The sequence below is a fragment of the Hemibagrus wyckioides genome, linkage group LG27 (assembly GCF_019097595.1).
Source record: "Hemibagrus wyckioides isolate EC202008001 linkage group LG27, SWU_Hwy_1.0, whole genome shotgun sequence".
NCBI lineage: Eukaryota > Metazoa > Chordata > Actinopteri > Siluriformes > Bagridae > Hemibagrus > Hemibagrus wyckioides.
This window is the reverse complement of record NC_080736.1, coordinates 7618766-7690854: the sequence shown is the minus strand read 5'-3', so window position 1 is coordinate 7690854 and position 72089 is coordinate 7618766. Positions and strand designations below refer to the sequence as shown.

The window sequence follows — 72089 nt, the reverse complement described above, 5'->3', positions numbered from 1 at the left end:
AATAGGGATGTAATCGAATAAGAATACAGGATTTGGAATGGACACAAGTGTTGAGATGCACTGTGTTGTTGTTGTTTGAAGAAACCTTATCTGAAAGCTTGACAAGACGTCTGCTTGAGACTAAAGATGTGCAGAGGGCCTTGGATCCTGTAGGAAATGTCATGTGAGTGGTGGGTTCAAGGAATCAGATATGAAGCTCAGGGGGTGAAAAAAGACCACAGCATCCTTAGTAATTGCCTGATTAGGGTCTTAGTGGTTTTTAATGATATGACTAGCGAAAAGAAGCAGCCTAAAATTCAGTAGAATATATATGACAGGCAGGTATAGATTGAAATACTGAGTAAATTGGAATTTAAAAAAAAAAAACATCTGTAAACATCTGTAGCTGAGACCAGTTATGAACTCGAGTGATGAAACTGAGCTGATACAGATACTGATATTTGGATCGCTAAACTGATAGAGCTGATGCTTTACACCCAAACTAGGAACATATAAGCTGCTATGTGGCAGTTACACAAGAATCTTGTACAGAGACAGAGCCACTCCTTGTTCTGTACTGAGCCTATTGTGCCGTGTTCCACCTGACTTCACACTGATTGCAGCTAAAACTATGCTATTATCATAAGTCTTGTGAACTTCACTGAACTATAATGAGCTGTGTAAAGTACTTTGGGTCTGCACTTCACTGAAACTGAGCGAATGACGATGACATCACTGGGAGCAGTGGGAGCAGTAATTAGCATAGCGTTGTCCAGTCATTATGAGTCTGTCTTTTATCACTGTGTAACGACTTAGAAATTTCAGGGTGTAGTGTTCGTAAACATTCCATGACCTTAGTATCATAATGGGCTATTTGGCTGTAAAATAAATGCGAGATATGTAAGGAATCGAACACGATGATGTGTGATGATACAGGACAATAATCCACAATGTGGTGGTGTGATGCACCTGCTACAAGCCCAAAGTATGTTAGTTTCTTATGACAGCACATTCCAGTGGGAAGTATTTCATCCCTCTTATATGAACCCTTTTTAAGCGTTCATATTAAGCCATATCACACCTCCCTGATGTGGATTGTTTTTCTATAACAACATAACAATTACCATGTTACACATGCAAATCTAACACAGATCAGTGTTGGTCCCGCTTTTGCTGCCAGAACAGCCCTGACCCGTCATGCACTGTGTATTCTGACACCTTTCTATCAGAACCAGCATTAACTTCTTCAGCAACTTGAGCAACAGTAGCTCGTCTGTTGGATCGGATCACACAGGCCAGCCTTCACTCCCCACATGCATCAATGAGCCTTGGCCGTCCATGACCCTGCCACCGGTTCACCACTGTTCCTTCTTTGGACCACTTTTGATAGATACTGACCACTGCAGACCGTTACAGGACAATAATCCACAATGTGGTGGTGTGATGCAGCTGTTTCAAGCCCAAAGTTTATTAGTTTCTTATAACAACAATTCCAAAGTATGTAATCCCTCATGTTTTCCTCTGTAATATAACTAGTAGCATGTTTTTAGACGATTGCATTATGCTGATCTTCCAGTGTATACGTCCAAGTTAAAGGCTGTTGCTATAGAAACAATTCTATGTTCATTAACATGAACCTGTAGTTTCAAATGAAAAAAAAAAAAACCCAAAACATACTGACCTATCAGATTCCATAATTCATCAACGTATCGAACCTTATAATAATAAAGTCACAATATGTGATCTCCCATACACACCCTGTCTATCCTCCTCCGCCTGTCTCACTGTCTCACAGGATGGCAGTAATGTCTCTCTCACACACATGATGATATATAGCCACTCGTTTGGCCGCAAGCTAATTTAATTTTGAATCGAGGGTGTGGCTTCTCTGTTGTGTCTTTTCTGGTCTAAACTTTGTTTACGTCCATGTTTCTCAACACCCGACAAAACAAAAAAAAAAAAAAAACCACAATAACACACAACACACTCCTGCACACATCACACTGAGCTGGCTTCGTCTACCACCACCACTCCCACCAAGTGTATCATTACCCGACAACCAGGACAATTTCAGACTGTAATTTTTTCCCAAAGTAGCGTCTCCACAAGGGCGATCTCCATCTTCCTGAGTCTCCGTCGGCTGTGTATGGGAGTGTAGCGAGACACACGGGAGAGGATAACAGGATAGCTTTGTGGAGGTCCTTTGAGGTCCTGCCAGAGTCTGAATGTGGATTCTGAGGGATTGTTTGGGGTTTGAAACTGATGAGTGGTTGGGTTCTCCAACACAATTCCTGTGAGACAGACCTAAACAAAGCACTCAAATGATTATCCAGATGTTTCCTTTTACGCAGCAGCAGCAGCAGCAGCTATGGGGTGTTAAAGGTGAAAGGGAATCCAAGCTCTTGCTCAGGTTTTGCTTTTTTGTGGGGAAGAGCAGGAAACCTACCAGCTTTTTTGACTCTATATGTCAGATATGCAGGAAGCCGGATGCTTTTGACTGTCACTTCAAACACGCTGAGAGAAGAGTGACAGACAGGTAGATATGGAGGTTAGAGATATGTGAAAGTGAGACAGAGAGACAGACTGAAATAAAACGTGACAATGAGTTTGGGAGGGTCACTCCTTATATTTTTAGCGTCATTTTAATATGTAATTACTTTTTATGTTGCAGTGTCTGTTATTACATGATGCAGCGTCTGTGTTATTACATCTTTCCGGATTTGTATTAGTACATGTTTTAGGTATTTTTGTTTTTACATGATGCAGTACCTGTGTCAGTACATGTTTCAGTATTTGTGCTATTACATCTTTCAGTATTTGTGTTATTACATGTTTAAGTATTTGTATTAGTTTCTATCAGCATATGTGTTTTACATCTTTCAGTATTTGTGTTATTACATGTTTAAGTATTTGTATTATTACATGTTTAAGTATTTGTATTATTACATGTTTAAGTATTTGTATTATTACATGTTTAAGTATTTGTATTAGATTCTATCAGCATATGTGTTTTACATCTTTCAGTATTTGTGTTATTACATGTTTAAGTATTTGTATTATTACATGTTTAAGTATTTGTATTAGATTCTATCAGCATATGTGTTTTACATCTTTCAGTATTTGTGTTATTACATGTTTAAGTATTTGTATTATTACATGTTTAAGTATTTGTATTAGATTCTATCAGCATATGTGTTTTACATCTTTCAGTATTTGTGTTATTACATGTTTAAGTATTTGTATTATTACATGTTTAAGTATTTGTATTAGATTCTATCAGCATATGTGTTTTACGTCTTTCAGTATTTGTGTTATTACATGTTTAAGTATTTGTATTAGATTCTATCAGCATATGTGTTTTATATCTTTCAGTATTTGTGTTATTACATGTTTAAGTATTTGTATTATTACATGTTTAAGTATTTGTATTATTACATGTTTAAGTATTTGTATTATTACATGTTTAAGTATTTGTATTAGTTTCTATCAGCATATGTGTTTTACATCTTTCAGTATTTGTGTTATTACATGTTTAAGTATTTGTATTATTACATGTTTAAGTATTTGTATTAGATTCTATCAGCATATGTGTTTTACATCTTTCAGTATTTGTGTTATTACATGTTTAAGTATTTGTATTAGATTCTATCAGCATATGTGTTTTACATCTTTCAGTATTTGTGTTATTACATGTTTAAGTATTTGTATTAGTTTCTATCAGCATATGTGTTTTACATCTTTCAGTATTTGTGTTATTACATGTTTAAGTATTTGTATTATTACATGTTTAAGTATTTGTATTAGATTCTATCAGCATATGTGTTTTACATCTTTCAGTATTTGTGTTATTACATGTTTAAGTATTTGTATTAGATTCTATCAGCATATGTGTTTTACATCTTTCAGTATTTGTGTTATTACATGTTTAAGTATTTGTATTATTACATGTTTAAGTATTTGTATTAGATTCTATCAGCATATGTGTTTTACATCTTTCAGTATTTGTGTTATTACATGTTTAAGTATTTGTATTAGTTTCTATCAGCATGTGTTTTATATCTTTCAGTATTTGTGTTATTACATGTTTAAGTATTTGTATTAGATTCTATCAGCATATGTGTTTTATATCTTTCAGTATTTGTGTTATTACATGTTTAAGTATTTGTATTAGTTTCTATCAGCATATGTGTTTTACATCTTTCAGTATTTGTGTTATTACATGTTTAAGTATTTGTATTATTACATGTTTAAGTATTTGTGTTATTACATGTTTAAGTATTTGTATTAGATTCTATCAGCATATGTGTTTTACATCTTTCAGTATTTGTGTTATTACATGTTTAAGTATTTGTATTATTACATGTTTAAGTATTTGTATTAGATTCTATCAGCATATGTGTTTTATATCTTTCAGTATTTGTATTATTACATGTTTAAGTATTTGTATTAGATTCTATCAGCATATGTGTTTTATATCTTTCAGTATTTGTATTATTACATGTTTAAGTATTTGTATTAGATTCTATCAGCATATGTGTTTTACATCTTTCAGTATTTGTGTTATTACATGTTTAAGTATTTGTATTATTACATGTTTAAGTATTTGTATTAGATTCTATCAGCATATGTGTTTTATATCTTTCAGTATTTGTATTATTACATGTTTAAGTATTTGTATTAGATTCTATCAGCATATGTGTTTTATATCTTTCAGTATTTGTGTTATTACATGTTTAAGTATTTGTATTAGTTTCTATCAGCATATGTATTTTATATCTTTCAGTATTTGTGTTATTACATGTTTAAGTATTTGTATTAGTTTCTATCAGCATATGTGTTTTATATCTTTCAGTATTTGTGTTATTACATGTTTAAGTATTTGTATTAGTTTCTATCAGCATATGTATTTTATATCTTTCAGTATTTGTGTTATTACATGTTTAAGTATTTGTATTAGTTTCTATCAGCATGTGTTTTATATCTTTCAGTATTTGTGTTATTACATGTTTAAGTATTTGTATTAGATTCTATCAGCATATGTGTTTTACATCTTTCAGTATTTGTGTTATTACATGTTTAAGTATTTGTATTATTACATGTTTAAGTATGTGTATTAGTACGCTTCAGCATGTGTTATTACATCTTTCAGTATTTGTGTATTACATGGTTCAGTGTCAGTGTATGTTTCACTATTTGTGTGACATGGTGATGTGTCTATTATTGCATGTTTCATTGTTTGTGTTAGTACACATTCCAGTACCTGTGTAAGTACATGTTTCAGAATTTGTTATTACATGTTTAAGTATGCTTCAGCATGTGTTAATTTTATGTGTACATTTTAGTATTTGTGTTATTACACGTTTCAGTATTTGTTATTGCATGTTTCAGTATTTGTGTTATTACATGTTTCAGTATTTGTGTTAGTACGTTTCAGTATTTGTGTTATTACACGTTTCAGTATTTGTTATTGCATGTTTCAGTATATGTGTTTTTACATGTTTCAGTATTTATTACATGTTTCAGTATTTGTTAGTACACATTTCAATATTTGTTATTACATGCTTCAGTATTTATTAAATGTTTCAGTATTTGTGTTAGCACACATTTCAATATTTGTGTTATTACATGTTTCAGTATTTGTGTTATTACATGTTTCAGTATTTGTTATTACATGTTTCAGTATGTTATTACATGTTTCAGTATGTTATTACATGTTTCAGTATTTGTGTTATTACACATTTCAGTGTTTGTTATTACATGTTTCAGTATTTGTGTTATTACATGTTTCACTGTTTGTGTTATTACATGTTTCAGTATTTGTGTTAGTACACATTTCAGTGTTTGTGTTATTACATGTTTAACTGTTTGTGTTATTACATGTTTCAGTATTTGTGTTATTACATGTTTCAGTATTTGTGTTATTACATGTTTCACTGTTTGTGTTATTACATGTTTCACTGTTTGTGTTATTACATGTTTCAGTATTTGTGTTATTACATGTTTCAGTATTTGTGTTATTACATGTCTCACTGTTTGTGTTATTACATGTTTCAGTATTTGTGTTATTACATGTTTCACTGTGTTATTACATGTTTCAGTATTTGTGTTATTACATGTTTCACTGTTTGTGTTATTACATGTTTCATTATTTGTGTTATTACATGTTTCACTGTTTGTGTTATTACATGTTTCAGTATTTGTGTTATTACATGTTTCACTGTTTGTGCTATTACATGTTTCAGTATTTGTGTTAGTACACATTTCAGTGTTTGTGTTGTTACATGTTTCAGTATTTGTGTTATTACATGTTTCACTGTTTGTGTTATTACATGTTTCAGTATTTGTGTTATTACATGGTTCACTGTTTGTGCTATTACATGTTTCAGTATTTGTGTTAGTACACATTTCAGTGTTTGTGTTGTTACATGTTTCAGTATTTGTGTTATTACATGTTTCAGTATTTGTGTTTGTATATGATACCGTGTCTATATTATAACATGTTTCACTATTTGTGTTAGTACATCTTTGATTAATTGTAACATGTTTCAGTAGTGTGTTATTACATGAAGCAATGTCTTTATTAAGACATGTTTTACAAATTTTGTGTTATAATATGTTTCAGTAGCTGTGTTATTACATGATGCAGTGTCCATATTAATACACATTGCTGAATTTGTGGTATAACACATTTCAGTAATTGTGTTATTACTTGTTGCTGTTTTTGAGTTAATCTGTTTGTGTTAATCACATCTATGAGTGTGTGTGCTATTACACATTGCAGAGTCTTTGGTATTGCATATAGCGTTGTCTGTGTTACTACATCCTGTCTGTTTTATTAAATGTTGTAGATATATTACACAGTACATATTACATAGTATTACATACATAGTATTATTACACTATGCGGTATTTGTCTCATTACACGTCAGTCTCCTTTTTCTTACACACTTCTTTTCTATTGTATTTCAGTGTTTTTGTTATAACATGATGCAGTTTGTGTTATTGCAGGATGCAGTGCCTGTGACTGGGCTGCTCTCTGGAGACACAGTGCTTGTGATTAAACAGTGGTGGATCCAGAGCCATGATGCTGGTGTGTCACACAACTAGCAACATTTTCACCAGCCATATCAAACTATTCTTTCTTAGCTAGCAGTCCTGATTCTGTAAATACATCTTATGAATTTCTTTTCCATAATCAGAATGTCTCTAAATTGCCCAGTAATGATTAATGATGTTCCTGCATCACACCCAGTGTTACTGGGATAAACTCTACCTACCTACTCTGACCAGGATATAATGGTTACTGAAGATTAATGAATGAATGAATGAATGAGGCCCATTATTTATTAATAACTGAATTATTCAGTAACTAAAGTGAAACTAATGTGAAATGTATGTAGTTCTCCGACATATGGATATTAAGGGATATCACATAACAAAATGAATCCGAAGACCAATTTTAGTCGTTTGTTTGAAAATCCTTTCGTGGAAGCGCCACAAAGAAGTTGATATTAAGACTAAACTAATGGCTTCGTAATGATGAATGAATACATGCAGCAGATCAGGAAATAAGGAAGCGTACACATTAGCGGGGCCTATATGACATAAGTCGTATATATAAATTATCATTAATAATGGTCAAAGTTTTAGGTCATAATTTTAACATCTAATTAACTGTATGAATTAATAATGTGACTTGTAGTATTAATGAAAATGTTAAGTTTAACCTGCATGTTAGGATATTTATAGGAGAGAGAGAGAGAGAGAAAGCACAGGTACAATTAAATATACAGTGAGTATGCGGCAGACCCACTGGAAATGAAGATATCTTCAAAGACAGGAAGAGCGATAGAATGAGAGAGAGAGAGAGAGAGAGAGAGAGAGCACATATGGAAGTGCTCCCTCTGTGTCTAATCCTAATTGGAGTCAGGCAGAAGGCAGGCACACTGCAGGAAGTGAAGATTGCAGCCTCTGAAGGATCACACGCCGAGGGTGATGAGCTAAGAGGACGGCCTGCAGTTTACTGCCTCCTCGTATGTGTACTCATATGCCCTCTGGATTGCTTCAAATTAACAGTTCCCTCTCAATAGCAGTGACGAATACTGTAAATGAAAAGGCAGTTTAAAACAGGGACCTGAATGTGACAATTATGCCGTGGTACACGCAGCAAACACACAACACTAGAGCTGCAGCTCTAAGTACTTCTTCCTCTCCCTCTCAATCTCTCTCAAACTGTTTGGCAGAGGCAACCCAGTGTTAAGTGGCTTTTCTAGTTTATCTTAAGAGGTCAGTGGGAAAAATAAAACATCACTCGAGATGTGCAATTACAGCCCTCCAACATGACAAACGTCTGCTCTGCTCTGACTCTTTTTTTTTCTTCTTCTTTCTTTCTCTCCCTTCTTTCTTTTTTAAAGCGGTTCCCCTTTTTAATGGCTGGTTCTTGACACTGCGTAAACAAACATGGAGGGCTGGCGGTGTGGTGTGTATGTGTGTCTCTTCAGGCACAGCCAGCACAGGCAGTAGCAACAGCGACGGCGGTTTCGTGGTGAGTGAATTACAGCCTGCTGCAAAGCTGTGGTTTTTCCTGCACGCACGCACACACACACACACACACACAAGCACACATACACACACTGAGCCTGACGTGGTCTGTGTGATGCTCCATTGACTCACTGCTCTCTCATTAAAGGCTCCTATTTCATAGGCCCTGGTGCACAGCGTTGCTGTAGGCCACGGACAAGAACACACACGCACCAGTGATGTACACTCGTACTTGGGTGGGCCCTGGGTAAGAACCTAAGCTCCTGTAGATTCAGCTTAGCCACAGGTGCTGCTCTGTTCTGTCTGTGTGGGCAGCGTGACTATACACACACACGGTGGCTCATTACTAAACTGTTTTCTCTACAGCCCTGGACGTAAACTCAGCCAGATTTATTGGAGTCTGTCGTCTGCCTGCCTTTCTGGCATGTGCGTAGTTGTGGTTGTGGAGAAAGAAATTAAGCCACGTCCGACCGCACCGTAAACACAGGGTTGATGTTGGAAGCATTACAGGCATATTATGACGGCATTTACCCATTAGGCTTAATCTGTGGGGAGACTTTTGACTCTTACTTCAGTTGATTTTGAAATTTTGGCTGCGGTTAGCTTAAGCTAGCTGTTTTGAAACTTTAAAACCACACCCCCAAATACACATATTATAAAAGGATGTTAAAAGGATGAAAGTTAAATTGACAAGCAATTCGAGAAGTCTTGTTCTGAATAGCTGGATGTTAGTCATCCGCATCATTTGGTTTTTATTCCTGTTTACATCTAGACAAGTGGTTTTTTTTCTCTGAGGATATGTATGGCAGTTGTAGCAGCTCAGTCTTAACCAAAATATTATGAAAAATGCCACCACGGGAAAGGCTAGTCTCCAATCCAAACTAAGGGTTTAGTTCACCTAAGCCCTTGGATTGGAGACAGGCCTTAGTTCCACCTGTCTAGCTGGCATCGCACCTGACTCCCATCTAGCAGGTAGCAAACCCACAAGATGGCTCCACTTCTCATCTGCTGGTTGACTCAGTCACCAGATGCTTGCCTGTAGACACCGCCACAGGCCCGGCTCCAGGGGCGAGTCCTGCTTCCTGAATCAAATCAGGTGCCATTTTTGCAGCTTTCTTGCGTTTCATTAGATTTACTCTTTGTTCAATCTCTCCCCTCAGATCCGTTTGACCCCACTTGGTGTATTAATCTCCTTGTGACACAGCCCTGATGTACACCAGGTACACAAGATCTTGATTCCTGACAGGGGTTTTCCCAGCCTATCATACATATTAAAGTTTTCGTTCGAATAAAGGTGTGAAAGACTGTACAAAGAAAAACCTGATTTTTTAGAAATAATATCTGCGTCTTTACCACAATTTTGTCATAGCGATATATCTGCCGGGTTTTCCCAGTACCTGTCATACACACGGTACATACAATATTGTGAACAGTGCGTCATAAAATATCACAAGAATTTTATTCCACATTAAAATGTCAGCAAATAAGTGTATATCAAACAGGAAAGGTAACACGGAATTCAGCTATATTTTTAGCCCAGTTGTTCAGTTCTACTCCTTTTTGTGTAGGCACCAAAAAAATAGTTTCATAAGGCACAAGTGAGAACAACATCAGAGCATTTTCTCAAACCGATACTCCACTCTGTATGTCATGCAGACAATAGATTTGCTAACGGCTAGGTTTCGGTGTCTGCACCTCACGGCTGTGGTTTAGTTAAAGCTGTTGAGTGGTCTGTTTGTGTTCCACTGCAAAAGTGCACTAGCGCTGTAAACGATACAAATTTTAGACTGCGGTCAATCTGTGGTGTTCCAAGACATGCAGCAGCCCTGCTAATCTGTGACGCACTTCCTGTGTAGTGCCATTTTCTGTTTCTCAAAACTCTTGACCTCAGCACCCACTTCCTGTTTGAAATAAGCAGATTCTCCCAGGGAGAGTGGAACATGGAGGCGGTAAAGTGTCCTCAAAAGACAGAAAGTAAGCAAAACAATGTACATTCGCTGTGTTGCGCTGATTCTCGGAACTGGTCACGTACACATGTAGCTTAGGGCTTTTTGCAAGCGCTGTGCTAATTCAGGATTGAAGTAACGTATAGAACGCAGCCACCCTAAGGAGGTTTTATTGGGGTTTTGTTGTTTCTAACTTCAGTCTATTTGTAGGTTCTAACTGACATCTTTCTTATGTTTTGCATTACACTGTAGATGCACACTCGCTGTGCGTCTGCACGCTAGCTGTGACTGACATACAGTAGGTGCTGTATACAGTGCATACAGTGCAAGTCAATGTACTGTGTGTTTCATGGCAGCAGTGCAGCAAATAAATCCCTCTATCACAAACAAAGCTCTGTCTGACTAACCCTAACTGCTCTGAGACACGTGTACACAACAAGTTACAAAACATCTACTTGGATTGACACATAAGATGCTTCTGCCTTTTTTTTTTTTGGAGCGTACTATCTTTCATGTTACTATTTTTTTTATAGTTATTGCCTAGCTAACAAGAGTAACATGACATGAAGAAGACTAGAAAATAGGTTATTGTTGATAAACTGCTCCTCTTATTGAACTGAACCTTCAGTGACGCCAAAGGTTATGACAAGATTTGAAAGTTCTTTGTGTTCAGAGTGGGTTTTTGTTTTGTGCTTAAGTTGATTTCTTTGGGGTTCCCATTCTCTCTCTCTCTCTCATTTCAACATGGTTAATCTCACAAACAAAAGCCTTAAATAAGTGAGTAACTTCTGTTTCAACTCACAACTTACTTTAACTTTTTTTTTTTTTTTTTTAAAAAGATTTTAAGCTTCAGCTCAATATCCAAACAGTTGGAGTTAATGAGAAGAAACAAGTTCACATAACTTCAAGGAGCCTTCATGCATTACAGTGTAGAAGTCATATTACTGAGATACCGGAATGCTGAAATCCTCTGTCCTAAAAGCTTCCAGAGTAAATGTTAAAGGAAAAAATGGCACCATAATCATTTAGCTTTGTTGAATGAAACATTTTGAATCAATTTGTTCCTTTGATTAGACTTCTAGCCTCTTGTACACTTCACGTCTCTGAGAATGAGCTGTTACTACAAAAGCAATAATGTATTATAATGAGCGCATTAATGTAAATTATTCATTTAGATTACACCTGGAATTACTGTCCAAGCCTTCCGACCAATCAGATTTAAGAATTCACTGGGAATTGAGTTTTAGAAGAGCTGAACTGAGGGCAAGAAGCCTTTATTATCGCCTCACATACATTACAGCACAGTGGAATTATTTTCTGTGCATATCCCAGCTGAGGAAATTGGGGTCAAAGCAGAGGGGCAGCTATGATACAGCGCCCCTGGACCAGTGAGGGTTTAGGACCTTGCTTACTTGCAGAACAGTGGAGCTTGATGGTGCTAGGGCTTAAATAAAATACACCAGTTTATAAAACCATATATATATATACAATATTTACATAGTAGTGCCATTTATAAATAGCATCCAGTGTTTGACTGTAAGATATACAGCCTTTCATATAGTATGATTCCACCTAAAGGATTCAGGTACATTATCTTTCAAGCACCTCTTCGAGAAAGATAGTTGTTTACATCCAGAAACTAATTAGCAGACTTCACTGAGTGGTTTTGATGCAGCTCTATGCGGTTGCTCCTTCACCGGTCCCTGAAGCTCATTATCGATAGAGCTGTTGTGTAGTCAGCATCCTCTAGACACAATGCATTTGCCAGTGAAGACACACACACACAAAAAAAAAAAAAGCCCCAGCAGAAATGAGAAGGCGAATGCATGTGTAAAAAGCTGTGGTAAGTGTTAGTGCTGTGTCATTGGGCGGTATGGATTTATTGGCCTGTCCAAGAGTGAAAAAAGGCTAGGGAAGAGAGAAGAAGGGACAAGCAGCTCGGCACATCCTTACAGTCGATTGCTCACTGGAGCTGAAAATGTGTTTTCAGATCTGGGTTTGACATGCCTGCTGTCCCGCGGGGGAAGAAGGGATGAGCGAGGCGGAGGGAGAGAAAGAGACACAGAGAGAGAGAGAGAGAAAAAAAAAAGAAGAGTACTCAGACCAAACATCTCTGGGGTGACACATTGTTTTGGGGAGGTTAGAATGTGGGTCTCTGAGGGAGAATACTAGGAGAAAGAGATTATGTGACATCAGGGACATGTGGTACGTAGAACCTGTGTGTGAGATTGCGTGCAAGCGTGCGTGTCTGTGAATTCATGCAGCTAATGGGCAACTCAGGAAGCACGTATGATAGACAGTCGAGTCACACTGTGTGTGTGTGTGTGTGTGTACGAGTGTGTTGTGTCGAGTGCGCAGTGTCAAACTGAGAACCCTCAACCTGACAGAGACACTCTACACATCAGTGATTGCCATGCAGGGCGATAAAGTAGAGAGTTTACCCATCATGCCATTGTTTTTCCAGTGTGCTGCCAGTCTGCTCTGACAGTCAACCCTAAGAATCAGTGACAAATAACACTCACGCTGTAAGTAAACACAGGAGAATGTCAATGCTCAGTATATAGATGAAGCTATAAAGTAGGAAAAAATGATATTATGATAATATTTTTATTTACTTTTACTTTAAAATTTGGACAATATTTAATTACATAAGACGTCTGTTTAGAAAGTTTCTGAAAAAGTGATGGATTCTGAATTTTTGACACCCATGACTGTTAATTCCCCAGATCAGGGTCTTCTTAAGCTCTCTTGTTACTCAAGGCCTTAGGAATCATCCTCACCTCCTCCTTCTCCTCTTCCCCAGGCTTGTAACCATTTATTGGATTAGCAAGTCACAATTTCTTGCTAATTTGCGATCTTTTTTTTTACCTTAAGGGGAAAGAAATCCTGCTTTTTTAATATCCTCTCAGAAGGAACATAATGTCAGATATTGTGCACTATACCTGAAGCAGCTGAAACCTCTTGGAAAAAAAAAAGAAAAAAGAAGGACAACCTTCCAAGATTTAAGATTTTATGTTCAGCCATGGAATTTTCCAGACTGTCCTTTTCACATGATGTTAGTTTAGGCATGGAAATCTGCAGTGTTTTAGCGATCTACAAACATAAACACATCCAGACTTGTTTGTGATAAAAGATATAAAAGCACCATGAGAGTAAAGAGTCTTAGGTACCCTGTGGTATTAGGCTCGTAGTCTTGGGATTGGGACATGACCTTCCAGTCACCTAGTGGAGACCTTCTGACCCAACACAACCTCATAAAGACAGACCACAAAGATTTAACTCCATTACAAAAGGAACCACGTGTACTACATTATCAGTGAAAACCAGAACTCTGGTCAGGTCAACAAAGTTCCTGGAATGCTTTTGCCTTCAATGCAGACTTCATATTTATCCGAAACAGGGTAATTTATTTCTCACATAAAATGTGAGAACTTTTTGGAAGGTAGCTACTTTGCAACAAAAAAAACCCCAACGTGACGTTTCGACCAAACATCCTAATAAAGGTCATTATACAGTAATCACCTGCGCCCATTACTGTGTTCACTCCAATCCCAAAGCTCCCTATTTCCACATTCCGGACAGTTGTGTTACCAGGGCAACAGCTGCATGCTGCTTATTACCGGCAATGCGGGTACGAGCCCCGCAGCCTTGGTAACAGTTAAGCATTTATTCAAGGCCAAAGAATTATCGACAGCATTGCTGAACTGGGGATTCATGCTTGATTCATTTATAATCCTTGCCTCAACTCTGTTCAAATCCCCCATCAATTGCTAGAAAACTGTACAATCCAAAAGCAGAGCTAATATGAACCCCTGCTTGCGGTTGTGGTTCATTTCCCCCAAGTAAGTTGTTTTGGCTGCACCGATTTGTTCCAGTCGAGACAAAAAAGAAGAAGTATGAGGCTGCGTCCCAAACCAAACTGCCATTTGGGACGTAACCCAACACATATCAGTGCTCAGAGGAATGATTAATAGCGTCGTACCTCGAGTATGATGTCACATCCAGTGCTTGGCTCTGTATCATTTAGCTGTGAATGCAATCATAACAGCACCAATTAGACTCCAAACCTAAGTGAACCGCTCGTTTCTTGCCAAGCCTCACAGCTCAACACGTGGGCCGAGGATATATGTCACGAACAGTGACGTTTATTGCCCTGTAAATCAGCGGTTGCTGCTTCTGCGTAAACTCATCCAAATATAGGCCTTCCTCCAAAATCATATATTCTGCATCGTAACTCTTAGAAAATAGTCCTGATGGTGCGTTCCACAAACTTTGCCTATGCTAATCTCAAACACTGTGGTGTAACCATACTCTATCAAGGCGTGTGTAAAATGAGATTGGCACGTAGCCACTAAAAGATTATTGCACCATCATGGCGTGTGGGGCTTTAATGGATATCCAGGGCAAAGCCGAGGCTAAAACATTTATACATCAGAGAATGAAAGAGCCGCCATTAAATTCACATATTTCAGAGCAGTAACTGAATATTACATGACTTTATCCCATTAAAGCAAACTGAGTATTCTATTTGTTTATAGCTTGCCATCAGTGCTACTTATGCTAATTGCCAAGAAACCGCAGGCTAGTTGGAGAGACATTAACATGCACAGGCTTGTAATTAGAGAACTAAGAGAAAGCACATTTTTAATCTTCTTTGGTAAAGAAGACTAATGGTTTTTGCCTCACACACACAGTCGAAGCATTAATCTCTGTTGATTTGTCTAATTGCTTTCTGTCTCTCACATAAAGACCATAGAATGATGATTATAGTGTTGCCTAACAGGAAAATGTGTTTATATCCGGATCATTGGAGCTGCGGTTGTGCTGTCAGGGCCTGGAGGAGAGCGTTATAGATCATTGACTCAAGCAAGGTCATAACCCCAAGTTGGATACTCAGGGAACGGATGAGGGCGGAACTAAAAAGAGATTGACACGTTTAACACTTCCTTTTTTTTTTATTTCTTTCAACGGATTCATTCATCCATTTTTAATGAGTCTGTGAAAACAACATCATTACAAAAAGCAAGTAAGCTCCTGTTTTGAGAAATCAGTGTAAAGTTAGTTAGATTGATTCATCAGTCAGGTTTCTAAACTCTGTGTCAATACAAACTATTAGCATGTATCATTCCAAGCCTTAGCTGTTTACTGTATCTAAAGCTAGATAACATACTATATTATTTATACCACAACCAGGTTAGATACTCAATTCTGACTGGTCTGAAGCTGTTGATTAATTCTCTGTTACGTCTCACATACGAAGGGACATTATGGTGGACAGAATATTAAGTGTATAATATTTCAATAAATACTATATACAGTTGAATATACACCAATCAGGCATAATATTATGAGCAGTAACACTGATTATCTCCTCATCATGGCACCTGTTAGTGGGTGGGATATATTAGGCAGCAAGTGAACATTTTGTTAGAAGCAGGAAAAATGTGCAAGAGTAAGGATTTGAGGCGACAGGGTCATGGCCGGCCAAGGCTCATTGATGCACGTGGGGAGCGAAGGCTGGCCCATGTAGTCCGATCCAACAGACGAGCTACTGTTGCTCAAGTTGCTGAAGAAGTTAATGCTGGTTCTGATAGAAAGGTGTCAGAATACACAGTGCATGATGGGTTTAGGGCTGTTTTGGCAGCAAAAGGGGGACCAACACAATATTAGGCAGGTGGTCATAATGTTTTGCCTGATCTGTGTATAAATAAACAGTGAGTTTTGTGGAAGGAGTCTCCAGTGTCAGAGTTTTGTACCAATCAGAGTTAAAGCTATATTTACAGTAAATCTTCAGGATGAAGACCTTCAGGACTGTGTGTTTATTTTTAATAATACTTTAATCACTAGCATAATTCTTAGTAGTGTATGATCCTCCAAACAACGCACAACCAGGAACACGCAAACTAGCATGCAGGAACTTCGTTGATATGCTTCATTAATGTTTTGTCCCACATAAGTTCCACATTAAATAATAATGGTTAGGTGGACAATCCCGGCCTTCTTTTCCTAATGAATCCAGACTACTGCCACCACCTGGTATGGAGAGTCATTTCCCTTGACACAAGCGAAGAACGAGTGTATAGTATGTAACAGTTACGCTTTGTCTGACTGTCAGATATGTTGTGTCTGGGAACTTGGAGAACTCCAACCTCAGTTTTCTGCTGAACGCACATCATTTCCATCAATCCCACCTTCTTCGGTATGTATTTCAGAGGCATGAGTGAGAGGTTTTTGTTTTTGCCTTTTGGTGTGTGTGTGTGTGTGTGTGTGTGTATACTCTATAAGGCAGCCTCAGGCTTGTCTGATCCTGTGTCTCAACCCCTGCTTGGTGCTGCTTGATAACTCCATGTTCAGAGGGTGCACTGTTCTCCCACTGCTGTCAGTTTTTTCGTTCCTCCTCTCATTCTTGCCTCTCCTCCCCCACCACACACACACACACATATACACATTTCCTGTATTCGAGTGTGTTCTGACAGGAGGTGCAGCTCGAAAGCAATCCGTTGCCAGTGAAGGAGATATTTTTAGAGAGCTCATGTCAGTCACCAGACGTGGAAGTGATCGTGTGAAGTCAATTTCGCCTGGAGGGGGATTTCTCGATCTCAGCATGGCAGCGTGCATGAGACACTGTGAGAGGGGGAGAGCTTGAAAGAGTGAGCATGAAACAGAGTGAAAGATGGCTTTTTTCCCCCGTCTTTTCTTTCTCTCTGTATTCTGGTATGGTCACAAAATTAGCAGCTAGGAAGGCTGACAGAGAGATGCCCTGCAGGGACAGATAGCCTTTATGTGCAGCATGCTGCCTGGTACTGAGAGTGAAATACACTGGGCTTGATTGTCTTGCCATGTCAGCCTGCTCCAGTCTCCTCTCTGCTCATACACAATTACACTTCATAAACACCGTCCAGCCTGAGAAATGGCCTGCAGGAGACACAATTCATGTCACAGTTCAATGTGGTTGTTCAAATGAAAATCAGTTAGAGAATAAATGCACATGAATAACAAGTTATTGGATTAATTCCTGGTTAGGAATGTTTCAGTCTTCAGTCTCTATTTATGATGAACACAGACAAGAATTCGCCTCTCTCTGTTTTCTTCTTCTCTTCTTTTTACTCTTCTTGAAGTTAACAAGGCCAAAGAAAATACAGCGTGTCTCTTTACTGAGAAATCCAAAGCACACCGTCTCAAGAGCTTAAAGAATCAGCTTTACTTTTCACTACTGGAAAGCACTTAAATTGGAGAAAGTTTTAAATCAACATCTGCTTACAGAAAGCATCGTCTTATTAACATGATTTAATAATAATAAAAAAAAAATAGACGTATTAGACGTATAAGTGCTTGAAGAAAACACAGTGATTTGTGATTCACAGCTGGAAATCCAACCTGTGCTGTGCTGTTATGGAAAAAATAAACAACCAATCAGATTCGAGAATTTATGCGTAATTTATGCGCCTGCTATAAAAATGTGTGTTTTGCATAAAGGTTTATTCACAGAATTGAACAAATGTCCTTAGATTGCCGTTACGAGTGAGTTTTGAGTAAACCGTTTAGTCTATAACGAAGTAAGATACACATACGTTAAAAATGCAGTAGAAAAGAATTACGTTCTAAAATCCTATCATTCTGCTAATTATCCGTGAAATGAATTAAACCCCCTCTTTTCTACTGCATCACGATCACTCGATCCATCAATATAATTAGATATAAAAAGATATATATATGTAGAGTCTTTTTAGAAGATTACATTTCTTTTTGTCGTCTCTGAGATATCTGTCTGTTATCCGTCTCTGTTATGTGTATGTGTAGAGGAAGCGGGGATTTAACTCAGTCGTTTAACACTTAGCTAAAACTCCTCGCTAGGAGTTGTCTCTCTGTAATCATCACCTGCAGCTAGTGCCTCTGAAGATGTTAGCAAAGCTCTCTCTCTCTCTCTCTCTCTCTCACTCTGCCTTTCCACATCTCTCCGCATCTCACAGTAGTGTCTCTACCTGCATGACAGCATCTCTTTCACAGCTGCAATCAGGAGAAACAGAAATCCTAGCTTGACTTTTCAGATCACTGATGAAAATATACTTCACTTGAATCAGAATATCTATCTATCTATCTATCTATCTATCTATCTATCTATATATCTATCTATCTATATATATATATATATATATATATATATATATATATATATATATATATATATATATATATATATATATAACAAGCTTTTTTTGTTTTTGCCACCACTGACATCTACAATCTCGACTTGACCATGGCCACATCATTCAACTCCCATCAGCGGCAGATTGACTCTCCACTCCACGCAGATATATACGCAGCAAATTAGAGCACACTACAGATTGCTTCGGCTTGACTAAGGCTTTGAGGAAGTGTGCGCTTGCATGTGTGTGCGTGTCCGTTGATGTTTCCCAGCTCTCCCTCCTACTCGAAACACCCTTCACGCTGCTGAAGTGTATATATGTGTGTCTGAGAGATAGCCGGAGAGAGAGGCTCTTGGCTGTGACCTCATGCTGTTGATCACGTTTTGTCTGAAACTCATCTGCTCTGGCCGGGCTCTGAAGAGGCCTCTGAGAGTCTCTGTCATTCATAGGGAGCCACTCGAACCCTGATGCCCTCAGCCTCCCCAAATCCCAATTAATGAGCAAAAAGCCTGAGAGGGGGTGCTTGACTTCGACAGACGTACTTTAATTGTTCTTCTCCATCCCCCTGGAAACTGTTCTCTCACATATACAGGCTCCAACTCGCAGAGCTGGACTTCTGTCTGTGTGAGGTGGTGGATAAAACACTGAAGCTGGATACACATTGAAGATATTCATGTTCTTGCATGACTTTTAAGGCTTTCATCTCCAGAGATCGATCAGTCCTTGAATATCTCCATTACCACTTCGGAGCTCATAGGAAATTCGAACAAGAAAGAATGAAGTAGTTGGAGTTTGTTTTATTTTAATATGAAGTTTAAGGTACAAAATGGAAGATAATTTACAAGCTACAAAAGAAATTCTTTGAATCTTAAACTTAACTCTAGCATCTTTTCATACAGAGTGTGCACATGGTTACAAATTTCCAGACACTCAGTGTAAACATTTCGAAACTAAACTTATATAAACTTATATAAAAAAAAAAGTCCAAAAAGTTGTTCCGGGGTTGTTTATGAGTTAGGAATTAGCATGTTTGGAAAACAGTGTTACTCTAACATCACTGCAGCGATTGGCCAGTAGTGATGCATAAATTGGTGGGAATTGGTGGAGGCTTCAACTCCTGCTGCTGACAAGATGAACATGTTTGCAAAAACACATTAGCCTTACAATTAGCAAAGCTATTAGTTTAAACAAATTTTCAATTAGTGAGGTGATAGCGCCCTTCCTGTTTTAAATCAACTAGCTTGTAATTGTTTTTTTTTTTTTTTAATTGATTATTTTTTCTAGTTATTTGGAGTCAGTCTAGAGAGTTAGCATCTAATGAACCAAATTTTAATGGTAATGAAAAGGTGGACTATCACACTGTTTACTTGGCATTTTTGAATATTATTTGTAATATCACAAGGGGATATATTGTATTGCTTCTAAATGTAGTTTTAATATGCGTGGATCAGTATATAGTACTTTCCTTATAGTAAAGCTACTTTGCCATGAGTGGGTGGTGGTGCAGTGGGTAGTGATGCTGCCGCACAGCTCCAGGGTCCTTGGTTCAATCCCAACTTCAGGGAAACTGTATGATTTCTCTTTGTGTCCATGTAAATTTTCTCTGCTTTCCTCTTACCTCCTAAAAACATGCCGATCCTGGGTATATATGTACATAAGGTGCCCAGTAATGCACTGGCAATCCCATCAAGGGTATATTTCTACCCAGTATTCCCAGTATAGCCTGTGACAGGATCCACTGTGGTTATTAAAGATGAATGAAAGGTTTGAAACCTTTTGCCATATTTTCTCTATTTTTATACATCCATTTTCAGAGGAACTTGCAGGTGTAACTTAACTAAGTATGTTTTTACAGCAGATTATACGAACACTGCTAAGATTATGCCTTTTTTTTTTATAGTCTTCTTGAGGTAATAGCAGAAAACTGCAACATAAAAAAGCACCAGTGTGCTTTCACTTATTACTGCATGCTGTTTTCTATCCCACTTGCTTATTGGCCTGGAAATTGCCTACTTTTCTGAAAATCATCATCGACTTTCAGGAGCTCATTTTCGGGTGGCTCTTAAAAGCACTTCTGAAGAAGCGTTTACCTCAGTATGGGATGTTGGAGTGTGCAGAGTACAAAGTTTGCCTCTGTAGCTTTTCAAGACACAGGCTGCCATTTTTCTAAAGACTCGGGCTCTCTGTAGCATATTGACATTCAGTTCTCACTCAGTGGTACATGCACTGCCATTGATTTGACTCACTTTTGCTCTTGTTTGTCTTAACCTGTGTGGACCGTTTTTGAGCAATTTCAGGTATGTAAGAGACAAATCGGATTTCGTGCCGGGGACACAGTCCTGTGCAGGCTCGTCTTTTCTGATAACTCTAGCTGGCTGCTGAGAATTAGTCTTCTGTCAAGGAACCTGATCTGAAATCTGATGTTCACCTCTCACCTGCACAAGTACGTAAACACATCAGCGATCAGTAATTCCTGTTATCTCGTGGCCCGGAGCTTCTTTTAAACTCAATTTTATACTCCATTTGTGATTAAACTGTGAGAGAGATTTTGTGTTGTCTGTGCTACACATTGCTGTACACATTACCTCCATCACTGTGCCATTAGAGCTTCATGCATGCTAGGAAAGTGCTGCACCGGCCATTAATGGAGGCTTTAAAACCGAAGGTTAAAAGCGGCCCATCTTGCTCGGATCAATTCTTTATTGTGCAAGACGAGCACGGCCGCCATGACTTTTTCACCTTGTTAACATAATGCAAGCTTTAAAAAGCAATTGAATAGATTTTTTGGCATAAATAATGCAAGTGGCAGGAGCTCGGTAACAGCAACAGGTTACGGGCAAGTCATCACTTTTTAGAGCTGTTTCACTCGCCGCTTTTAAAAGCTTTTTTAGGTAGAGAGTCTGTTGCGAAATGAAGTACTACAGAAATACACAACACTTTGTTTCAACAGGAAGAATGTGAGTGGTTTATGACCCCCACTACCGGATTATTAGTGTAGTCCAACGATTTTAAATCAACCCTGTTCATTCTGCAGAATTTCGTTCTAATATTAATGCTACACTGGTTTGTGCTTTAAATGATCAGGCTACTGCATAAATTGCAAGGTTTATGCTCACTGACAGCTTAATTTAGTGTCACCACCACCAAAGACAGATGATTCTGAGAGACGAGAAAGTTCTGGTCAGTGTAGGAGTTTGGGAACTGTAATTTTCAATGGACAAAATGGACAAAAAAACCTGACTTTGTAAAACGTTTCTGTTTACGTGATATAGCTATACACGTCTGGTTAGATGCGAACCGCATTTCATTGGCTTTGTACATGTACTTTGCACAATGACAATAAAGTTGAATCAAATCAAATCTAATCTAATCTAATCTAATTACACAGATTGATGACGCGAGCGGAACGTAGTCATTTTCTTTAATCTCAGGTCATTAGCAGAGCTTCATTCTGCAGTCTGACATTGACACATGAACACGTGTAAATAAACCGCCTATAAAAATACAGCCGCAATTTCATTAGGATCATTTGGTACCTTGTGAAATCACACAGTCTTAATCTGACTTCAGCCAGATCGATTTTTATTGGATTAGATATGCAAATTCTGTGGGAGACATCTCTAGGACAGGACCGGCAGTCACTTGTTTTAACCTATTTAGCTTTGTTGACTCTTTCTGGATGTCTACTGCTAATTTCGGTCGGTCAAGATTGTTAGCACAACACACGACGTCACATTCCTATTTTTAACGCAGAGGCTTTCGTAGTAATGTTCCTTAAAAAATAAATAAATAAATAAACTGGGAAGATATGGGAAGTTGTTTGGATTATATTGTACCAGGAAATGTTTAGCTACAGATCCTAGCTAGCTTTATTAGCTAAGGATAGTAATGACAAAACTGTTACAATTATTGTGTGACTGTGCAAATGAATACACACTTTCGTCAACGTGGAACATGAGAGCTAGTTCACTAGCGGTTAACTTGTTGGGCATGTAATCAAATCATTTTCAAGGTCAACTTCGAATTTTATTTGTCACATATAACCTTTTACATATAGTGTGTGTGTGTGAATATGAATTAGCAGAACAGTATTGTGAATAAAGTAAGAAAGCAATTAGTACAGTATTAACAATATGATCTGTGCGATAAAGTCTGGCTGAGGTATTGTTGTGTTGAAAGTTCTAGTCCTAGTCCTATGTGTTGTCTTCATTTTACTGATATTTTGCTGATGTTTGGCTATTTGTGTACAGAATTAGCATTTTTCCCAACTGCGTAGTTTTACTCAGATCTTTGCATTTTTACAAGGATGAAGGAGTCATTTTCAGTAGTACCCTGGGAAGTAATTCTTGAACAAGGATTATTTTAATAGAGAGAAAATACATGTTCAGATCTGCATTAATGTATATAAAAAAAGTGTGGCAATTTGTCTCTTCCTATATACACCGATCAGGCATAACATTATGACCACCTGACTAATATTGTGTCGGTCCCCGTTTTGCTGCCAAAACAGCCCTGACCCATCATGCACTGTGTATTCTGACCCCTTTCTATCAGAACCAGCATTAACTTCTTCAGCAATCTGAGCAACAGTAGCTCGTCTGTTGGATCAGACCACACAAGCCAGCCTTCACTCCCCATGTGCATCAATGAGCCTTGGCCGCCCATGACCCTTTCGCCGGTTTGCCACTGTTCCTTCCTTGGACCACTTTTGATAGATACTGACCACTGCAGACCGGGAACACCCCCAAGAGCTGCAGTTTTGGAGATGCTCTGATCCAGTCGTCTAGCCATCATACCCTTCGTCAAACTCGCTCAAATCCTTACACTTGCCCATTTTTCCTGCTTCTAACACATCAACTTTGAGGACAAAATGTTCACTTGCTGCCTAATATATCCCACCCACTAATAGGTGCCATGATGAGGAGATCATCAGTCACATATATATATATATATATATATATATATATATATATATATATATATATATATATATATATATATATATATATATATATATATATATATATATATATTTTTTTTTTTATTAATCTATTACAATTTTGTATGTACAGCACTTTGGTTAACATTTTGCTTTTTAAATGTGTTCAATAAAGAAAATTAACCACTTAAACTCTTTAAGCATCCATCTCTGGAACCGGATCTGGTTCCTCTCTAGATCATTTTCCTATTAGTTTCACATTAGTGTCTGAACCATATGCATTAAAAGTATAAGCTGAGAGATTAAGGGGGTAATGAGTGTAGTTTACTGAATGCTAGCTCTAGTGGTCCTACTGCATCACCGCTTGTGGTCTGATTTTGGGAAGTCTTTTTTGTCTTATGGTTGGTCATTTTGAGAGGTATTTTCAACATAAGCTAAGATTTCTATACTGACTTTCATTATCTTTTTAAATATATCAATACAGCGATTTTTACTTGACTTGAAATGGCAAATGAACCGATTTCTATTTGATTTACATTGTATTGAGTCTGGAATTTCTGGCAAAAAGTGTAGGTGTGTATGTGTGCTTTCAGGTTGGGAGATTTTGAGGCTAATGGGACATAATCGGATTCCGTCAGCGCATCGGACATAAAGAGCATTTGCATTATTGGCTGGTGTGAAATGGAGGACATCCGAACGTCACTATCCAGCGATGTTGTGCAGCGTCATTATTGAGACCTCTACTGATAAGCTAATCACCCTAGGACACAAGACTCACTAAGTTTAAGACCAGAGTTATAGGTTGGGCAAATAAAGATTGAGCTCAATGGGAGTTCTCGGATCTTTAACTAAGCAAAACTGAGTTTTATTTTACAGTCTGGCTATAATAAAATTTATATACTGCCTATAATGGTATTTGGAGTGATGTGTAAGGGGATATTTGAATATAATGAAGGTCGATGTAGCATGAAATGGGTAGAACGTGTGTGTGTGTGTTGTAGAAGTCAGCAGCCTCTGAGTGAAGGAGATGGACCTTGGGCAGTTTTCCAGGCTTTTGATAAGAGGACTAGAGGCTGATAACTGGGTAGCAGCAGCAGCACTCAATGAAGTCAACAGCGAGGCAGGGTGGGGATTCTCCCAAGCCAAGGATAATCCTACCAGCTCCCATTTAGAGCCACATTAACATGCTAATGTGCTGAGAGCTGTTGGCTGGAACAGGGTCGGGGGCGTGAATAAGCCACACGCATTTGCCTCAGATTCTCTCAAATGGCAAAACCACATTATCACCTTTTAATGATTGAGTTATTCATTTTGTGCAGGCAGCCGTCATCTGTCTTGGTCTTAGTCGTGTTAAATCCTCGGCGCAGCTGCCTGCACTGAGGTGTTCTCGTTCCGCTCACTTCTTCATTTTAATAAGCCTTATCAGTAAAGCCCAGAAAGAGGTAGATCCTCCTTTTTTTTTCTGATCCCGAGTCATTCGGGACTACTGATTGTCTTACTTGTACTGGAGGAGTCGAGTTTAACAAGTGTTTTGTTTTGGGGTTAACGGCAGTCCAGACTGTACAGGATCGAGCAGAAAAGTGTGCAGATTTTTGTATTATTTGTTTTATTTCACTCAGTGTTGCAATATAATTAAGATCCCTAGACAGTGTGTCAAAGATTAAAAGGGGGGAAAAATGAACATCCTTAAAAGCAAGGCACAAATTTGTCATTTTATTGTGACACTGGATGTTAGAATGTTAATACACTAAATGATCATTCATAACGTGTTCTTTTGTGTCAGTATTCTTAGTGAAGAAGCAGGTGTATCTGTGAATTATACAGCATGTGAAGACATAAAAATACACATCCTGGCTTCATGCATATACATTTATAACACACAAACATAAGGTTAAGTTTTAAATATGTCCGAGCATTTACACGAACGCAAAAAGAATATTAAAAATTAATGAATTCACACATTCAAAGTCAGTAATTGAAAGATAATGAGCAACTTGTTTACATATTCTTTAATGTGTGTGTGTGTGTGTGTGTGTGTGTGGTTTACCAATTTACCTAACAGCTAAGTTATTTAGTGATAATTTGTGTTTTATCTAAATATATGTATAAATGTCCAGTGTAACATTATGATTATAGTCTTTTCTCATATGCACTACGCTGGTGTTGGAGGACAGAAAGTAGAAGAGGGCATATGAGTTGTCATAAAGAATATTCACTTACTAAACAAGAAACTAGCTTTGTTCTCCATTTCAGTATTTTCAGCAGGAAATGCAGTCTCAGGCTCTGCAATCCAGACCACTGCCATAGTGACCTTTGCCATTGTTGCTTCTTCTTCGAATGTCCTCCATTTGTGTTATTTCACTCTGCAACAATAAGCACTTCCATTTTTCCCTTAACAGAAAGCCTGTAGTCCCCACGGAGATGCACTGTTTTTACCCGCCGCCTTTTGGGGACTCTGAAACATTCGCTTGTTCCCTTGGAAACGGTGCCGTGGGCCAGCGAGGCCGTAGATCTGTTCTGACCTGAACAACAAAAGAGCATTGACCTTTTTTCCGCAGCGCTAAAAAGCCACAGCCACAACCCAGCTCTCGTTTTGTCTCAGCATGGCACGGTACAGCACAGAGTGGAGAGAGTGAAGTTGTTTTCTCTCTCGGCTTCCGTGAAATAAAACATTAGGCTGGGGGGGGGGATAATCGACTATTTCATAGCAGTCGGAACCGGTATGTGTGCTTATTTATTACACCGTATGTCATCATTTCCATTTTGAGAAGCCTTTTAAAGATGTGAGATCGAGTGCTCTAACTGCTCAGCCTTAGGGTGAGACTGTGTTAATGAGACTCTTAGGACAAGCCTATGGGGCTCCTGTTTGCCATGTGTCTCTAGTGACATGTGAGGAAGTGATACCTCAGTCTTAGCAGGGCATTCTCATTGGATAAGAGGTTACCGTGGCAACTTTGGGAGAGTCGGCAGGGTCATCTGTCATTCACACGTAGTAAAAAGATTGAAGTGTCCACAATGACATTCATTAGATAGGTGTCTGTGTGTGTGTGTGTGTGTAGGTGGGGGGGTGTTGACTGAAAGTACAGCGGTCACACATTAACCAGGACACCCTTTTGTGTGGGCCTAACATTTCAGGATTGTCCTCAGGGGACAATTTGGCCGACACTTTGAAGTTTTCACAATAGGGAGGAGGAACAGGACAAAATCAGGTGAGCTGAGAAGACAATGGAAGAGTGTGACCAATCAAAAGGAAAAAGACAAAGAGAGGCAAAAAAAAATTAGCACCTCTGAAGCACACGCTCTGAGTTTCGGCGGTGGAAGGCACCCGTAGAGAAAGCAGTTGTGAAAAGCTTTTTAAAGAGCGATTTTACAGGCGGAGACGAGTGCTATTGTAAGGGCTGCTGTAAAATATACTGAAGTATGAGCGAGCACGAGTGCGAGTGTGTGTAGGTGTGTAGGTGTGGACTGAGAGAGAGTGTGCGAGCTCCCTCCTCTCTGCCAGGTGATAATGCCGCTTGGTATCATGAGTGCTGAAGAGGTGCTCCACTCGGCCGGCCCCACGCTTTCACACTCAGCATGAAGCACCGGACCACTTTGTTGACCTGCTTTTAAAGCCTTTCCACTTGTGTCTCAATCACCAAAAATAACACTACCTTTCTAAAGAGCTCTGGACTCTCGCGCTCTCTGTCTCGCTCTCAATCAGTCACACTTGATGAACACAGCTTGGTCAAACGCATCTCAAACACCACATGCATGATAGTCCTTTAAATTAGATAGATTTGATAATGAGATTTTCTTTTTTCAGCCAGTATCCTCCACAGAGCATTACACGTTCCGCTTCCCATGACATCTCTTCCCTTTTTTTTTTGTCAGTAATACTGAATTTTGCTGATGATCTGCGAAATCTGCTACGTGATGTGCCAACTCATCATAACAGAATGTACTGTACTGCATAGATATTACAACATATTCTATTTGTATTTCTACATTACAATATAGTCAGATGTACCGAATTGATACAGATTCGATGCAAATCTAATGTATTTAATTCACATAGACTAAGCTAGAACAGACTAAGCTTGAACACAACGCAGAATCTGACATGAATGCAGTCAGATTTCCTATTATAAGATTAGAATGAATCAAATCTAAGATTTCTACACATTTACTCATTTCAAGCTTCACAATTTCTTATTCTATTGGCAAATGATTTGCTTCTTTCGACAAAAATTAGCAACATCTTCCGCCATTAGAACAGGATAATTTCAAGCTTGAAATAAAATGTCTCTCTTATATTTGGTTTGTTGTAATTTTTTTAAAAAGAAATATCAGATACATTTGACAGAATTCTAGATACTTTCGCTTGCTGTTGCTCTTGTCTGAACAAACTGGCTTTTGAAACAGGAAGTGGCTTATCGCTCCTAGCATTTTATACAGTAATAATATTTTGAGGACTCAAAGAAATACTCCAGTTTTTTTTCACTCTAATCTCTATTCACTAATACCTGTAAAATACCCGCAATTACCCCTGACAAGAAATACAGCATTCTTTCTTGAACTCAGGAGTGGAAAACCAGTTTTACATGAAACTCTCTTCTAATGAAAGCCCCAGGGTGACTGGATAAAAAAAACTAGACATCACACACTATCAGTAAAGGTGTAAAAAAGATATATATATGTGCCGGATATGAGAGAAAGTCTTATCAAAGTCCTAATTATGAAGAATTATTTATCAAAGTAGCAATTGCTTGAGACACATGAATCTGCAGTCTGGGCTTGAAGGCAGTCGTATCTATCGTACATGTGTTTATTCTTACATCTGCTGGTTTTGCTTGTTATTTTGGTTAAGTTGACTTTATTTGTCACATATACATTACAGCACAGTAAAATTCTTTCTTCGGATCAGAGTGGGTCCGGGGCCTTGCTCAAGGGCCCAACGGTGGTAGCTTGGCAGTGCTGGGGCTTTATCTTCCGGTCAACGACCCAGAGCCTTAACCACTTTAGCTACCACTACCCAAAAAACAGTCCAAGCAAATAAATCAACATGAGCGATCAATTTTTAATAAAGAAGTAGCCCATTTATTAAAAAAATTTGTCTGTGACTTAGTACTGAGTTTGAATTCGACAATAATAACAGCATTAGTTCATAATTGCCATGTTTTCCTGAGTCATCCACAGTCTCCTCTCCCTCCTGTGCTTCACCACCAGAGCTGGGCTTTGACAGACAGCTGTTTCCAGAAGTTCCACACCCCCTGATACACAAGCACACAGAATACAGTAACGAATCCCTGTGATGGGCCACGCTGTTCTCAACAGGCTTATGTTCCACAGGTTCCTGCGAAGAGTTTTTGGGCCTTTATTGAGGGATTAGAGCAAATCCATCAGAGCAGACAGGATTGGGAGGCGACTCCCTGAAGAGACGGGCCTTTCTCTTCCCATCATCACTGGCAGCTCCTCGACTGCGCCGTGGAAATAACAGACACGTATCCACCACCATGGAGCCCTTTTATATGGATATATCATCCGAGTGATGTATGCTGATGTATGCTAAATCGTTCGGGAGTGAGCGAGTTAGCACTGACATTGTCACCGCTTCTGTTCTCAAGATGTAGCTATAGCCGAAGCTATTGAAGTTGGAGAATTAGAATTTCAGAGTGCTCATTGGCTCACTTCCCACCCTCCCTTTCTCTCTTAGCATTCAGAGAAGACAACAGGGCCTACAGCCAAAGCCCTCCATCTTTCTTTCTCTCTGTCCCTTGTTTTTCTTTCTTTTTTTTTTTCTTCCTCACATGGTGACAGTGCTCATGTCTGCGTTTGTCTCTTTTGATAAGGCCTTTCATCCTGTTTGCATTGATTGCTGCTTGACGAGTTGCCCTGATACGCTGTGGTCCATTCAGGGCCCCGAGCGGCATACTGGAGCTATTGTGGACAGGAATGTGTCTCTTTTCAGAGCCGGAGCCCACGAATGAAAGCATGTCAATAATCCCGAGACACCGGCGCTGCACAATGCAGACATGCCACACAGAGTCAGGCCTCCTTTTTCTGCTCCACTACCGGGCAAATCAGGCGAAGATGAGTGAGAGAGAGAGAGAGAGACAGAGAGAAAGAGGTGCATCCCCCCATGCTGAGGATAATCCTACCAGCTATCAGTTAGAACCACATTACCATGCAAACACACTGAGAGCTTTTTGGTAGAACAGGCTACAGAGGTGTGAATCATCCACACAGATTCTGTCAAATTATGCTTGGATATGCACAGTATGCATCACCACTTTCCGATGCTCACTCGTCACAGATAAATCGCCTTGATCCCTTGAGAAAGTGTCATTTTTGTACTTGAGAAGAACTAGCTATCGACACGCAGCCTGCTGTTGTAAGTGACGGATCTCGTGTTTGTGGCTTTACACCATGGCATGTGTAAATGGTGGGTAATTAGAAAAGCAGGATGGGCAAATGGCAGCCATGCTGAGAAGCAGGGTTGTTTTTAAAGTCTGGCTTGTTTTAGGTTTGTCAAGGCACATTGTTTCCCCTGACGAATTATATAGATCCATTTGTGTGGATCACGTGTCCCCTTGACGATCAAAAAAAATTGGAGCTTTAATTTGAACAAATAAAGAAAGGTTTCCTTTTGTTTATTGAGGTTATGGTTTGGGTTGGGGTAGAAGTATTTAGCTAGGAAAAATACACAAGTTAAAGGAAATACCTCACAAATATAGTTATATATGTGTGTGTGTGTGTGTGTGTGTGCATGCTTAAGACCACATGGTGGAAATTTCACAGCATCTGGGATTACTGTGTAAATAAACAGTGCTGGGGTCTCCATTACATATGCACACACACACACACACACACACACAAATACAGAAATGAGTGTCCTGGTTTCCATTTGTTTTCACTAATAGCACTTTCTATTGAGGAGAATAAAGGGCTGTCCACAAGAGATTAGGAAACCAGCTTCTCTTTCTCACACACACACACACACAAAGGGCAGTAGTCACTGTAGGCTGTAATCAAATGAATGTTCATTCAGTGCATATTACTGTGTAGGGACAGATGTCTCCACTGGCCGCTTGTGAAAAGAAGACCTCTAAGAAACTTTCTGTAAAAGGCTTCCTGACTTCCATGGCCATGATATAAGCTTCTCGCTGGATTTCATTCCAACGAAATATAAAAAGTCCAATATTGTAATATTAAATAACGAAAGCCTTTATGGACATTTCATTCAGGTTGTGTCATGTGACCTTTCAAGCTTGAAATCACTCGGCTACTCACTTCCAATCCGCATGAGACGTTTTAAAAAATGATATGACCTTGAATGCGTCTAAGAAATTGTGCATTTGATAAAGATCACTTTTATGTGTTTTATACATCACTTTTAGACGCATCACCGTCTTTTCACTATACATCTATTTTATCTCTATAACCAACACCAGGACCTCTGATTTCTGTATAATGTACAGAGACAGATGTATAATGCCATCTAATGTCATCGGTTTCCTTTAACTGAAATGTTAACAGGCGCTTATCATTGGTACGTTACTCTCAATGGTGCATCACTGATGTCTTTAGTATTTGTCACTGATAAAAGTCAACCTAGTGTACTTTTAAAACTTATACAGCGATCAGGCATAACATTATGAGCACTGACAGGTGAAGTGAATAACACTGATTTTCTCCTCATCATGGTACCTGTTAGTGGGTGGGATATATTAGGCAGCGAGTGAACATTTTGTCCTCAAAGTTGACGTGTTAGAAGCAGGAAAAATGGACAAGCGTAAGGATTTGAGCGAGTTTGACAAGGGCCAAATTGTGATGGCTAGACGACTGGATCAGAGCATCTCCAAAACTGCAGCTCTTGTGGGGTGTTCCCGGTCTGCAGTGGTCAGTATCTATCAAAAATGGTCCAAGGAACGAACAGGCGACAGGATCATGGGCGGCCGAGGCTTACTGATGCATGTGGGGAGTGAAGGCTGGCCCGTGTGATCCGATCCAAAGAAGTTAATGCTGGTTCTGATAGAAAGGTGTCAGAATACACAGTGCATGATGGGTCAGGGCTGTTTTGGCGGCAAAAGGGGGACCAACGCAATAGTACGTAGGTGGTCATAATATTATGCCTGATTGGTGTATTCCATCACACATATTTGGACCATTACCTTTACCATTATCATATCATTACCTTACCTTATCATTTTCATTGTTCATATCTTCAGAAACATAAACATACTTCTTAGTCATGAGGCAACACCATATAGGAAAGCCTTGTAAACCATTACGCAATGGTTAGTAGTGACAGCTGTAAAAGCACCTGCTTCATCATTTCCAGCACGCATTGACCTTTATCCAGACTTCTCTACGCCTGAAAGTTCTTTATTCTCTTCGTTTTCAAGCATGAAATGTCTGAAAAGTTCTTGCTATGTGTTCGTGTCTATCACCTCACCCATTGTACGGCATGGTAGAGGAAACAATCAGCAATATGAAGTGCTACACATTCAGTGCTACATTAGCATTCCTAGTCGCTGCGGTGGTACCATTAAGCACATCTTTTGTGTCTTTAGTATGCATCTTTTACCTGTATATCCTAGAATAATTCCCAGTGAAGCTGTGACAATGTGCTTGGAGTGAATTATGTATCTTTTTAGAACTGAGCCTTTATTATCGCCACATATACATTACAGCACAGTGGAATTATTTTCTTCGTATATATATCCCAGCTGAGGAAGTTGGGGTGCGAGCACAGGGGCAGCTATGATACAGCGCCCCTGGAGCAGAGAGGGTTAAGGGCCTTGCTCATTTGCCCAACAGTGGAGCTTGGTGGTGCTGAACCCCAATCCTCAACCCAGAGCCTTAACCACTTGAGCCCATTATATCTTAAAGGTATATTAACGGTCAAAAAACAAGAACATAAAGGTACCACTGGAGCACCATTAGTTTTGTTGGTAACAGCATGGAGCAGGTACCAAATGAAGCTTGGAAAAAGGCCTTGAGTCATAGCGGATTAAAACCTCCATCCTTAACCCTAGCCTTTCCATCCATCTCTCTCTCTCTCTCTCTCCAAGTTTATGATTAATCAACTTTTGAACTCAGTTTGTACAGACAACCGAGCCTACAGGCTCTGGCTACATAAACATTTAAAAATGTCCGATTGAGCCGCACGTCTGAGAGCGTTCAAAGATTAAACAAAAGCCAACTCCACATTTCCGTCTGACGTATCGCTCGCTTTTTAAGCTATAAGCTATTCATTTCCCAGATTTAACCCACACTAGTTTTCACATGCCTGTCAAGAGGATGTTGAATTAATAACAGGCCAGCTGTAAGATTACTGTGTTTAAATATCACAGACATCCCTCTGATATGCTGTTGTAGGTCAAAGGATCTGCTCATGGTCTGTGTTACTCAGGAGTAGTGTTTCTGGGCTTCTCACAAGTGTGTCGGAAAAATCAGGACGTGTCAAAGTTTAAAAGCTTTAATCGTTTAATATCCTGTAGAAAATAATGACGCGTAATATATTTGAGTACTGAATAATAATAATAATAATAATAATAATAATAATAATAATAATAATAATCAGAACTGAGAATATCAAATCCTCACTCTTCTCTACAAGCTAGCTTAATAGCAGTTAACTAGCTTGCTAGCTCCGTTAACTAATGCTAATGATAGCTTAGGTTATCGCTAAATTTTCATCCATATCTTCATCTATCTATTTTCTGGACCACTTATCCTGTTTGGGTTCATCTAGAGCCTGGAGTCTATCCCAGGGGACTCGGGGCACAGGGTAGGAGAAACCCTGGACACTGGCACAATCAAACACATACAACACAGACAATTCGAGATTCAATCAGCCTACTACTCTTTGGACTGGAGGAAACCCCTGAAGCAGCTGGAAAATATGTAAAATCGACAGACACGGTGGAGGCAGGAATCAACCGGATTGATCCTGAGCTCTGCTTACTTCACATTTTCCTACTGGTTCTCTGGTTTCCTCAAAGCCATTAGGATGCCCTCTACAGACAGGTAGTACCACTGTATTGCCCATATAAACAAATAAATATAAAATCTAGGGAGATGGTGGTTGACTAGCTACCATGTTTGCCTCATGCTGTTAGGGTTGGGGGATTGATTCCTGCCCCCACCCTGTGTCTGCCGAGTTTACATGTTTTCCAGCTGCTTCAGGGGTTTCCTCCAGGTACGCTGGTTTCCTCCTCCCATCCAAAGACATGCACTGTAAGCTGATAGACATCTCAAATGTTGTGGGTGTTTGATCGTGCCAGTCTCCAGGTTTAATCCTGAGCTCTGCTTGCTTCACAATTTCCTCCGAGTTCTCCAGTTTCCTCCAACCTTTTGAAACCATGCACGGTCACTCTAAAGTGCTCTTAAGCGTGAATATATGTCCGAACGGTGCCCCGGGACGGACCGGTGTCCTATTCGAGGTGTGTCTCCGGCTCACACAGCGTTCCAATGGTTTAAAAAACTGTGGATCCAGGATAAAGAGCTTAGTGGAGATAAAAATGAATGAACGAAGGTGTGTTGAGGAAACCCTGCTACTTTAATGAGGTTAAACACGTAGGGATGCTCACGTGCCGTTTTTCATTGCCAGGATGATTATTGCAAAAAAAAATAATAAAATAAAATAAAAATAATAATTCTCAGGTATTAAAATGATAATTGCAAAAAAAAAAAATGTGTCAAAAATGACACGTGTGTTTTATGCATTTTTAAAATGGCACTGTTTGTTTTTTTTTTTTACTCAGATGGGTTAAGGCAGTTGGCTGAAATGGGCTCGTGCTGAAGTGGAATAAACGCTTTGTTTAGCGGTAATACAAATGCAGACGTGGTTTAAAAAAAAAAAAAATCAAACTGATATTTAGCCCCTGCTAGCTTTTCCCTCTTTTGTTTTACGCAAAGCTCTTTTTTTTTTACCACATGGTAGTGACAGATTGTTTGAGCTGGAAGGAAAAGCCATTCGAAGCTAATTAAGCAGCCATTCCGAGCGCTATTCGCAGGCGGGAGGCTGAGAGGCGCAGGCATTTGTCAGCGCTCTGCCCCTCGTGGGCTTGATTGACAACACAGTGGTCGCCCTGACAGGCTTTGCCGCTTTGCACCAATCCGGAGCGGCCATGGAAATGAATCCGGATATGATTGGTCTAGAAGCGCCGTGACGCTGGAGGTGAACCCCACGTGGGCCGGAGTACACCGAGCAGCTCGTGATAGGTTGATTTGCTCGGGCGCAGACATGTTGGGCTTGGGTTGTTGTTGAGCTGACAGCATGAATCAAGTAATCGGGGTTGATTTTTTTTTTTTTCCCCTTGTTAATTTAGGTTCTCTGGCGCAAACCATCGAAGAACTATTTATTACGTTTAAGCTCATATTTGAAATAATTCAGCATTTCAACTGCGCGTGCTCTCTGTGTATGTGCTGTATAATAATAATAATAATTCACGTGACACCGCTTTCTCTCTCTCTCTGTATATACTGTACACACACACTATATATATATATATATATATATATATATATATATATATATATATATATATATATGCAATATTCAAGTCGTCTGCCCATGTGGTTCACCTTTGCCTGACTGCTTTTAAACACCCTGCTTTGCCTATGATTTGACTGATCAGTGGCGTTGCTTCGATCAGTCGTCGCTAATTTCTCCAACAAAATGAATTTCTTCACGCGCAATATACACATTTCCGAGATTTCAGCTTCTGTGGTTAAGATTTCGAACAATCGTATCTCGTGTAAGCTGTTTGTCTGAAGGAGGAGGAGGAGGAGGAGGAGGGGAAGGGAGGAAATAAAAAAGAAAAAAGAAGAAGCACGTTTAGATCCAAGATGGCGAACATGAGGTCAGATATTTACAGTCCAATCGGTGCACAAGGCGGCGGCGTGACCCACGTGGGGACCCCGTGCTCTGATTGGTGCGTGTAGATAAACTCCTTGCCGCGATCTGATTGGCCCGTGTCGCGTCTTTCTCGCGGCAGTTGAATCGGTGTGTCAGTGGGCAGTCTGTGTGTGGTACGGCGAGTGGTGCGGAGTGGAACCGGGGCGAGAGCTCAGTGCAGGACAGCGGCACGTTCCGGTGTAAACTTTTTTTTTTTATTTCTTCATTTTTCAATTATTATTATTATTATTATTATTTTTGCTTCGAGGAAAACCTGATAAAAAAAAAAAGAAAAAAAAAATACAAAAAACGATGTCGGATTTGAAGATCGGCTGCTTTTGAGAGACGGGGATCGGATTTGAGTGGTGTTTTCTTCTCGCCGTTGTTGTTGTTTGTCAGAGCGCGAGACGAAACTCGACCGTTCCGAATCGAAGCTTCGACGCTTGGAGCGGCGCGCGCGGCTGGAAAGGCGTCGCAGCCTCGAGAGTCATTTCCTCTAACAGAGAGGAGAGTCAGGTCACAGAGGAGAGAGAGAGAGAGAAAAAGAGAGTGTGTGTGTGTGTGCACGCTCTGGACGTGTTCCTCCACACTGCCGGGACCTTTATCGAGTGAGGATTTTTCTTAGTGGAGACAAAAGGTATAACGGATATATATATAATAGGAGGAATCCTTTTTGTGTGTGTGTGTGTGTGGTAGCGACTTCAGAGCTGTCAGTTCCAGCGTCTAGACTCTAGTTTCCTTTCTTATTGATCTTTATTTTTGTTTTTTCAGCCTGGGGAATAAATAGCTTTCGCTTGTAGATCCGTGATTTATTTGTGTAACGTTGGAGGGTGCAGTATGGACTAGTCATGTGTTGCTACATTTATTGTCTGAGAGTGAAAACACACACACCCCGAGTAACCAGAAACACACTGCACAAGTCGTAAGAAAGCCGAACGGAGAGATCTGGTTAGAGATCCGGAGCTTCCTCTCCATTCACCAGTTCAGACTAATTAAAGCGTGCATTAACACTGCTGCAATCCGGCCATCCAACACTGTGTGTGTTTTTTTTTTTTGTTTTTTTTGTGTCTCTTCGACTTAAAGTCGAGCAGAGAGCAGGACTGGGTGGAACAGGACCGGGTGGAAGGACACCTCTGATACCGAGGAGGATCTTGTCCACCTGCTCAGATCTGCACGAGGCTCCATATTCCTCCAGATCACACAGGGATACACACAAGATGTATCCACAGGGCCGGCATCCGGTAAGTAATATGTCTCAAATGACTCCTTTTTTCCCTTTCTGATCACCTTTTTCCACCGTTCAGTGATGTGCACTTTGTTGTGTAAAAGCTCCCCTGAGCACAAAGTGCCTCTTTATATCTCTTCTTCACAGCCAGAATAAACAAAGGGGCCCTTCTTTTTTGTGCCCGAGTGCACCCCAATTGCCTGATTATGTGCTAAAAAAAAAAACACAACTCCGGCACCCTGGTGCAGTTTGAGATCACACAATGAGAGGTTGCTGTGTCTCTGTGCCGAGCTGGTGAGGGTCTGAGACTAGAGACCAGGCAGGGAAGTAGGGAGGGTGTGAAGGGGAGAGAGAGAGAGAGAGAGAGAGAGAGAGAGTGAGTGAGTGAGTGAGTGAGTGAGAGAGAGAGAGAGGGGGGGAAATCAGGTTACCGTTTTTCTCCGAGGCCGTTTAGACGCAGTGACCCGTCTGTGTGACAGAGAACGCTGTTGAGTGATGGCAGCTATTCCCACCAGCACGAAAACGACCAGTGGGCCAAGCTCCCGGGGAACGCATGGGCGGCTTTGACAGACCACGGCTCAGCCTGCAGATGAAATATAATTTCCCCGAGAATCAGGAAGCATGAAATGTGTTATTGACACCAGCGGCGGTTATTTCCATGAGTCACATTACTCTCTCTCTCTCTCTCTGTGTGTCTGAAACACAGCCGCTGCACAGGAGCCTAATGGCAAAGATTGGTGTGATTGTTTTGGTAATGGTGGCAGGCTGCAGCCTGGAAGTATCGCTTGACTTTGTGACAGATTGTGTGAGAGAAAATGATCTCGGTGTTTGCAGGCGCCTCATCAGCCCGGACAACCCGGGTTCAAATTCACGGTGGCAGAATCGTGCGACCGGATCAAAGACGAGTTTCAGTTCCTGCAAGCCCAGTATCACAGGTAAACATCATAAATCATTACGTGTTTATAGCGCAAATAAACAGACTGCAGTATGGTTTAATGACCGTCAGAGATGAACACTACACTTTACACGTCTCCTGCTTCAAGTGCTTGTTCTTCTTTTTTATTTATTTTTTATTTTTCCTTCAGCCTGAAGGTGGAGTATGACAAACTGGCCAACGAGAAGACGGAGATGCAGCGTCACTATGTCATGGTGAGAGCCAGATCTTCTTCTTCTTCTTCTTTTAAATCAGCATCTACTACATCAGAGCCACGCTTCAGATCCACACGCTTTCACCAGCTCTGTTTACCAGACTGATAGTAGTTGAGGTGATAGCTGTGATTAGAGACGTGTGTGTGTGTGTGTATATTGTGTTTGGGATGGGGTGTAATTCATATAATTCCTCGTTTTCGGAATTGCAAACACAGGTCAGATTGTGACTTTGTTTCTGACCGTCTGTAATTTTCCCTTTATACGTGGTGTGCCGTACAGACCGAGTGTGTCGTCTAGCAAAGTCGAAATTTCAGCTGTTTACAGTAGAAAGTTTGTGTACGCGTGGCTTTGACTGGCTCAGGTGAAATGTGGGTGGCATCTCCTGTGTTTAACACACAAAAACGGTATTTAAAACCGTATTAAGAAAGGAACAGACACGCTCTCACAAAAGAAGGCAACAAACACCACTTCTTCTTCTTCTTCTTAGTGTGGTGTAATTAAGCAGACCCATTAGTAACTTTTAGTATGTATCTTTTATCTGGGGAAAAATAAAACCTAATTAAAAGGTACACTACATGCATTCCCCCCCAAAGTTACACAACAATGGTACCACCCCAGCAACAAGAAAATGTATTTTTATTTCGAGACTGCTTCTGTAATTACAGATTCTTAAACCAGACAGGTAATTACAGCTTTTTCAATTATAACACAGGCGATAATAAGCGCCGGCGAACCTAAACCCACCCCGTAGTGCTGTTTCATCCCGATCGATTCATTAATGGCTCACCGTTCACCCTTGTTTGGGTTCTCGTGTTTCTGGAAACTCGGGAGCGACAAGAGGAAAAGCAGTTCCTGCAGTCGGTGATGTAAGAGCAGGCACTGTGTTGAACAGTGTTAACCAGCCCCGCTTATCTTATTTGGCCACGCAGGGCTTGACTTGACATACCGGTACTTTTGTTAAATATTATTTTTCGTCGGAATGCGGGGTGAATGTGATAAAGGGCAACACTAGATAAACACAGCGGAGCAGACGGTAGGGGGGGCTTTATCCTGACTTTCAAAGAATCAGCTGATGTTAGCGGTTGGGGGTGACGGTCATCCTTCTCTCCTACAGATTAGATATCGCTAGGTTTGGCGTGTTCAACGACACGTCAGTGGCTATAATTGTGGTATATGATTTAAAAAAAAAAAAAAAAACTAGTCCTAAGCCTCCGGGTGAATCGGAATGAGAGTGAGGTTAATGAGTGTTGAGTTTGTTTTTGAACAGACCTAAGTGTCTGTTTGACAGGTGTTACACACTCATGTACTACTCTAGCATGCAGCGTGTATACGAGCTCCATCTCTGAAAGATTTCGCACCGAACACGGCTCCTGTGATTATAATTTCACACACACACAAAAAAAAAAAGTATGAACTCACAATTATTTACCACAGGAAAGAGCATTTAATTGAAACACTTTGTTTTATAATGTATTCTTTCAAACATAAAAAAAAGGAAGACTAGGTTATATTTTAAAACTCTAAACACAATTAGACTGCGAAATAATATCTACTCTAATTAACGTCAGCAGCGGGTGAAGCCAAATACAGTTAAACTGGGAGTTTGTGATGCAAGTCAATGAAAACACGCCAATTAGCCGACTTTAGCTAAGCTCACAGACGTTGCACTCGACTGCGTGATTAATAAAGGGCGGCAAATATCGATTAAACGTCACAATTAAAATGCAGTTAATTTTACACTCCTTTTTTTTTTTCTTTTCCAAGCACATATTAGTTAAAGACTAATACTTTCTCGAGGTTAAGGTCGTTTGCTAGTAAACAGGTCAAGTCCTAGCACTTTTTTTTTTTTTTTTGTTAAGTTGCTAAGCAAAAGCAGTAATCCTCGGCTGCTCAGGTTTATGCACGACTTCTGTCCCGGCCTTATTTGTTTATCACTTTGCTTAAGAACATCTGCCAAATGAGTAAATGGAAAGGTGATGGGAGCAGAGCAAAACAACAAAAAAAATAAAGTCGTTTCTCTAGTCTAACAAATGCACATCGAAGGTGTAGAACGAGGCGGATCGAACCTGGAGCCTCAAAGTTTTTGAAACGTGAAAAGCACCCGCTTGTCGGTCAAAGTAGCTGCGCTTGAGAACAGACGAGATCGAAAGGCTGACATGAGGTGGGATCAGATTGCAGTGCGGTCACCTTGAGAGGTGGTTTGGACAACGTGTGACTTTGAAACCATCAGTTTGTGTGTGAACTCTGACTCATAGCAAAATCGAGCATCTATTTCTGACAGTAAACAGCACCACATGGTTCCTGATCTGCGGCTGAGGTTTAAACAGGGCCCCTTTATTATACACGATAAACTTTCTCGGAATGTAGCCCCTTTCGTTCGTAGTATGAATTAAACGTCAAGTTTTTTTTGAGTAGTTTTAGTTCATCACCCAGAAATTAATCGGTCACTCTTCCCCTCTGAGCAACACGCTAAAGGTACCCAAATGCCACCATTTGAAATGCAAAAACCTCAGGAGTGTTTAGAATGTTCCACGTGGCTTTCATGAACAATTACAAGTCTAGTCCCATATTATTGTACTTCCCGATCGACTCGTAGTAAGCCACGGATATATTAGCAACGCGCTATATCTTCGCCTGATAGACGGCTCCGCTCTCCTTTTCACCGTCACGGCTCGTATTATTATCGCTTAGAAAACAAGAACGGGCAATAACTCCCATGTCGTGATCTTCCCTTTGATTATTCCAACTAATGTGTGTGTACACGCCACAACGATTCATCTGCTAGCAATAAAAGAAAACAAAAACAGAAAAGGAGCACATTTTTCCCATTCTTCCTTAAGGCCATCAATACATTTGTGCAATACAGCAACAGTCTTGGGTGTCACACGATGCACTGCTGAAGTAGTTATGTCTTTTGTGTTCCAAATCCTCTTTGCATTCCTGTCTCAATTATTAGATTTAGATAATGGGTGTGTGTGTGTAGTGCGTACTTGTTTGCTTACTCTTAATCCATTTCTTTTACTCTCGCAGTACTACGAGATGAGCTACGGACTCAACATCGAAATGCACAAACAGGTATGTGGCCCATCCCAACCTCCATCTTTTACAAATTCATTCATCAAGCATGTTGAGCGCTTTTTGTCTGACTGCAGTTGGGCGTCTCGGTGTTTGTGTACCGAGTGCGGGTTGAGGTTTAGGTGGGTTCAGCTATGTGGTGCGCATGAAGAATTGCCTGTAATAGATTAACACTTAGAAGGCGAATTGTGTGATTAAAAACAAAGTGTTACTGTGGAGAGATTTCCACAGACTCGGGTCAAGTGTGACTCTTTAACAGCGTTTTAAATGTGCCATGTGTGTATTGATTACAAAAGGAAACAGATCTCTGTTGTTTTCTTTATTTTCTTCATATTTTGGGATTGTTTGTCCTATAAATGTTTAATTGGGGAAGGCTGTAGTGCTAAGCAAGATGAGAGAAAAGAACAGTCTATGATGCTAACTGAGGGACTAGAAGTAAAAAAAAAGGCTATGGTGTTAACTACGGAACTAGAAGTAAAAAGGCTATGGTGCTACCTGAGAGACTTGAGGTAAAAAGGAAATGGCTATGATGCTAACTCAGAGGCTTGTAGTAAAAAGACTATGGTGCTAACTCTGGGGCTTGAAGTAAAAAAGGAAATGGCTACGGTGCTAACACTGAGGTTTGAAGTAAAAAGTCTATGGTGCTAACTCGGGCTTGATGTAAAAAACAAACAAACAAATGGCTATGGTGCTCATTCAGAGGCTTTAGGTAAAGAAAGAAAACCGCTATGGCGCTAGTTCAGTGTCCTCAGAGGGGGAAAAGAGGTGCTTACTTGGTAAGTTAGTAAGTAACAACGGCTTTTATGCTAATTTAGCATGAAGGCTATGTTTCTAGCCTGAGTTTACACAAAATATTGAAACATTTCTGAGGTAATCTGTCAGAAATCCATTCTAATATGCTCAGCGTTTGCTGGCGCTGTGACTGTGAGCAGGCAGAAGACATCATTCTTCAGCTTTATGATGGAAAAAATAACACAGATCAACAAGGCTGAAGTAAATGAACCAAAACATGGGAATCTCTCACTTTTATTTATTGAGCATCGCCGGTTACCGCGTTTAGCCTGACACACTGAGAGAATCACTGTGTTTCAGATGCTTTTATATCACGCGAGTGACCTGTGCTCCGGCGTGAACCGGAGAAAGAGCTGCAGAAAGGAGACTGGTCTTGAGTAGACTTCAGGGATTATTCAGTCTGAGTGTCTAAGTGTTGGATATCAGGATATGCATTACGGTTCACCTGGAATAAATATATAGGGAAGTCCTATGGGACAGTTCTCTTTCTCTCAGTCACGCTGCTGAATAATGAGATGTAGAGGCTTCATTGTTAGTGAGGACTTTATCACTTTCACTCCAAGGCTGCACAAGGTTAATGTTCTCCGTTAAAGATTTGGAACAGCAGCTAGTCTGACTAGTCATCAGTCACTCTGTGTGTGCAGGAGATGGCTTGAGCCGTGTCCTTTAAGCTCCTCTGTCCAGCACGAGGGGCCTGAAAGTAAACAGGTTAATCGACTGGCCTGTTTGCGAGCTCCCGTTTTATCAATAAAGTCCAGAGCGAGTAGACCAACGCGCTATGTGCTCGGGTGTGGCGATAAAATCCAAGCAGAAAATTGATATACGTGTCGGTTAAGTTGGAGAGTGGGCATGCGGACGGTCTTCTCAGTCCGGTCTGGTTATTCGTTACAGCCTCGGGCGAGGTGAAATGGCCGAGTGAGTAGCGGGGCATCATTAAGGAGGATTGTATTGGTCTGAGTGTCAGTAAGAAACTTTAATTATCGTGCCTCATTGGGCTACCTCGTTACAGCGGCACCCCGCTGCGTCTCGCCACAAAGCCTCCTCGCTCTCGTCGTCTGTTTTCTTGTTTTTGTTCTCGCTAACTACCCTGAAAATACCCCTAACTAGTAATTTAAATCACGGAAAGCAGTCGAAAATGATAAATAGTTTGTTTTTCAATGTTCAGGAAACTACTTAAATGGCACTCACTAATAGCCTCTGCACCTTTATCCTTATTAAAAATGGCAGAATGTATGAATATACATGGCCCCTTTTGTTTTCCTGTCGTTTTAAATGGCTAGCTGTTGTTAGCTAATAGCCAGAATATTTAACAGCAGCCAGAGTTTAAAAATATAGCACCAGTAACAACCTGTATTTATTTATTTATTATCAGCAGCTAAATGATTATCGTAGCATACAGGTCCTGGAGCAAAAAGTTTCTAGCTAGCATGTCAGCCTCTGATGATTAGTGTAACGAAGCTGATTGGTCCGGAGCTGTTGCGTCTGCTTTGTGACCTCGTAAGTACCGAGACAGGATCTGTTTTAAATCTGTTTTCTAGTTTGAGCAGAAGCTTTTGCTTATCATAAAGGAGCTCAGAAAGGACATCTGCTTCATTAAGCAGATCTCTCAGTGTAAAGAGATGAAAAGAAGCAGTTGAGAGAGAGAGAGAGAGAGAGAGAGAGAGAGAGAGAGAGAGAGAGAGAGAGAGCTTGTTCAAATGAATAATTTATTGAAGTTTCCAGGAATTGTTTGCCAAGGTGATGATGGGTGACTTGTCCAAGAGCCAAAGTAAACTGTCTCAGAACATGGCAGTCTTCTTGCAGGTCTTTGTTTGTGTGTGTGTACTCTCTCTCTCTCTCTCTCTCTCTCTCTCTCTCTCTCTCTCTCTCTCTCTCTCTATACACATATATATATATATATATATATATATATATATATATATATATATATATATATATATATATATATATATATATATATATATATATATATATGTATATATATATATATGTATATGTATATATATATATATATATATATATATATGTATATGTATATATATATGTATATGTATATATATATATGTATATGTATATATATATATGTATATGTATATATATATATGTATATATATATATGTATATGTATATATGTATATGTATATATATGTATATATATATATAGCTGTGTAGGTGCACGCATGCACTGGTTGCACCATGATTTTATGTACGCAACGATCAGACCAACTATAAGCTATTAGAGACGAAGCAGACGCTCCTCAGCCTGTCAGCTTGTGGACTGGAGGAAGTGGCTGGTTATTGTGGGTGGCACAGCGTGTTGCATTAGTGGAAATGGGTTTACACCCTGAAGTGAGCACTCCAGAGGGAGAACAAGGGGACCGCATTCACTGTTTTGCTTGGTTTATTACCTAATTGAAAGTGCACTTACTTCCTGCGCTGATTTGGAAACAGTGTGGTGCAGAGATGTGGTGTAAATGTACTGCCAGACTAGTGGAGCTTCATCTGCAGACTCAACTGGTGTTCAGGAACGACTGCAGCACCATGAAGGATATTCAGAATCTCGCAAATATACGTACATTCTAGTCTGTCAGCAATGTATTGAGATTTTTTTTTTTTTTTTTTTAAAGATATTTCGGCAATCGGTACGACCGAAATTTACCATACTGCTCGTCGCATCTGAAGCTTTTTTGCGACATGCCTTATTTTCTTAAACCTGTTGGCCCAATGCACCACTTCCTCATTCTTTAAAGTTGATTAACCAGAAATCTGAAACAAAAACGTTTTTCCCTTTTACGTTTATTAGCTCTGTTTACATTTTCTGTCAGTTAGCAGACGCCCTGATTTAGAGCTAATTACAGTTTCATCTCCTCTTATACAACTGAGCAATTATGGATTAAGGGCCTTGCTCAGGAGCCCAGTAGTGGCACCTTTGGTGGACCTGGGACTCAAACTCACAACCTTCTAATCAGTAGTCCAATGTTTTATATTTGTTGGGGATACCACATGATAAACATGGTCTAATAGACACCTAATGGATTAAAAAAATTTCCTACATGCCTAATTCTGAGCCTTGGACGTAATACCGGTTGACATGGAAACCTAGCAGACAGGGAGGATTCACCTCTGACTGTCTCTCTAATGATAGGTAATCGTGTTTTGCGATTACATACCTCGAGTATAAATCAGAGCTAACGTTACAGGCTTGTTAACAAGCGAAAGTTTTGAGATACAGTGTTCATGTGTGTTGAGTAAGTATTTGGGTCATTAACAATGTTAATGCGTTTTAAATCAGATTTATAGACCGAGTGGAGGGGGGGGATCAGTGTTTTAATTCTACTATGAACCGGAACCTAGTTCATGGCTGTGTGTTTGTGTGTGAATGTGTGCGTCTGTGGACTGAAATCTAACGAGTTTAAAATGTGTGGCCTTTCTGCTTAAATATAATGTTTCTTTATGCTGTTGTGTGTGTGTGTGTGTGTGTGTGTGTGTGTGTGTGTGAGGTTTCAGCAGCATCTGGCTGGTTTCTCTCCTCCCTGAGTTGGGCCAGTGGGGTTGTGACCCTTGGCCTGGCTCCCAGGAGATGAGCGCTCAGGGAAACACAGACGTCAATAAACTGTTAGAGCAGGATTTGCTGCACATTAACAATGGCCCAAGAAGAGCAGTGATCTCCTCCCCGCTCAAACACACACACACACACAACATCCCTGCTCAGTGCAGTCCCTCTGCCTCGGGCCAGAGGGGATTAGAGATGCAGGGGTGGGGTTGTGTGTGTGTGTGTGTGTGTGGAGGGGGGGTTGTGCAGTTGTTTACAGGTGTTAAATACACTTATGAGAAATCAGTTAATGATGTTTTTTTTTAAGCTATGTGTGCTTCCGAGAGAGAGAGTGAGAGAGAGAGAGAGAGAGAGAGAGAGAGAGAGAGAGAGAGAGAGAGAGTGTGTGTGTGTGTGTGTTCATTGATTCATTTGAGTGGAGCTGCTTTAGTCCCTTGTTGTTGTGGCCCATATTTAATCCTCATCAGTGTCTCCATCCACTCAGCTAACGCCAGTAGCAACAAGCAAATGGCTCCCTGTGTGCCCTGACATGGCCGTGTGTGTGTGTGTGTGTGTGTGTGTGTGTGTGTGTGTGTGTATGTGTGTGAGAGAGAGAGAGAGCGGCGGGCGAGCGAGTGCGTGAGAGTGCTCTTCACGGGGTGCTAGACAGCTCTGAGCACCTGGAATTGTGAAGCCGAGCAAAAAGCCTCCTCAGCGCTCAAGGGCTCTGTTTTCACAGCCCTATTTTTTATCGCACCGCGTGACGGAGCGGCACTAAAAGCTTTCAACACGCCTCGATGGAAATGGCCACTGAATGAGGAACTCGGCACCTACCCATAAGCCCTTTCTTCCTCAGCCTGTTCATGTAACCGCAGAATGAAAGGCGTGAGGAGGGAACGGTTATTACAGCTTCCTCACAAGATGCTTGATATCTGGCTGTGTACGGCCGTGCTGGTAAACGGTGGAGAAAATTGACCCGACTGTCTCGAATTTTTTTTTTTTTCCCCCGAAGCTTATTATAGTCGTGCCACGACGTTTAGCATGATGCCTTCAGCTCCTGTGACTGATATTTCGCATTTGCCTCAGTGGCCTTGATATGATGCAAATTTTATGGAAAGTAGTTTAATTGAATTTAAATAAGTGCTCCAACATTTTTCAACCTAATCTCAATCTGCCTGATGCGGATGAGCAATCGGCAGAGATACGGGATTCAGAGCATCTCCGTGATGACGGGGGGGCGGGGGTGGGGGGGAGCCTGTTTACACCAAACTCACTTATAGTGGAAGACTGAACATGACTATGGGGCACAAAACAAGCGTTACACTCGATAATAACCGTCTTCATCCTTTTTATGTAGTCACTGAAGTGCAAGTCGAAAGTAAAAATAAAAACGCTGCAGTGAAATAAAAAAAGAAAAGAAAGTATTCATGTTGAGGCATACAGCTAGAACCACAAATTCTTCCATGTATAAAAAAAATAGTACAAAAAAAAAAGCATAATTTACAAGTATCTTTTTAACAATCTTTGGAAGCGTCCTCCAAAAAAAAACCCGCTTTCACATGAGTCTCGAATTAGCCGCCATTAGTTTCCATTATAAGTGAATTTCGTGTATAAATGTCTCGCTATTTTTTTTTTTTTTTTTTTCAGTACAGGGAAATTAAATTGAAATTTGTTGCCATGGTAATCACATAAATGCTACAGATCTGTGAGCGATTCACTCTAAAAAGAGGTAAAAAAAAAAAAAATATCCCCGGCGTATTGTTCCTGGAAGCGTGCCATTAAAAGTGATCTTGTTAATGCAGTGGTGAATCTGTAATAGAAGCAAATCCTAGAGTGAATGCATTTCTGCCTGCGCTCTCGATTGGGGTTTGCGTGTCTATCCAAGCGTTAGCTATCGCACAATACGAAGTGTGTGTGTGTGTGTGTGTGAAAGTCATCCAGTGTATAGATCATAGGGAGGGGGGGAGAAAAAAAATTCAGCTCTTGTTAGTGTTACCAGCTTGTCCTATTGGTACGTACACCCCCTTAGTGAAGAGCTGTCGGTCCCCTCCCTCCCCTCGACCCGTTTATCCGCATTAATTGGCTGAGTTGATCTGACGGACAGGCTGAAAATCCGGTTTAATGACCCGCCACTGTGTGCATAATATGATTTCGCTGCCTGCTCTGGTCAAACAGAGCTCCAATTTCCATAATGATCTTAGAGCTGGATAGGGCCAGCTCAGTTGCTGGGGCAACATGGGAGAGCGGCTCAGGAATGGAGGCACTGAGGCTCAAAAGGGGGCTGTGGAGGGGTGTGTGTATGTGTGTGTGTGTGTGTGTGTGAGAGAGTGTTCACGAGGTGCTGGGGTGTTATGTGTTTGTTTGAGCAGTGTGTGTGACAGGCTGTGCATGATAGACTTTGTGTGTGATTGAGTGGGCACCTCTCAGGCTGACACACACCCCACTCCCATCTTCCTGACTCCATAGAGACTCCTCGAGCAGCAGGACAGGGTCAGCATCCTCCCACAATCCCACAGGGCAAACGGGCCGAAAAATGAGCGGAATGTGACGGGGAGAGAAAGAAAAGGGGTTTCTCTCCTGCCTCACCTGCTGGGCCATCTGCTCTGTCCTATAATCAATTTGTTCACCGTGTCGCTTTTCATCCGCCCTCTGACACACTCGTATCTCTCTCTCTCTCTCTCTCTCTCTCTGTCACCCCCCCACACCATCCCGCCCTCTAACCACCACATTCTCCCTCCCTCCCTCCCTCCTTCTAGCTCTCTCCCTTCCACCTTCTCCTTTCTTCTCTGTCCTCGTGTCCAAAAGGCTCATTCCAGAGTGTGCATGTGGAATATGGGGGAATTGGGAAATGATAATTGTTCAGCATTACCATCATTTATCTCACAGCCCCAAATCAGCATTAGCATATTTCAGCATCTTAATGAAATAATCTGTCTAGGTAATGAGGGAGAGCTGTGGAGATGACGCCAGATGCTCCTGTGCATTTCCCTCCATCTCTCTCTCTCTCTCTTTCTCTCTGCTTGTGTGTATGAGTGTATGTGGTTGCTCTTATGCTGGTGTGTGAGAGAGAGAGAGATCCCCCTCTTCCTCTGGCCAGATGGGCAGAAGGGCTCAAGGCTCAGCCAGCCACGTTTGACTCCTTTCGGAGAGTCCCATTAGCCCCGCTCCATGTTTTGGCCTGGGTTGATGTAATCTTGCAGCAGAGACTGTTTTCATGGCTGATGATGCAAAAAAACTTCTTGCTTGTCAGTTGAGATGCTCAGCTTGTTTTTAGGACGTAAAACAGACTTGCAGACTTGTTTTTTTTTGTTTGTTTTTTTTTGAGCATACGCGTTTAACACATACTTTAGTAACGTTCCTTTCCTTTTTATCTTTCAGACCGAGATTGCAAAGCGCCTCAATGCAATTCTTGCTCAAATCATGCCTTTTCTGTCACAAGAGGTAAATACACACTTCACTTCCTTAACTGCAGTAGTCACACTTCCTTATTTCCTTAGTGTCACCCCAAACGTGCATTGTAGGCCATCACATTTAAAGAATAATGTGAAATAAAGAAATAAATAAAACACATTTGCATGCTGAGTCTGATTGGCTCTTTTGATTTGTGATGTAATAACACTCCTTGATAGATTTCCCAATTAAACGTCCACCCCTCTCTGTTTCCTCTGACCATTCACACACTTTATTTCATTTAAAAAAAAAAAAAAAAAAAAAGGAGAAATGCTAATGCTCAGTTCGTCCTTGCTGAAATGTTAATCCGTTTTTTTTTCTTGTTTCCTCCCCCCTTCCCTCTCCCGCAGCACCAACAGCAGGTAGCGCAGGCTGTTGAGCGTGCTAAGCAAGTGACAATGACCGAGCTGAATGCCATCATCGGGGTACGTGGACTTCCCAATCTGCCTCTCACCGTGTGTATACCCCTCTTACTCCTTCATTTGGCCAGGGCTCAGGGTAAATCTGCATGCTGTACACTGACCTCACACTGAACCAAGATTTATTTATTTATTTATTTAATCCCATGTTTTTTATTGCTGGACTTATCTGGCTACTGATTAAACCGTGTTTTGATATTAGTTACGCCAGATGTTTTATTAACACGACTGGCAGCTGGACTAATTTGGATTCATCTAATAAACTGAAACGGCCATGATTGTAAGGTCCGTACTTAATCTGTTATGGTCAGTGTGTGGAGTTCAGTGTTGTGCAGATTTGCCCTGGTCATTAATGGTCTGATTTTATTGTTGTTGTTATTATTATTTTGTAACATAATGTGATGTTTTGACACCATGGTTTATTTGTGCCATCATTATCATTTTTCTCAGGTGATATCATGTGATCTGATTTACTTAGTGGCTCTATTTGAGTGTGTGTGTGTTGGGAACAGGATGGTTGGAGGTGTTCCAGATAGTTACTGAGAGACACACAAGAAGTCTATGATGAAATCAATGTAAATATTAATTCTGTTTATATGTTAATAGGAAGGAACAGCCACAGATACGGCGTGTCCGAGTGTTTTTTTACAGACACTTACTAGTTGTTAGACTCCATTAAAATATTAAAAAAATTTAGGTGATGGAGGCATCTGTTACTTCCTAACAGCTTCCTGTTTATCAGAGATCCAGTGGGATTATTTCAGAAATCTGGGAAATTATTGGGATGATAAGATTCTACTGTGAAAATGTGGCCACGATATTTTTTGCAATTTTTTTATTTTTATTAAAATGATACTGTAGCTTTGTCGTTTGAGAGATTTATTATTCTAATAATATATCTTAACTATTTTGTTTAAGAGGTTTCTATTAGGTCTTATTGATGGATATCTACTCTTACGTAGCCTCGTGGAAGCAGCCGTCGGACATCGTCGGCGTCTTGACTGATCGATTGCGTTTAGACCTCTGCTTAAAAAACCTGGAAGGAATTTTAGAGGAGTATAAATACCACCCTGTTTTCCGTAATGAGACGACTGAAAGGGTGACGGATGCAAAAACAGCGGCTTCTTCATTTCGTTGACCTCTTACAATTACAGGCCAGAGTGTGAGGCTTTGGTTTGTTTGAGCTTTAGTCTATTTTAGGGATGAGATGATGGAGGTGAGTAGCGAGGGTGTAGCAGGAGGTTTAGAGTGAATGACCCCTCTGTGATTAGACCACTTGGGGGTCAGGACGGCCCATGAGGCCTTTCTGAGGCCTGGTCTGGGCCAACTCAAGCCAGATATCGGAATTCAATTAAAGCAAATGAGCCAAGACTCTGACCCCTATTTTCAAGATAATTGCTTCCTCCAGTCCAGCTGAATGTAACTGTCCACAGGACTGCACCATTTAGCAGACTGCCATTCAGCAAGGAGAAAACGGCTGGGGGGTGGGTCCTGGAGTGTGTGTGTGTGTGTTAGGGGTGGGTTCTCGCTTGTCCTCAGTGTCTCCTTGTTATCCTGATGGCTGGAAAATAGGGAAAGGCAGTCAGGCAGACACACACACACACTAGTGTGCACACACACACATACATACTCTTGCGCATGCACACACACCGGTTGGAAAAACAAGCTTTTATTTGTTGGATAAAGAGATGGCAAAAGATCAATCTGTACCCTGGCAGTGAGTGGGAGAGGAAAGGGAGGGGTGATGGGGTCATTAAAGATTCACTGGTAATCGGGAGCCAGCAGCGTTTGGCACGAACACACACACACACACACACACACACACACACACACACACACACACACACACACACACACACTGAGGTGAGACTGAGAGAGGGAGGAGGTGTAAAGAAGCATGGAATAGAAAAATTGAAAGGGAAGTGGAGAGGAAAGCAGGAGGCAGCCGGCATGGAGATATAGCGCAGGAATGAAAGGGAGGAAATAAGCATTCAGTTTGTTTTCTGCGATTATTCCAGAAGGTTCCACTTGGACTGCTGTTAGAGATGTAACAGAAAGCTGTCTATCCGCTTAGCCACTTGCAATATCCAAATAGTACCCAAGCACTTATTTTAATGGGTTTTACCATTTAAGGGGTGAAAAAAATGTCAAAACTGTAATATGTTTTTTTTTTTTCTTTTTTCTCCCCCCTACAAATTTCATCAGCTCTGGGTTTCTTTAAGCATAAAGGGAGGAGATGGAGAAGGATGGGGTTAGAGGGATTTATGGAGGTGTACATAGATCTCAATCGTTTTGCATGCGTGGACAGCTTTTTACTGTTAAATAAATTTCAGGGATGACTTCTGATTAGAACACCGTTCATAAAAAGAGCTGTTTATTGCTGCTATAGTGCTTTTTATTCCCAAAGACAAAATGCATTATGTGCAAGTGGATATTGTTTACTGAGCTCATTGAGTGACTGAAATATTTTTTAATCCAAGTGGTCAGTTAAACACGCTCACAATGAATGAATTAACTTTAATATTGGCGTGTGATGTTCAGCATTGTATCATAGTAATAATAATAATCATAATCCAGACCCCTGGGTCCGCTTCATTGTGAGATCCCTGTTGTTTCACACGTTCGTCCACTCTTCATACAGCATCGTTTATCAGTTTTGAAAAGCTGTCCATTTTCTGAGGAGACTCTTTTCGTAACAGCAGGAAATGATCTTTGGGGGTCAATAAAGTGAGCTAATTAGGAAGTATCTTAATACTGGCACGCTAAATCCCAAAGGAGTATTGGTTTACTCGGATACTTTTCTTTTCATGGTTGCCTGTGTGTGTGTGTGTGTTTTGTGTGTGTGTTTTGTGCAGTGACCTTATCATTTACATTATTAAACACTGCAGGCTTATTTACACATGGGTGTAGCTTCTACACCCATTCTCTCTCTCTCTCTCTCTCTGTGTGTCATTCTTTCTCACACACACACCTGTTTGAACAGACAATGTCATGCCACAATGGTTATCTATTATAGCCGATGTAAATAGTAATCTTTACACTTATCAGCCACCACGTCTCCCTATATGTAAAGCAACCCGGGTCGTGTTATTGCCATGGTCTTTGTTATAATGAGGAACCCCACGCTCTCTTTGCATGCTGTTGCTGCACATTTGGGTTTCAAATTCAGATTTCCATAGAAGCCTACAAGCCGAATCGACTCTCTGATAACGCGGCCCTGTGTTTTACATATGATGGGTAATAAGGTTGGGGAGCTTTATCTCAGGGAAAGGTGTGTCATTGGGGGGAAAATGAAACATTGTTTTTGTTTTTTTGTTTTTTTTTCCGGCAACAGTTTTAATGTCATCGTGACTTTGGACACAGGTTTACTTAATGATGGGAATGTCTCGATGCTTCATGATTTGACTATAAAGCTTTAAAAAATATATTGTTTACACACAAATGTCACACACACACCAATCAGGCATAACATTATGAGCCAGGTGAAAGGTGAATAACACTGATTATCTCCTCCACCTGTTAGTGGGTGGGATATATTAGTCAGCAAGTCCTCAAAGTTTGATGTGTTAGAAGCAGGAAAAATGGGCAAGGGTAAGGATTTGAGCGAGTTTGATGAAGGGCCAAATTGTGATGGCTAGACCACTGGATCAGAGCATCTCCAAAACTGCAGCTCTTGTGTCTGCAGGGGTCAGTATCAAAAGTGGTCCAAGGAAGGAACAGTGGTGAATCGGCAACAGGGTCATGGGCGGTCAAGGCTCACTGATGCACGTGGGGAGAGAAGGCTGGCCCGTGTGATCCGATCCAACAGACGAGCTACTGTTGCTCAAAGTTAATGCTGGTTCCGATAGAAAGGTGTTGGTCAGGGCTGTTTCGACAGGGTTAACAACACAGGTGGTCATGATGTTATGCCTGGACATTGTATAATTATACAGTTTTGTTCAGACAATTTAAAACGCATGTAACAAAACCCCACTACACACTTTTTTGCAAGAGAATCTGAATGCGAGTGTCTGAATGCCTTTTTATCTTCATCTTCCACAGCAACAGGCCCATGCTGTCTATCCCGCTCTGATGGTCAGTGTTTTAGAGAGTTTTGTGTGTGTGCATGTAAAGCAGGAGGCTTGATCCATTTGAGACGCTGCTCTAACAGTCGCTTTTTGTGTGTGTGTGTGAATGTGTGTGAATTGTGTGCTACCAGTTTGAGGAAGTACCGTCTTAACTCACAACTGACGTTAATGTAATGACCGAAATGACTTGCGTCCTTTCCTGTTTTGTGTGTGTGTGTGTGGGAGAGATCTTTATTAGCCTTAATACTGTTACACAGCATTGTTTGATGATTATTTCTTTATTTTTGCAATGTGTCTCTCCGGAGGGAGGTGATGCATCTGTAATGAGGCAGTTTTATGATTCTTATGGTGCAGAACTCATTAACAACTCCCGCCGCACAAGAGTTTTTTTTTTCTGGCGCTCTCTCTCTCTCTCTCTCTCTCACTTTCTTTGTTTTCTCCCATCTTTTTCTCTCCCCATCATTACCTCTCTCCTTCTCACTCGTAAACAGGGACTATTTCGTTCCGGCCACATTATTGATGACTGAATTAACAAGAACACAATGTAGCAGCTAATTGCCCGTTGTTAAATAGGCGTGGCGAGGAGTTTAGACCTCTCTTTTTCTCTTTCTCTTTTTTTTTTTTTATTCCCCTCTGCACCTGGTTTCCAGCACAGTTTGATTTATTTATTTATTTCCACCCCCCCCCCTTTTCTCTAACACACCTGATTCAATTCATCAGTTAATTATGGCTTTGATTGTTTCTGGGATGAGTTACTGTCTCTCTCTGAGGGTGTGTTTTTATTTCCCACTCAGTGCTCAGATATGTTTAAATCACGCTTTTTTTTGTGCTGTGTGTGTGTGTGGATTGACATGATTTACTCCTTAACATGCTTTATCGACCGTTCAGCTGATGTATTTCTAACAGCCTATACTGGAATACAGCGCTTCTGGACATGAATCCATTTTCCACTCACAAGGTGCTTATACTCACATCTGAGTTAAGGGCTCGGGGATAGTATTATTTGGTTACCATGACAATGAGTTATTTTTATCACCTCCATATCAAAAAAGACATGAACAGTGTTTTAAACATTGATGGAGGAGGGTGGGTGTGTGTGTGTGTGTGTGTGTGTGAGTTGCAAGCGCTAACTAAAAGGAATAATGCCAGAAGGGTGCTAAGCATCCTGTGTGTAAGAATCAACGCTTGTAGCCATTGTTAATTTTATTTATTCCCCCCCCCCAAAATTAGTATTACAAAACCGTTCCCTGAATCTGCACCTTGTGAGCTGAAAGGAGGTTTGATCTAAAGACTAATACAAGATGTGTAAATGTCACTGTGTGTGTTGTACATGTGTGCTTCTGTACAGGAGGGAATCAGCTCCTCCCTTCCTCCTCTAGCATTTTGTGTCTGTACTTTTTCCCAGCGACCCACTTGGACTTCTCTTTCTGTGTGTGTGTGTGTGTGTGTGTGTGTGTGTGTGTGTGTGTCTGGTTGTGCACGTTTTCCCACAGCAGCAGCAGCTCCAGGCTCAGCACCTCTCTCACGCAGCACATGGTCCTCCGGTCCAGCTGCCTCCTCACCCCTCAGGCCTGCAGCCTCCCGGACTTCCCCCAGTCACAGGCTCTGGATCCGGCCTGCTCACACTCGGAGCGCTGGGAAATCAGGCCCACTTACCGGTCAAAGACGAGAAGAATCATCACGATCTGGAGCACAGAGGTACACAAATGCAGAGGTTATTAAAGATTAAGAAGAATCCTATAAAATTAAAGGATGTTTGTACTGATTCTTCTATTTTTTTTTCTTTCTCTCCTCTTCTTTTGCCTCCCGCCATCGCATCCTCCTGCTGTTCCTCCTCCTCCATCGGTGTGGATGCAGATCGGGAGTCGAGCACGGTGAGTGTGACGAGGGCATCTGCTTGACATTGACTCTGAGCCCTCGCCGTTTGCTGATGGCGGCTCTTTGCGTGGTATTAGAGAGCCGAGCCGCATTACTGCGCGCTAAGCCCTTTTAAATAAAGTAATGAAAAGGAAATGGAGTCGAGGTTTAATCCTGCGCCGCCTTTAATCCAGGTGAAAAATGAGCGACGGCACAGGCCAGGGATTAGCAGCTCTATAATTTCATCACAATTAAAAAAGACTTTGACTCTGTGTCTTAAAGGATTTGTCCTCTGCACTCCCCCCTTGTTATAGCTTTTCTGCGCCTCAGTGTCTCTAGACTCTCAGGACGTTCCTGCTTTCGTTCAAGCTTCATTTATTCTCCGTCTCATCAGACGGGGAAGGTTTGCAGCCCCTGAGGCAGCTTCATCTTTCTCTTTATTGTCTGATCCCTCTGTTCTGTTCTGTATCAAATGCCCACTTGTATTCTCTTTGTCCAGTAAGCTGGCCATGAGTGAGTGTGTGTGTGTGTGTGTGTGTGTGTAATTGGCAAGCAGCTTGAATGGGTGCAGTCATGTCTGCAGAAATCAGAGCCTGTTGCTGATTAGCGCTTAGCGCGGCGGTGGCCATTCCGCTCCGCGCCTGCCTGGCCTTCCTGTTGTCACGGGTCATCTGATAGGCTGTCCGAGCTTCGCTTATTGAGTGATGTTAAGCCGGCCTTAAAAGGGCAGCCAATTAAACCTGCTGTGGGGCACCAGACACACACACACACACACACACACATACACAGAGTTCCTCCTCCCTGTCGTGTCATGTTGTCAGTGCTGTCTAGATTTATTTATTATTTTTGGATTAAGATGAGATTGAGACAAGCAGCGTAGACTTGCACTGACAAAGGCTACATTGAGGTGCGGTGTGGCATGGCCGGGCCACAGGATTCGCCTGGCACCAGCGTCTGGCATCTCTTTGTTTCATCTCCAGGCGGGAGGAGAATTCTTTCTGTCTGGAGGACACTTCCCATAGCCTGACCACATCCTCCTTTTCATCTCTCTCACTCTCTCTCTCTCAGTCACTCACTCTTTCTGGATGAATAGGACCTAGTGAGAGCCTGGGCCTGGCATGTGTGCCCTGGCAGCGCCTCTCTCTGGTTTTGGGGAGGACGCCATCCTGCTCAGGCATGCCCACAGCCAGTGGCACTCGGTGCCCAGCCAATATGGCTGCCAATTCCTTTCTTTTCTTTTCCCACCCGTCTTATAGTTTTGATTCTTTACTAAGCCTTTCTGTTGTGCCATCTCTCTCTCTCTCTCTCTCTCCCTCTCTCTCTCTCTCGCTTGCTCGTTTACTCACTTCTCTCTCTGACACACAGACTCTCTCGTATACACACACACACACAGCCAGTCTCTAAGTACCTCATTCAGTTTCCTCCTCCCTGCACACCCACTTTGTCTTCCTCCCTCCTTTCCTGTCTTTTTTTTTTTTTGCGGTGGAAACCCACCAAGAGCAATAAAGCGAGTGAGTGGTCTTGGCAGAAGACCAAGCAGCCTGGGTAAGATGAACACACTCTCTCTCTCTCTCGCTCACTCGCTCTTGCTCTCCTGCTGTGTCCCTGTTCAGCACTGCTAAATGTAGAGAGAGGTTAACTGTTGGCTTGTGTTTGGCTTGGGGGATACAGGAGGAGAGGAAAACAAGCTGTCCTCTGGCTGGTTAACTCTCAGGGAGGGAGGCTGTTGATTCTGGTCAGCTTGTTTACGTTTCGCTCCGTTGCCCCTCCTCCCTTCCCTCCATCCCATCATGCCGCTGTATCCGTGCTGTCAGGATCACTTCCCTCCTGCTCTGCTGTCCACTTGGCGTGTTGTGACTGGGCGAGGCTGTGTGCCTGTAGGGTTGGCGCAGAGCATTTGAAGCGTAGTGCCCCTCGACCCACTCCTGTCTTCAGCCCCGAGTTTGTTCAGCTGTCCTGCCTGCTTTGCTTCAGTGGGTCCGGACGCCTCTGAGCTTCTCTCTGGCTGCCAGTCCAGCGCTGATGTAACACGGCATGGAGCTTAACCCTCTGCTCCAGCAGTGTTTACTTTCAACAAGGGCTGGAATTATACACACACACACACACTTTCTCTCACACACACAGACGTATGTCTCAGCGGCCGCAAATTTTCTCTGATATTTGTGTTAGGGTTATTTAGAGCTCTGTCCAGGTTTTATCTACGCCGATCCAGAGTGGAGTATTTATATACGCGGTCTTAGTTCATAGAACAGCCTTGGATTGACAGAGTTGCTTCATTTTATTTATGTTGGCACTAACATTTTATACCATCATTACTTGTCGTAACTGTAATTAATGCACAGTATGGATGAAAATATTGTGTAATTATAGTCGATAATAATAAGCGATAAAAGGAGGAATAATGAAAGGTGACTAAAATATTTTTCACCTTTTGACTCTGATTGGTCAGAATGTGTTTTTAGTTTTCTCGGACAGTAGGTCCAGCTGGAATTCAGTTGATTTCACAACATTTATATCTGTAAATGGTTATAATACATCACCTGTTGTTGCATAAAAAATTACAAACAGTGTATATATATTTGTATAAATATTACAATATTAATATCTCCATATTGCCCAGTTTTAGCACTAGTGACCGTTCTAGTTCAAAGAAAAATCATGGCTCTTTTTTGATCGATACAAGAAAGCGTCCACTGTAATAACGTGTATCTGAGTCGTTACTATTAAACATTCTGACCGGATTCTTCTGTCCCTGCAGAATAACTCGGTGTCGCCGTCGGACAGCCTGAGGGCCAGCGAGAAACACAGGGCCTCGTCTGACTACAGTATGGATACAAAGAAACGCAAGATGGAGGAGAAGGACAACTTAAGATATGTATGTGTGTCCACTTATGGCGCTGTTTCTTTTTCTTTCCTTTTTTCTTTTAATCCCACACATTTTTGGGATTAGAGGAAAACTCTTTGTGGTATTAAAAAAAACAAAGTGGACCACCAACATCCAGCTTATACTTTGTTTATAATGGAGCTTGTACTTCCTTTTTGTTTTAAACAAATGCTTTGTGTTTTCTACTGTAGGACAGTGATGGTGACAAAAGCGATGACCTGGTGGTGGACGTGTCCAATGAGGTAGCTTATATAAATTACTTGTTTTTACATAAAGTCCTGCTTTCTTTGCAGCACGTTCAATTCTCCTAAATCACAAGCTTTTAGAAGTTTGAGCCGTGTTTACAGATTAGAAGGTGAAAGAGCTGGACAGAGTAAATGATCAAAGCACTGCTGAGCTTTCTTTAACCGAACATGATCTGTTTAATTGGTCAAGCTCTGAATTTGTGTGCTTCCTCTGTGCAGGACCCGCCCACTCCGAGAGGCAGCCCCTCTCACTCTCCCCCGGAGAACGGTCTGGACAAAGCCCGCGTGCTGAAGAAAGACGCCCCGAACAGTCCAGCCTCTGTGGCTTCATCTGGGAGCACACCATCTTCCAAAGCCAAGGATCACCCTCATGTAAGATCTGAGCACTGACCCCCCTCTAATTCTGTTACTGCAGTGACATCACAGATATAACTGCTCTCTGCATATAAACCAGTCGAGTAAATAGATTAAAAGAGATGCGCAAAGATAAAGCAGCTTTTCCTCCTTCTCTTCCGGTGCAGGAGCTTCGATTTAATCCAGATTATAATAAACTGTCAGGATTTGATTGGATTAGCAAGAGAGAGCGCTCTGATCGTCTCTGGATTTGTGCTTTTGCACTTTTTAGCTTGGCTGCTTTGTAATTCTCGGTTGCTGATTTTGTTTAGAATGATAAATCCTCGACGCCAGGCCTGAAGTCCAACACTCCCACTCCACGCAACGATGCACCCACCCCAGGAACCAGCAGCACCCCAGGACTCAGGCCCATTCCAGGACCCAAACCCCTTGGCATGGACGTGTTGGGTAAGAGATGTGTGTGTGTGTGTGTGTGTGTGTACTATATATATATATATATATATATATATATAAATATATATATATATATATATATATATATATATATATATATATATATATATATATATAATGTGTATATGTATATGTATATATATATGTGTGTGTGCACTATGATCATTTTTGAAACAAATACTAATACAGAGTCCATGATGAGCTGCTCTATGCTTCGCTAAAACTTTGTTATGCAAAGTCATCTCATTATACTCTGGCTTCTGTGGCAAACCAAATGACGGTATTAAAATGTGTGTGCAGCTCCTGCACTGCGGACTCCTCTGTCCTACGCCGCTCCATTTGCAATGATGGGTCATCACCCAGAGATGAACGGCTCTCTCTCCAGCACTGGTGTCTACGGCCTCATCTCCCCTCAGATGAGCGCAGCAGCCACAGCGGCAGCTTACGGCCGGCCACCCATGGTGAGATCCCTCCCCTCTCCCCTCCTCTGCTATCAGCACCTGTCTTTCCCGGGCACATAATCTTCCTTTAAATATCACCTTTGCATGCGTGCTGCTCGACTTGATCCTTTGAACTGGGTGTGACGGGCTTGAGGCGGAAAAGTGGCGGCTGCATGTTTTCACAAGCCTATCTACAGTGAAGAGAAGAGGGTTAGATACTAGCTGTGGTATGTGTGCCGTGGTATTCAGCTGTGCACATGTTTTCGTTTTTACAGCCTGGATTTGATCCACATCCTCACATGCGGGGTCCAGGTCTCCCAGCCAGCCTGACGTCGATCTCTGGAGGAAAACCGTGAGTGATTAGTCTGTTAATGTTTTGTTGTGGGTATGTAAATGGGTGTTTCCGGGTGACTTGCAGAGGTTGTGCTAGACGTTGCGCTACCTGCAAACATTCAGAGGCGGAGCCTAGAGGGGTGTTTATGTAGTGCAGAACCATGGTTATAATTTAAAATAAAAAAAACCTTGAATGTCCTAAAGTGCTTACTCTTATAGATTAAGTAATCATTCAGTGTCCAATTAAACTTCCTTACTGGTTTGCTTCATAGCTACAAAGCAAAATTTGAGGAACAGAGATTGGACACTTGGATACTAGATTTCTGGTTTAATGGAAAGTGTTTGTTTTATTTTGCTTAACTCTTTCTATAAGATTGAATGCATGCTTTACTTTGCTGATTGTTTTGTTTTCTTCCCAACAGAGCGTACTCATTCCATGTCAGTGCAGACGGTCAGATGCAACCCGTCCCTTTTCCTCCAGATGCGCTGATCGGCCCGGGCATCCCACGCCACGCACGCCAGATTAACACGCTGAGCCACGGCGAAGTGGTCTGCGCCGTCACCATCAGCAACCCTACACGCCACGTTTACACAGGCGGCAAGGGATGTGTCAAGATCTGGGACATCAGCCAGCCTGGCAGCAAGAGCCCTGTGTCCCAACTGGACTGCCTGGTAAAGACCTGGGGCTTTGGGTTGAGCTACATGAGATGATCTAAGATATAAGAATTATGTAATGACATTAGTCACAAGGCTACACGCTATCGTTTTTTTTTATCACATTTATGCAAACCTGTGGCTGAATGCTGGCCTAGCGTGCATAGACTGCCGTGACTCTTTTATAATTCCTCATTTGTAAACCATAGCCATTGGTTTGTACCTCTAGGGCTGAACAATCACAGTGAGTCCCATCTGTGCAATTGTGTTTATTGTCATAGCAGGCTGGCAGTTTTATACAGAGAGCTGTCAATCAAACCTCTCAGTAGAACATCAGGCAGAACTTGTCTGCTTAGCTATTATTATTATTATTATTATTCATTTTATTAATCATAATCAATGTTGTTACTTTTATGCTTGGGATTCTAAACATTTTTTAGTCTTTGCTAACAGGAAGACACGGCTTTATCGACCGCCATTAGTTTTACTATCTATAGATAAAGTGATCTTTTAACTATTAAACGTTGTAAAATTGATCCTGGGGAAAATCTTCCAAAAATGAATATTGCATTATGGTTCATGAAGTTTAATTGACTATTATTTTTCAACGGACAAAGTATTCTGGCATGTAAAAGTGTTTCTCCACAGCAGAGAGAATTGGTGGGGGGATGAAAGGACAACGTGGATGTGATGAGCTGTTCAGTGGCTATCATAAAGTGATTTAATTTGTCTGAAAGCTCCCGGCTATCGATCTGGCCCTGCGAGTGATCCAGGCTCCTGTTGTTAATCTGAAAATGTGCTGCATCCTCCCTGGAAGTCCAAGTAGAAACCTTTTAAAAGATACCCCCCCACACACACACACGCACACCAAACGCACACCACATCTCACACACACACTCCACCCCAACCGCCTTCGCTTACATGCACTCAGCTGCAAGCTCTTATCTGCCTTTTCTCCTTCTCCAATAACCTTCATAATCACCACACTGAAAGGGAAAGGCTGAGGAGAGAAAGGCTGCTTGCTCGCTCTAAACCGTGGCATTTTGTTTTCGCTTCCTCCAAAGGCAGCGATTATTACAGGGAGTCGAGAAGGAGACGCGTTACAAAAGACTGGGCGGGGAAAATTACATTAGATTACATGGTGTTCTCGGAATATTCGAGAAGAAATTTCCTTAGGGTACTTGAACAATTGCTCCTTTATAAACTAGCACTTTTTGACTCGCATTGTTCTCTCTCTCTCTCGCCATCTTTAGAACAGAGATAATTACATTCGCTCGTGTAAGCTGCTCCCAGACGGCCGCACACTGATCGTGGGTGGCGAGGCCAGCACTCTGACCATTTGGGACTTGGCCTCTCAGACGCCGCGCATCAAGGCTGAACTGACCTCATCAGCCCCGGCCTGCTACGCTCTGGCCATCAGCCCTGATGCCAAGGTCTGCTTCTCCTGCTGCAGCGACGGAAATATCGCTGTGTGGGACCTACACAACCAGACCCTTGTCAGGTGAGCACAGCTGTGTGTGTGTGTGTGTGTGTGTGTGTGTGTGTGTGTGTGTGTGTGTGTGTGAATTGGCATGAACAAATCTTCTTTTGTAGGAAAACAAAAAAGATCCGAAAGTACTGCAATCTAATATGTTTATTGAATGTATGAATATATGCATGTCCATAACGTTCTGTTTTACTGGAGACCTTGTGTACTATACTGATCTTTTTATATACTTGTGTGTGTGTGTGTGTGTGTGTGTGTGTGTGTGTGTGTGTGTGTGTGTGTGTGTGTGTGTGTGTGTGAGATCAGTACTCCGGTTACAAAGTGTTGACAAAGTGAGAAATAATTTTGTTTTGCTGCTGGGTCTGCAGGCAGTTCCAGGGTCACACAGATGGCGCGAGCTGTATAGACATCTCTCACGACGGCACCAAGCTGTGGACGGGTGGCCTGGACAACACCGTCCGCTCATGGGACCTGAGAGAAGGACGACAGCTCCAGCAGCATGACTTCACCTCACAGGTAAGTCACATAAACACCTGCTTATAAATATAACTATGACATAACAGAAAGTCAGTGTTATGAATATCAGGTGCAAACCATGCTTTGCAGGTTCTACATACCTAACTTGCTAAGCCAGACTTCTACCATGCACTTAAAGAGGTGTTTCAGCTTATCCAAGACATGTCCTTTATTATATAAAGTACAGTAATACACTATATTGGCAAAAGTTTTGGGACGTCTGCCTTTACATACACATGAATGTAATATGGAGTTGGCCCGCCCTTTACAGCTATAACAGTTTCAATTCTTCTGGGAAGACTTTCCACAAGGTCTAGGAGTGTGTTTTTGGGAATTTTTAACCATTCCTCTGCATTTGTGCATTTGTGAGGTCAGGCAATGATGGACAAGAAGGCCGATCTCTCAGTCTCCGCTCTAATTCATCCAAAAGGTGTTCTGTCAGGTTGAGGTGCAGGCCAGTCAAGTTCCTCCACACCAAACTCCCTCATCCATGTCTTTATGGACCTTGCTTTGTGCACTGGTGCGCAGTCATGTTGGACGAGGAAGGGGTCATCCCCAAACTGTTCCCACAAAGTTGGGAGCATGAAATTGTCCAAAATGTCTTGGTATGCTGAAGCATTAAGAGTTCCTTTCACTGGAACTAAGGGGCTGAGCCCAACCCCTGAAAAACAACATCTGAATTCAATGATTTGGAGCGGTGTCCCAAAACGTTTGGCAATGTAGTGTAGTTTACCTGTCCAACCATAGACGTTTCTCATCTGACAGAGTCGCAGCAGTTGGTTTTTATTGTTCAAGATCTTGGAGCCCTGCTGTGTGTGAGAATAACCACGTCGTTTCTTTTGCAGATCTTCTCTCTGGGCTACTGTCCGACTGGCGAGTGGTTGGCTGTAGGAATGGAGAGCAGCAACGTGGAAGTTCTCCACCACACCAAACCAGACAAATACCAGCTACACCTGCATGAGAGCTGCGTTCTCTCCCTCAAATTCGCCTACTGCGGTAAGACATCTGATTGTACCCTCTCTTATTTTGCAAGAATTATTTTTTTTTGCCTGCACGAAGCTGCTCTGGTAGGCTATTCCCACACAAAAACAGAAGCAGGTGCTTTGAATGGAAATGCCTCCATCACCTTGCTTCTGTCCTTGGCCATCTGAGTGTTTCCTTTCAGAGCAGCGAGAGTGTATGCGCGTGTTCTCCCTCCCCGCACTAACTCTTGATGTTTCCGCTCTGAAGGTAAATGGTTTGTGAGCACAGGGAAGGACAATCTGCTGAATGCCTGGAGGACGCCGTACGGCGCCAGCATTTTCCAGGTACGTGACTCAATAACCGACTCGCTCTCATTCGCATCACAGTGTGGCCCCGATGGGACCGAGATTGATGTGTTCTTTAGCAGAAGCCATGCAGGCTGGGATGGTAATTTCAAAGCTTTTAACTCGCTGACTGGGAAGAGTGTAGGTGGTGATGATGATGATGATGATGATGAGTGAGAAGCGGGAGGTTGAAGAATTTTCCTCGCCATTGTAAGAGTTTGACACACTGTTCAGTTTTCGGTGATGACGAGAACAGAAGCTTCTATATCGAGAAACAAAAAGAGAATGGGATTTGTTATAGTTATTTATATCACAGTGCTGTTCAATTCTTCAACTCTGTTGTTCTGGTGATTAACAGCAGCCTTGACAGTATCGCAGACAAATCCCATGTTTATGTTAATACATTATTGTTTCTATAGCAACGGTGAATAGCGTATGGTACCATAAGCGGATCCAGAACGTGTTTAGCGTTTATGGAAATGCTCTCCGGTGTCAGCGCCTAGTAACCGTTAGACGAGAAGCTTAGGTTTTTAAGACACGGGCTGGTTATTAACTTTAATTAACAGAGGAAAGAAAGAGACACTGATGAGGGAAAGACTTACAACATGTATATAATCAGGACTAATAATCAGTTTGTGTGGATGTTGAACAACGTTCCACGTAATTATAAATGGATAATAAGTACATGACGTTCTTTAATGAATGGAAATTGTTAGCTGTAGTTCAAGTCTTACTGGAAAAGTAATCACGATACACAGGCTTTGATTATTTTCCTCCAGTTGCATGCCCTGATGCTCTTAACATTATAACGTAATGACCGTACCCTAAACTAAAGGCAGTGTCGCCGGGCACGTTTCTTGACCGCGAAGATGTTGACGTTTTATTCTGCGTTTCTTTCTAACAGTCAAAGGAGTCCTCGTCTGTCCTGAGCTGTGACATCTCTGCTGACGACAAATACATCGTGACAGGATCTGGTGACAAGAAGGCCACAGTGTATGAAGTCATTTACTAGATTTAGGAGCGATCCACTCAATCCAAGGACCTGCGACCAGAGCTTTTGTTTTTTCAGGCTCATTTACAGTGGAACCTGACTGATCCCTCACCCTTCCCTCCAAGATATGAAACCATGCTGGGGTTATTATTTCACCTGGGAATTAATATGTGAGTTTTTTTGTACCCTTTTTGTGATGCCGGACTGGTCTGCTGCAGGACCCCTTTGGAGAGATTTCTCGACTAATCTGAGGACCCTTACGGATGGCACTAAAGAAGTACATATTGTCTTTCCTTTTACATTCGGTCTGGTCATGAGATTCTCCAGGTGTGTGTGCCTATTCCCTCAGTCGTTTGTCCCTTTGTTTTTCCTGCTTTGTTTTGACGAAAAGCAACTGATCTGTGATGCAACATGAAGCAGTGCTTCATCTTTAGCCTCCCGCTCCCTGGACGACTTGTGAAAAGTGTATATATGGAGTAATAAAAACATTTTATAAATATATATGATTATATGTACATATATATATTTCCTTGTCCTGGTATACTTGTGATGGGTTTTCTTTGTCCTCATGTCCTCGATGCTTGATAAAACCGTAGATTAGGACCTACTTTTTTAAAAGGTGGATTTGTCTTTTTTTTTTTTTTCTTTTTTTTTCTTTTGATTTTTATTTTTATTTTTTTTTTGTAATCGGACTCTCTGGGTTGCCAATTGTTGACCCACTTCAGGGTGGACACGGTGTTGAACAAGGACCTTTTTTAAAAGCTTGGCTGATTGGGTTTGGACATTAACGGTATGCCGCAGCAGCCACGGATGATGCATTTTGGACATTGTGGATGGCAGTTTCACGGACAATGCCAAATAGCGTTAGACTCTGCCAAGTTCTGGAGAGCACCCAGAGGAACGTGGGGAGATGTTTGTAAATTAAAACCAATATTAAACTTGGACAGTTAACTAACTGTACTGATTGTCTGTTCCTTTGGCCTCAATTGATGTCTCTCGTCGATTTCGTTGGATAAGGGTGGAGGGACGGTTAGTGGGCGGGGCTTGGGGAGGTAATTTGGGCCGACGGACATGTGCTATGCTCACCAACACCGCCGGTTGAAAACGGGCTCGTTTTTGTTATTTCACACACGATGAAGGAAAAAGCTGTGGCTGCTCTCCGACTGAGCGGGTTCCTTTGTGAAGAGCGCAGGATCACGAGTGTTTTCACAACCTGCTCTTGACCGTGATGATGGGCTGAAGCATGCTGCTTTGTGTGGGAGTGTGTTTAAAGCGGATAGGGGAACTTTTTTGAAATGTGATCCAAGCCGTTCAGCCTGGTGTGTGTTTGCACTACCGTGGAAGCAGCATCGGGTGAGAATAGTCATGTCTGTCTGGTCCCCGCCCTTCTTCACACCAAACTGTGTAGCAATCTTTTGTCAGCAATTCAATAAAATTTAAAAAAATACAAATAAAAAATCCTCTCGACACAACTTTACCGGATAAACGACGTACAGGTGAACTATTAAGCTCTCGAGTGAGCATTAAAAATGAATGAACATACCAGAATGTCATAATAGAACATTAATCTCTCGATTTTACCACACAGAAATGTTTATTTGCCATAAGGTTTTGCGTAGACAAGATCTAATCGCAGTAAACAAATAACTGTTGGCTTGTTTAAACTGCCTGTGCAGCTGAAATGAGAGGAGTCTAATCAGACTTGTAGTTTAAAAATAAGCACTGTAAAGATAAATCATGTGGAAAATAAATGATTGAGCAGTTAAATGGGTCGCATCAGTAAATAAAACAAGCAAAGCCTAATTTTCCCACTAACAGTAAGTGTGTTGTGCTGGAAAAGCTGTGAGTTGTTACTTCTCATTAGCCACATTATCATTTTTTGGTTTTTTGTTTTTTTTAAACCATTTAATTAATGACCCCCCCCCCCCCCCCAGTGCATGACTTTTAATTCTTTGACAGCCCCTATTAAGGGCCAATTGGTGACAAATGTTTTAAGACCCTGGTCAATTATTTCACTTTACTGCATGAAAAAACATTAACAACGTTTTTCCTTCTTCTACAACTTACTCGTTAAATGTACCTGATGTTAAATGATAGGAAATTTGGTGCACTGTGTATAGGATTATTCCTGGCCATTTCAATCCTAATACTCGCAATTGTGACCGCTGATGTTTTCATCACTTAGCATAAAAGCAATCCATACATAAGGACCATATGGAAACATTTTTACTTACACTATATTGACAAAGGTTTTGGGACACCCCTCCAAAAATCATTGAATTCCGGTGTTGTTTTTCAGCGGCTGGGACTCGGCCCCTTAGTTCCAGTGAAAGGAACTCTTAATGCTTCAGCATACCAAGACAATTTGCATGCTCCAAACTTCGTGGGAACAGTTTGGGGATGACCCCTTCCTCTTCCAACATGACTGCACACCAGTGCACAAAGCAAGGTCTATGGATGAGTGAGTTTGGTGTGGAGGAACCTCAACCTGATAGAACACCTTTGGGATGAATTAGACTGGGGACTGCGAGCCAGGCCTTCTCGTCCAGTATCAGTGCCTGATCTCACGAATGCGCTTTTAGTGGAATGGTCAAAAATTCCCATCGACACACTCCTAAACCTTGTGGAAAGCCTTCCCAGAAGAGTTGAAGCTGTTGTATAGCAAAGGGCGGGCCAACACCATATTACATACATTTGTATGCAAAGGCACGTGTCCCAAAACTTTTGGCAATTTAGTGTATTTCCTATTATACCACTAAATTCTTGATTCTGTTTGGACAGAATGTGTTTGATTAATAAACAGGGCTATATTAATGTGCTTGTAATATGTTAGCGTTTCTATATGCACAGGGATTTGTATAGCAGATGTGACACATGATCGAAGCCTCATTTGAAAATCTGCTATTTAACATAAAAAAAAATGGTGGTTGTTGACCTTTTTGTAAGGTTTATGGAAGGGGACTCCAGTGTCACTGCTTTCTAAGCTGTAACTTTAAATGTACACTTTAACATGAGCGTCATCAGGACAGAGAAGTTTGTGGCTTGTCTGCCAATTAACAGGCTTCATTTTAATTGTTTTATTTTTATTAACATAGAGTAGGAGAGAGGGCTTTTATGACAAAAGTTGTTATATGGATGTTTAATGTAACTATAAACGGATAAAAAAAAAAAAAGCACGCATGCAATGTGGCATTTTTTTTATTGCGATGGTTGTGGTATAAGAGGAATAAAACACTTTGGAACAAACTGTTATAAGAAAAATAATACACATTTCAGGGTTGGTAACACTAACCCCATCATCATTGTTGATTATTTTCTTTTAACGTAGTTGTTTTATTCCTTATTTATAAGCTCTCTCACAGTGCGAAAATCCCCTTTAAGAGAATTCCAGACTCACAGTTTTGACTGGTGACGAAAGGTCAGTATTTTCGTCTTGCATAAAAATGTGAAAAATATCCATGGAGCATGATGAAACACAACTGAAACTATGAGATGAAACTAAGTTTGCTGGCCGCACTATAATTAAGCCACGGCCCTCAAGCGTGTCAATCATATTATGACACGCCCCCCCCCCTTTTCTTTTTTTGCTGCAGATCAGTGTCGTTTGAATGCAACAAAACAAAACAAACCAGAACATGTTACAAAAACAAGCAGACTGATGCCAAGAAGAAACAAGAGGAGTAATTACGTTACTGGGAGTTTTTCTGTTGCTGTTGTTTTGTTTGGTTTAGGTTCTTGGATGGAGTTGAATAATGGGGATGGAATTAGCCGCATTAGCTGCATGTCTCGCGGACAGCTACCGTGTTATAACTTGCTTTGGTTTGGCTTAAAGGAGAAGTCATCTTCGAGAGCAAAAATTCACAAAAAATTCCCTCACCCCCTCGTCATCCAAGATGTTCATGTCTTTCTGTCTTCAGTCGTAAAGAAATGATGTTTTTTGAGGAAAACATTTCAGGATTTTTCTCCATATAGTGGACTTCAATGGTGCTTGAACTTCCACAATGCAGTTTAAACCATCCCAGCCCATGAAGAAGGCTCTTATCTAGCCAAACCATTGGTCAATTTTTTGGAAAAATTAAAAAAATTGTATATTTGTAACCACAAAAGCTCATCTAGCACTAGCTCTGGGATGTGTGTCCGTGACACTACGTACTACTTAATCACGTCCAAAGGTCACGTGCGACGTAGGCAGAACTACGGCCCCTTTGACGCTACATTTAAACTTCATTTAAGTAAAGAGTACATTCAGTAAAGAGAGCCACTAGATCTAGCGACACTGATGCTAAGCTATCAACACCTCACCCTGGATCCTGAGAGAGTGAAGTCCTGGTCATGAAGTAAACATTTCATTTACATTTCTGGCATTTGGCAGACGCTCTACAAGTTTTCTCATTTTCTTATACAACTGAGCAATTGAAGGTTAAGGGGCCTTGCTCAGGGGCCAGCACTGACAGCTTGGTGGACCTGGGATTTAAACTCACAACCTTCTACACGTGAATGTTTTTTTGTATTGGAATCATTTCGAGATACCTACTGTGCATGTGGGTTTATAGTGACCTGAACTATAGCCGCAGGTTTGCATATGTGTGGCAGCTTGGGGAGATGCCTTCACATGGTCAAATTTTGACATTTTCTACTATGCATATGTATGAAAATTACAGACATTCCTGAGGTGGAATATGTCTGTGTTTTGCATGTATCTCAACCGGAACTAAACTTCTGCAATTTTACAACGGAAAAGGGGTTATTGGAAATGGAAAACCAGACACTGTCTCATCACATGAGGTAAAAGTCACTCGTGGTATTTTACCACAAGCCTCATGGTCATCTCTTCACTTGGCAGATCTCTGTTCACACAAACATCATATGGAAATAATCCATGATTAATTTAGTCATTATATTTGATCAATTTATTGTTATTAGGCCATTTAAATGCCTTAAACCTTTGCCTGTTGCCATGTGTACAGTGTATAAGATAACGATGTGACTTAAGCATGAGGATTGCAGACATTTTGACAGCTGGTGTCTGATTACAAACTGAATTGATTAGGCTTGTGTTCGTTTTACCGTGGCACGTCGGTATCCAGCTTCATCAAACTGTGACGATCACAGTGTGGGGAAAGTACACTTAGCCGGCAAGGTTAGACACACTGACTGCATTTATCACTGACTGCTTTCCTGATAATATTTCTGTAGGCAATCACCAGTGCAGGGTTGGATATTAACCTAAATTACGAGATTAGAAAAAGGTTCTGCATTATTTTTGTTTACTTAAGTTAGAGATGAAAAAGTTTATTACTGGCAGATCAAACCCAGCTTTTTATAGCTTGTCACGTAAACATACGCAACCTTATTTATCATTCGTGTTTAGGTTTGGAGTGACGTATATGATGTTGAAGATTCTCCCGATCTTTTGATCAGCAGATAACCTTAGGCGTAGCTCATTCATCTTGAGTTAGGAGATGATTGAGTGGCTTTGTGTGTCATCTTTACCCCAATGTGATGAAGTTCGAAGTGCTGTTCGAGAGAGAGAGAGAGAGAGAGAGACAGATAGAAGGAATGCACTGGGGTTTTAAGTCATAAGTATATATTCCAACATGGTGTCAGGCTGTTAAAAAGACAGATAGGGGAAGTTGAGACGTGTGTGTGTGTGTGTGTGAGTGGGTGAGTGAGATTCCGCTGGCTCAGCCGTGTGCTGAAACCACTGAACTAGCTGACTCAAATGGTGTCCTGTCCTCTTCCTCATGACAGAAGCTCACAGACACATTAACACACACATGCACTGGGCAGTGACCGAGATATTAAGGTTGCCAGTATGGGCAGCATAAATGAGGTTTCTCTGCAGGAGAGCTGGACTTGCTCTCTGAGACAGGGTGAATTAAGAATTCTGAATTAACAGGAGCCAGTTGGGGTGCTTGGGCAAGGAGCCCCTGGTCAGGTTTGACTTGAACATCCAACTGGACACAGACCTCAAAGCAGACTTACTGAAGAGATTATATCTCACAGTTGGATTGGGAAGGCCTGGAGATTTCCCAGTAGGACCTGAATTCTAGGATGACCTTCTTGACTTGTTTCCACCAGGAAAATGAATGTATGAATGAACATGGTTGCAAGCACTGCAGCGAAAATGAGGTTTATCTGAAGGATTTCTGGACTAGTGTTGCCTAATAGAGTGTTAAGCTCAACAATTTGGCAGAACCTACGAGCAGACTCATTGCTAGAGTCACCATCTGTGTTGATTCAGGGACCTTACAGGAGCTCTGTCAGGCCACTAGTGAGAGGAAATGAGGGGCTTACTGGCTTTTCTGGGGCCCCGAGTTGAACTCTGTGGTTAAATTACTGAATTCCGTGTAACACCAGGCAGAATCAGCAAAAGAGGTAGGAACAGTGGGATGCAAGAAGTGATGAAGCCAGTCACGGGCTGATGCGTCTTATCCCAGAGTTCCATTAGACTCCGCCAAAAGGATCCACAATCTGAAAATGCATCGTCTGAGATCTAGGTTCACCTGTGCCTGGCTCAATTTTTCATAAATCTAACAGGGCATTTGATGATCCCAAGAAGGTGCTGGAATCTGTGGCTGAGGATAGAGAAGCCTGTCTTCTATCTTAGGCCTAGTCCTAGTGTCAGTGAGTGCAAGTTTGTCATCGTATGGGCGGAGCCTGCATTGTCAGCATGTAGTCGAGAGGTGGCAATTTTCTTGCTTGCAGTGTGGCCATTTCTGTATGTGTGTGTGTCTTTGAATGTGTTTGTGTGTGTGATGTGGTGTCATCTCACACTATCAGCTCATGGGCCTAATGCTCTTTTGCATCACACTGTTTATCCATCTGCTTTCTTTCTATTTGTCTCTGCATTCTCTCCACCCTGCTATTTTCCTTTCCCTAGCTTTCTCACTTCTTTACAAGTCTCCCTCTGTGTCTCTTCCTTCCCTCCGTCTCATTGCTCCTTCAGTAAGTCACAGGTAGTCCTTGAACTCATTTGCACTCAGGCTGGGGTGCCTGCATTGCTGACTCCCTCTCTCTCTCTCTTCGTCTCTCTCATAAAGAATAGACCCGCTGAGAGCTAATGCACTTTCAGTAGGACACTTTCTGCTTCCCTCTCAGTATGTGCAGAGAAATAAGTGTGCTTCAGACCAATAGAAAAACTCCACCGAGTTCACTGCAAGGCCAATGGACTTTTAATATAGCCTCAATAAACCTGACCTTTCATTTATAGATGTGCAATTCTCTAACCCTGAAGCACTGCACATCGCTCTTGAGTGCACACTGTACAAATATCTAAAAGATCCAAATGGACGCACTCTTCTAAAAAGCCTGAAAGTCTAAAACCAATCCTAAAACTTTATTCTAAAGCCCACATTCACGGTTACCAGTCATTACCTGGCATGAGTATTCACAGAATTGGACCACTTCCCCTTGTTTGT

At 41.2% G+C, this 72089-nt stretch overlaps 1 protein-coding gene across 12 annotated transcripts; it reads left to right on the top strand.

Annotated features, from left to right (window-relative positions):
• The first annotated feature begins 35523 nt into the window (after positions 1 to 35523).
• On the top strand, positions 35524 to 65619 carry tle3b (TLE family member 3, transcriptional corepressor b). Of its 12 annotated transcripts, none has more exons than XM_058381767.1 (22): positions 35524 to 35639; positions 36523 to 36680; positions 37499 to 37599; positions 37750 to 37813; positions 40844 to 40888; positions 48591 to 48653; positions 49013 to 49117; positions 53123 to 53155; positions 54642 to 54846; positions 55006 to 55022; positions 57764 to 57880; positions 58081 to 58131; positions 58354 to 58506; positions 58800 to 58935; positions 59242 to 59402; positions 59657 to 59733; positions 60137 to 60386; positions 61622 to 61869; positions 62223 to 62370; positions 63216 to 63366; positions 63601 to 63677; positions 64582 to 65619. In XM_058381767.1, exons 2-22 carry the CDS (start codon positions 36657 to 36659, stop codon positions 64687 to 64689), a joined length of 2334 nt encoding a protein of 777 aa, XP_058237750.1. In that variant the 5' UTR covers positions 35524 to 35639; positions 36523 to 36656; the 3' UTR covers positions 64690 to 65619. The 12 variants fall into 12 exon arrangements, with proteins under 12 accessions (XP_058237750.1, XP_058237758.1, XP_058237756.1 ...); XM_058381775.1 differs by having other exon boundaries at positions 35557 to 36076; positions 49013 to 49087; positions 54648 to 54846; XM_058381773.1 differs by having other exon boundaries at positions 35557 to 36076; positions 49013 to 49087; positions 54645 to 54846.
• Positions 65620 to 72089: the final 6470 nt, after the last annotated feature.

What these genes read in the sequence shown, in the direction of transcription:
- tle3b (XM_058381767.1), top strand. Translation starts at nt 36,657, where the DNA reads ATGTATCCACAGGGCCGGCATCCG. An exon ending in AAGCCAAGGATCACCCTCAT is followed by an intron (nt 58,507 to 58,799) that starts GTAAGATCTGAG and finishes GATTTTGTTTAG; the next exon opens with AATGATAAATCCTCGACGCC. An exon ending in ACGGCGCCAGCATTTTCCAG is followed by an intron (nt 63,678 to 64,581) that starts GTACGTGACTCA and finishes TCTTTCTAACAG; the next exon opens with TCAAAGGAGTCCTCGTCTGT.